A 63,979-nucleotide genomic window follows, 5' to 3' on the forward strand; every position below is an offset into this window, starting at 1 on the left:
CAATATCCTTGAGGTTCTTCTCGGAATATTTTTGAACTTTTTTTTTCAGAACACCTTGGAACTGAAATTCCCCTAAAGTTTCAAAAAAATTTCCTCTGTATTCTCCAGAAATTCTTCCCAAAATGCGCTTGAAGTTGTCCTCGGAATTCCCTTGAAATTTTTCTCAACATCCCTTTGGAATTTCATTCAAAATTTGATTCTCTCGGTATTCTTATCTTGGAACTATCTGCAGGATTCACTAGAAATTATTCGCAGATTTTTCATGGACTCTTCCCCAGAAATCTTTTCTTTTAGAACTGTCGTCAGAATTCAATACCCTTGAGGTTCTTCTCGGAAGTCAAGTTTAAGTTGTCTGTCCATTCACCAAAACGTTGTAGTTTTTTCTACCAGAAATGTTCAATAAAGCTTGCCCCTCCATTCACCAGAACTGTGCAATTTTTACATCAGGAATTTTTAATTAAGCTTGCCTTCCATGCAGCAGATTGTTGCAAATCTTACACCAGAAATTTTCAACACAAACTTGCCCCCATACAATTTTACACCAGAAAATTGCAATTGATCAGAACGATGCAAATTTTTCACCGTTAATGTTCAATAAAAATTGTTTCTCCAATCTTCTGATTGGTGCAGATTTCCTTATAGCTAGCTTCTTCTATCATTAGAATGTTGCAGGTTTTCCTAGTAAAGCTTGCCCCTATTTTCAGACTATTCGTCATAAATTGACAGTAAAACAGCTTCCCTCCAATCATCAGAATTGTGCTAATTTTACACCAGAAATTATTATTAAAGTTTGTTTCTCTGTTCAGCAGAAGGATTTTCCAAAAAGCTTGCCCATCCGTTCACTACAACGGTGCAGATTTTCTACCAGAAATTTTCAATATTGCTTAATTTTAAATAAAGCTTGTGCCATCATTTATCAGACCAGTGCAAGCTTCCACCAGAAATATTCCGTTCATTTCATTTATCAGAGCAATGCAAATTTTGCACCAAAAATTATCAATAAAGCATGCTCCTCCATTCACCAGAATGGTGCACCAAAAATTGTCAGTGAAGTTTTTTCCACCATGCACCTTTGTGGTGCAATTTTCAAGCTTTGTCTCTTCATGTACCAGAATGGTGCAAATTTTCCACCATAAAATTTCAATGAAGCTTGCATTCATCAGAACGATGCGAATTATGCACCAGAAAAATTAATAAACCTTGCTTCTACATTCACCACAGTGTTGCAAAATTTCCACCAGAAATTTTCAGTAAAATGTGCTCCTCCAACTTTTTAGCGTAATTCAATTTTAGAACCAGAGTTATTCATTTTGATTAGTCCCTCCATGCCCCACCTCGATTATATTTTTGCACCGGAAATATGCAATAAACAGCTTTTTCTTCGATTTACCACCACGAAGGTGAATTTTTTCAACCTTAAATTTACCCTCTTTTTTTAACCCTCTAAGAACCACCCTGAAAAAAATTACACAAAATTTTTTTTTATATGCACGACTGGGGTGCAATTTTTTGACCCAATTGAAGTTTGTCATTTCACGCACCTTTTGGTGCAATTTTCAGGCACCATCTCAAAGAAATTGACGCAATAAAAGGATTTCAGTGGCCTTATTTTATGAAATGAAGTTATTTTACCTCCAATCCAAGTAATCAAGAAATCAAGTTATTTTATATTATAATTTGTAAATGTGAAAATAAAAATCTTATTTATAAAAGGAGGGGCAATTGCCCCACCTTGCCCCACCCTGTCCACGCCAGTGTTGATCAACTCAGGTGTTTTATAAGAGCTCTCAATTGTTTGTTGGGTTATTACAGTAAAGAGTAGGAATAGAATTTATCTGCCTTTGTCCATATTCAGAACCATATGCCCCCAACGACCACACAAAATGCTCTCCAGAGTTGTAATCTTGTAACCAAACTTGGAAGCAGGGGTGCAAGTGATTTTGATCGATTCTCTTCATCAACTTTCTCTTTGAAAAAAAAAGAAATACTACAAATTTGGTACACCTACAAATCAAACACGGAAAGAGTTAAGATAATAGATGATCGATCAATTAAAAGAACTAAATTTTCTTCACATTTGTTCCGTGCCCTAGCGGTCCTACGTCAAGCTCCCGTTCGTGCCCCTAGGCACAGATCCTTCTACTTTTTTTTTAGGATCAAGTCAATCAGTGATTAAGTGAATAACAATTTTGTCAATATCGCGCGAAAGTCTGTCAATGACAATGACAAATCAGCACTGCACATAACACTACAAACGCAACGGCAGGAACGATTTGAACGAAATCCTGAAGGGAATGTTCCGGGAATAAAAATTTACTGCAGAATTCCTTGAATTCAACAACAATAACACGCCAAATGTTTTGGATGTTCATGTTGCTGGGCTACTCATAAAATCTCAGCACGCAAAAGACCGAATCAAGGCACAATAAAAGCATATCGTTGCCTGCAGGCGGGTATGCTTAAAAGGAGTACAGTATTTACTTTAACATGCCACGCGCACACAATTCCGGGACCGGAATTTTGCTTGCTTTTCGCTTATGCAAACACAAATAATGTCCACAAGTTGGTAGGAACCTCCTCCATCTTACACGCATCATCAAGCAAAGAATATTAGGTAGGTAGATGGAGCTGGGGAGCACAAAAAAAAACGCCCTGCGGTTGTGGGACATTCGGTGGCAGGCAGTCTGTGATTGACAACCGCCCGGCAACCGCTCGCGCCCCTTGGTATGTAAACCAGTTTGTGTCGGGATCGAAAATATTGAAATCGTACCCCTCCCGCCTTGCCGCTTGACGTCTGAGACATTGAATCAATCGAAATTGATTTCATTTCAATCGAATCTGCAACCATTTTCATTCTATCGTCTCTCTGCGGGTTGTCGGTTCGTTCCGAGGGTGAAAGTTGGTATTTGTTTTTTCTCCAAAATGGTTGCCCAGGCGGGATTAAAAGCTGGGATCCTGACTATAGATGACGGTGCTACCTATACTCTGCCCGATGATGGATAATGGAATTATGCTCGGTAACAATATGGCATCTGCTTTGGAGGGATTGTATTAAGCATATTTGTAACCCGCTCCAACGGTCTGCGGGTGCTTCGAATGCATGGCAGAAGAGTTGTTCCGAACTTGTTTAACGAACGAACACTTCCCGGAGCAATATTGACATTCCCCAAGCGAAACAAGCGGGGAATGGAATGGAATGGAATGGAATGTTTCCGTGATGATAAAGCACAATCATATCACAAAAGACCTCCACCCGGATGATGATGATGATGGTGATGATGGGTGGAAATAGGCTCCGAGCTTTTTCGTATACGTGAAAATTGAGAAAGGGGTGAAAAGCTAAGTTCTTCTTTCAAACTGCGATGGATGTTGAATAACAAAATCCAACCCATGTGGAGATATGGAAGGTTGGATGGCCGGACACTGGGTAGCTGTGGCCATTTGATAACCTTGCTTTCGGGATGTTGCTGAAAAGGCAGTGTTTGACTGATTGAGGAGCGGTGCTCCATCAAGGCACACCATTTAAATACTTGTTGCTGTTGTATCTGGTTGGTTGGTTGTTTGGATGATGTTTGAAGCTCGGAAAGGATCCCAAGCAATATTATTTTCATCATGTGGTTTAAGCAGAATTGGAAGGGTTTGTTTAACCCTTATGAGTGTGGGGATTTTTTTCCATTTTTTCTACACCATGCTTTTCAAATACCTGGGTACCACGTCGTACATATAACGGTTGAGGGAGTGGGAACTGTCCGACTGTTTACTTTACTAAAACAACTGTAAAGCGTCAGCAAAACTACACCACATTGAGGTCTTGGTTTTGGATCTTTTTCAACGACTGAAAAAAATCCACACTTGTTATCACTGATGATCAGTAGGCTATCCCATGTTTCGGCAATGTTCTGAAATTCATGCTCCTCATTTTTTCATGTATCAGATACCCGTTCATATCACCTTGTACCAGTTGACGATTATGAGGCATTATGAACTATTAAGATATGTCACTCATTAGACTTTAAGTGAAGACAACAAATCAAGAAGACTGGCAACTCTTTTATTTTCTCATACGAACGCTATGCGAAAGGTACAATCGCGTCATCTGCCGCTTAAAGGTAAATGCTTCGAACGAATGCTATTGTATCTGTCGCTTGGATTCTGGCAAAGTTGCCAGTCTTCTTGATATGATGTCTTCCCTTTTAGTAATGGTAAAATGTACGAATTCACTTTATTAGGTTTTACGTGATTGTAATTTTTCCTATTGTGCCCTCATGCAGGATGGGTACAACATTTTTAATAGCACCGTCATTTTCTTTGATTTATTTAAAAACAAATTGCATTACATTTGGCTGCAATTTAAAATCATACGTTTAAAAAAAGAGTCAAACAAAAATCGCTTAAAAACCGAATTGAGTGTAAATGATCGAATGTTTCTTGGCACCACGATTTTGATCACGTTAGCACCATAGCACAGTGGTTTAAAAGTGCAAATTCGTGAACTTAATTGTTTTCTGAGATGTACGTACGTTTTAGCATTAAGGTGTCTTCAGAAGATTTTCATAGTTCTGGATTCCGCACCTTTTGGAATGTTCACCTTAATTTTTCTTAAGGTGCAACTGCACTTCAAAAAACTAACTTTTTATATTAACAGATATCGAGATGATGTCTTGTACAAATTTGTAGGGCTTTCAATTTCAAGAAACTTTGCTGAAGACATCAAGTTGCCATGACTTCATTGTATGAAGATATAAGAGATTATTTGCCAGTTGCACCTTAAAATCAGTTGTTTGAGTTTTTCTGTCTTATTCACGTTGTATCTCTTTGGTGTATTCTGCAAAGTTTTAGATAATATTTAAACACACAACTTTTCTCAAGACACCAAAGTGCTATGATTTGATTGGCGAGAGATACAGTGATTTTTAAGCAAAAAATCACCCTTTTTCAAAAAGCTATAACTAAGCTGGCCGCAAATTGCCGCACTTGCAACAAGTTTCATTTGAAAGCTCAGAATTTGTACTTGAAATGTTGTGGAGATCATTAGTATCCGTTAGTATCCTGGAAACTGTGGTGGATTTTAGTAAACAAAGATTTAAGATTTTTGTATGGGGCTATTCAAGTAAAAACGATATTTTGCTATCTAACAATGGTCTCGATTTTTTTTTTGTTTAATTTCTAGTTTGTTTTTTATTATTCTAAAGCAACTTAAAAGTAAAATAACATGTAAGATTAATCAAAACATAACACCGAATTTAAAAGTGATGTTTTTAATACAAAAAGATTTTGACATCCTCTCTTACACAATGGACCCTTTGATATCGAGCTAGGGATATTCGACTGTAATTTGTTTTTAAGGAGGAAAAATGATCAAAGCAAACTATATATTTTATTTGAAAAAAAATATAGTTTGTCGGCTGCTGTCGTAAGACCTGTTACTGCATTTCAAGGACCAAGAGAAGATCAGAACATCGTTTTCAAGAAACATCCATCGAAAATGTCCAATTATTCATCAGGTATTGATTTTAATCTTCGTAAAATTTATTGAAAATTGTGAAACATTGAAGGAACATGCTAACTTTTTTGTTCAGTTAAAATTGATAAGCGTAAGTTGCTGCAACTCTGGAAGGAAACCCAAGGAAATGAAATTGAAACAGTTCAAAAAATGAGTCAAGAAGTGTATAAAGCGTACAACATTGACGAGTCCGATTTAAATAGAGATGATGTGGAGAAGGCTCTGTTACCGATTGGCAAATATTTTAAAAAGCTTTATCGCAAGTTCCACCGATCCGAGACAAAAATGATCAAATGCAATATCCGCTACTTCGAAAAACCCTTCAATCTTCCCACTCTCTTGCTCTCTGAACTTCCTTCAACAAGCCGAGGTAGAACAACGACACCTTTCCGAGATAGTTCTGATGCTGTAAAACGCCGAAAGACTGCGTATCTAAGACGGGGTCATTCCGTTAGCAACTTGACTTACGCTACTCAAATGAAGTTGCGTGAAGGTGGATCCGTAGATGCGGCAAAAGTAGTGAAGGAAGCAACAATGACAACCCCTACCCGAGCATCAAAGATACTTGTTTCGTGGAGAAATTCTCAGGAGAAGCAGCCCTTACAGTATTCTGACCTGGAAGCACTAGCAATGATCATAGATGCCAACTTGACCAAGTCACAATACCTCAAAATCCAAGGAGAAGCAAAACTGAGAAACGTGAATATTTACCCGTCGTACAACAAAATTCAATGCCAAGAAACAGTGCTATCCGGAAGATCAATTTATTATGGTTGATGAAAAAAATGCCGAAGTAAATCTTCAAAAGCTTTTGGACCATACCTCAAGTAGGATTGTTTTGGCAAACAAGGAGCATCTTGAAGATTTTTCAGATGACGAGCTCAAGCAGGTTGTACCTTTTTTATTTTCATTATAGAGACTTTGAACCAATAATTTATTTTCCTCAGGTTGTCCTTTTGGTAAAATGGGGATTCGATGGCAGCAGCGGACATGCGGAGTACAAACAAAAATTTGAGAATGACGACGGAGAATCTAGTGATTCAAATATGTTTATTACTTCCTTAGTTCCTATTAAGGCAGATGTAAACGGAAAAGTTTTGTTCCAAAATCCCCGACCATCATCAACCCGATTCTTTAGACCTGTGAGGATTCGGCTCGTGAGTGAAACTACGGAAGTATCAATCAACGAGAAGAAACATATAGAGAATCAGATTGACCAGCTTGTTCCAACAGTAATTACGGTAGAAGGCCGTACCATTATTGTGCGCTATGAGATGGTTTTGACAATGGTAGACGGAAAGGTCTGCAATGCTGTTACGGGCAACAAATCGTCACAAACTTGCTATATTTGTAATGCAACCCCGAAATTGATGAACAATCTTGATTCAGTAACTGAACGCGTGGAGAACAGCGATGCTTTCCAGTTTGGGCTTTCAACTTTGCATGCCTGGATCCGGTGAGATTTATTAAAATTAAGTGTTAAGTATTATGGTTTGATACAATATCAATATTTTATAGCTTTATGGAATACTTTCTTCACTTGTCTTACCGACTTGAAATTAAAAAATGGCAGGTAAGAGGACAGAATGTTCAAGCCATGAAGATAAGAAAGAATCAAATCCAAAAACGGTTCAAAGTGGAAACTGGCCTGATTGTTGACAAGCCTAAGCCTGGAGGATCTGGAACGTCCAACGACGGCAATACTGCCCGACGTTTCTTTTCCGATCCCAAGAAAACAGCTGCAATAACTGGACTGGATGTGACAGCACTGGAACGATGTGGTACCATATTACAGGTAATAAAATGGAATACTAGTTATTGCATTGAAACAGCAAAGTATCTAGTGGACCTATACCCCTGGTACTACATGCCAGCTTCAGTGCATAAAATCCTGATTCATGGTGCCCAGGTCATCAATCATTTCACGGTTCCTATCGGACAGCTTTCCGAAGAAGCACAGGAATCGAGGAATAAAGACCTCAAACGATACCGCCGAGACCACACTAGAAAATGTTCCAGAACGATCTTGAATCTTGATTTGATTCGCCGTTTGCTAGTGTCTTCAGATCCACTAATCTCAAACATGCGGAAAAGCCCCAAAAAGGAGACAAAAAATTTGTCTCAAGACGCAAAGTTCTTGTTGAGCTTAGATAATGGAGAAGAAATGGATTCGGAGGATGAACATGATGTTTCAGATGATTTTGAAGTTTAATTTGTTTATCAGAAATTTTTAATTGTTACTTTGGTTTTATGTTTGGATTAGTTTAACATGTTATTTTACTTTTAAGTTAGTTTAAAATAAGTAAAAACAAACTAGAAATTAAACAAAAAATCAAGACCATTGTTAGTTAGCAAAATATCGTTTTTACTTGAATAGCCCCATACAAAAATCTTAAATCTTTGTTTTCTAAAATCCACCACAGTTTCCAGGATACTAACGGATACTAATGATCTCCACAACATTTCAAGTACAAATTTTGAGCTTTCAAATGAAACTTGTTGCAAGTGCGGCAATTTGCGGTCAGCTTAGTTATAGCTTTTTGAAAAAGGGTGATTTTTTGCTTAAAAATCACTATATCTCTCGCCAATCAAATCATAGCACTTTGGTGTCTTGAGAAAAGTTGTGTGTTTAAATATTATCTAAAACTTTGCAGAATACACCAAAGAGATACAACGTGAATAAGACATAGAAAAACTCAAACAACTGATTTTAAGGTGCAACTGGCAAATAATCTCTTATATCTTCATACAATGAAGTCATGGCAACTTGATGTCTTCAGCAAAGTTTCTTGAAATTGAAAGCCCTACAAATGTGTACAAGACATCATCTCGATATCTGTTAATATAAAAAAGTTTGTTGTTTGAAGTGCAGTTGCACCTTATAAAAGTTAAGGTGAACATTCCAAAAGGTGCGGAATCCAGAACTATGAAAATTTTCTGAAGACACCTTAATGCTAAAACGTACGTACATCTCAGAAAACAATTAAGTTCACGAATTTGCACTTTTAAACCACTGTGCATAGAGGTAACTCTAAGACCAGAAGGTCCCGAAGAAACGAGCTCGACTTTTTGGCTCAGCTCTGGTACTATCTTCGGTCCCAAGCTAATCGATGCACCCCTCGAAACATAGGAAAATCCACGAGCCCCTCATTTTATCTGTCAAAAATTCATAGCGAATCAAAACAAACATTTGTAGTACTAGAATTTCGACTAGAATGGGGTACGTTAATCTATTTGCTTGGGACCAATAGGCTAGTTAAGAAGTGAGCCAATTTTTTTTTTTCCTTTGGTTTGTTTTTTTTTCGTCGATCTTGTTTTCCGTGCTGAGCACCAATGCTACCGACGTGCCAGGATCGATCCATCAGCTCATGAACCGGGGACCAACGGCTTTACTTCCCATCCGAAGGAAGGCGTGATCAGAGATGTTATGCCTCAGAACATCCCGGCGGCGCCGACTGGGATTGAACCCAGGCCTGCTGGGGTGAGAGGTTATCACGCTTACCACTACACCACCGGCGCCGCTCTGAAAGTCTCCTTAATAAAGATTTAAAAGAAAAATGTTAACCGACTTTTGAAAAAAAAACATGTTGATTATTTGAAATGCAATGTTAAACCTGGTTGAATATTTTCTCACTAACAATTGCTTCAAACATTTTAGGAATGCATGATATAATTGCAATACCTCTATCATTTTTAATATCTGACCATTTACTAGATTTAAATATTGGGCTTAATTTCTTTCAAACTAATGGAAAATCGCTTGAATTTAGTGACAAAATAAACAATGGTTTTACGAAAGTAGTTGCTAGTCTTTTTAAGTAATAATGGAGGTATTCCATCAGGATCCAGTCGTATGCTAGCATCAAGACCTTCGAACGCCTTCAAAAATTTTTGAACAGTTATATGTTCAACTGATACATTATTTTTGTATTCAGACAGGTAGGAAAACTAGTTTAAATTGAGAACATCATCGGATTTCTTATATACATTTAGGAAAAAGATTGCATTTTTTTTACAAATATCCCCACTATCAGCATTATCAAACTCTTCATGTTATATGACACATATGCAGAGGATGTAATAAATCCAACCTTACATTGGATGTGAGCCAAATTTGTTTTGCGTGTTGGATTCTCGATTCATTCTCGAAAAATCCAAAATCCAACCCCTGATTTCATGTTCGACGCATATAGAATTACATCACTGATCAACATTCAAATTCAAGGCCTCCAATTTTCATCCTCATCTACGCAACGCATGCAAAAAAAGGCTAAACAAATTATTGTAAACTTCAACCGCCCCGCCCGCCGACCGAATTGCCAAACAATCAATAATGAATTTAATAGCACATTGCTCCTCACCCCTCTCTATTCTTCTCAATTCACAACCGCAGCATTTCGATACACTACTGGCTGTGAACCGCAGCCAGATCCCCAATGCTTCTCACTTACCTGAGCACACTCTATTCGCGTGTATTGTACACTCTGCTGCAACACCGAACCGGGGTGGAGGGAAAACCGCACACCGAAGAAAATTAATCCAACTTTGACTCGTGAGTACTGCTGCTGCTGCTGCTGCTGTGCCACCCAGCGGCGGCCGTCGTAACACAATATCTTCGACTTCTTTTTTCCCTTATTTGCAATCGCCAAAGATCTCGATTTTCCACATGAATCCACACGCACACACACACCGGCACACAAACACACTGACAGCAGAAGATCGACGCAACTGCTGACTGCAGCAGACCAACACGTTTCCTTATTCTACTGCTGATGCTGGATGCTTCTCTGGTTTCGTCGCACTTACAAGGCGTCACACGTCACTCACTTTTGCACGTTTCTTCTCGCGAATCGTTTATTCGCTTTCTATTGCAATTGCTCCTTCTTCTGCTTCTTCTTTTTCCTCTTTTTCAACAACAACTTTTCGTGGAAATTTTCTTCTTTTTTGTTTGCTATTTGTTTTCCTCCCAACAACCTTGAGTGTGCTTTTTGCGTGTTTTGCTCGCTTTTTCGCCTACCGTCCACTATTCGTTCGTCAAGGCGACGGCGACGGCGTGGTTTCGTAACTATTCAGAGGCGCGCACCATGTGTTGAACCGCGCCGCGAGACTCGCGTGGAAACGAAGCAAAACAAAAACAAAAAAGTGGGTGCAGAGAACGATCGAGTGGCCGACTAGCTCCCCACTGCAGAAGATCACTAAAACATATGTTCACAAATGGTGGAATTCTTCACCCAAAACGACCGTATTTCTACGTACTTTCCATCCGATTCGAACTCATTTACATGGGTGCGATAAATGGATCAACGCGTTTTGACACTTTTGTTTTGAGATTCTTTCCGTCCAACTAGAGCACGAGTTTATCCTCTATTTTTAGGTATCCCCCATTAACGACGATAGAAAGTTGGACGTTTGATTAACTTCCGCCTTCCGTGGTTTCAATATTTCTGCAGTATACAGCTTATCCATTTAGCAAAACTGCTTTCTCTCACTTGGCATGACGAAAACCCGGTGGTACAATGCTCCAGGTGTCCCCTGCCATCATAACTGCACGGATGTTCTCGTGACTCTCACCGCTACTCACTAACTCTTATGCTCAGGCTTTTCTACGTTGACTGCTTCTCCGCAGCGGCGAAAATCCAACAACAAATTCTTCTTCTGTTTTCGCTTGTCTGTCTGTCCTCCGTCGCTCCACCGCACCGTGACACGACTCCCACGAACCCCGCTGACGCTGACTACACACTCCTAATGAATCTAACAGATCTTCAAACCGCCGCCACCGTGTGAATCGATATTCCACTCTATCTCTCCAGGCCAAATGACCGCACCAAGCAACTCTTATTCCAGACTTTCCTCGGGGTATCGCTATTTGCAGAAACTATTCAGACCGTCGCCGTTGGCATTTCAACCCGCGCGTACCCTCTTCCATTCATGGAAAGTATGACGACACACACCATCACCACCACCACGCGACCGGTTGCCCTCGTGAAACAACCGGGAACAACACACAAAACATATGACAACCGGATTGGTGCAACGACTCCACTCACTACTTCGCACTCTTACGGGTGGGTTCCTTCACAGAAATACGTAAAAAAAAAAATAACACACCACGACGCGACCGAAGAGCTTACAAGCCCACCACCTTTCTCCACCCGCTCAAAAACTTCAAAACCTCAGCTCAGAGAACTCTACGGGTGAGACCAAAAAATGAACCACCGCGCGCGAATATCGTACAAATCCCGGAGGGAGTAATAACTCTGTTCAAAGCCCGACCGAACGATGCCGCGTACTCCACAATACTAACGATACAGTTATTGGGGAGCTTTAATTCGAGCTCCAATCCCAACCGACCGACCGACGACAGCGAGCGACCAGAAACTTGATCTGCGACCCACCGTCGTCGTCGTCGTCGCCACCGCCGCGCTCCAGGCATTCAACGGACGACGGCCACAGTCAGTGAGTCAGTGGAGCACTCTCTCCCGCTCTTACTCGCTCGGATTTTCTCTTGCTTTCGGTTCTGGTGCTGTTGGAGCTTGGAGCTTGGTTGGGAGTTGCGAGAGGGAAATTTCCCACTCTGCACTCTCGCCGAGGTCGGTTTACGATGCACTCTACTTCTGTGCGGTGCAAGATGCACTCGTCCATAATGGGGCGCACTTCGCTTCTCTCTTGCCCTTCACTCTGTATACATCTTCTCATCGGCACACATCGGTCGATCGACGGGAAAATGTCTCGAGAAGAAAGTTCTCTAACCGAGAGATGTTCATTTTGTTTGTTACTCATGGGAAGTTATTGGATTTTTTTTTAACTTTATTTAAGAGGTTTTCAGGCAATAAACTAATCAAAATTAGTTTAAGCTTCTAAAGGCGCAACAGCTTCTGAATCAATTTTTCAACTCTTTATTTGTTCCAAATTCAAAATAAATTACATTTCATTTTAACCTAGGTGCTCCGGCTACTACAGTTACTGACCAGCCTTTAATTGTTATGGTATATATCTAAGTGTTTATAAATTGTTCCTTCTTTAGCAATTCAGTATTGATGTAGGACTACGTCTTTGATTTCTATATGGGGGTACACTTTGTGAAAACAGAAAATGGAACATGTAACAAATTAAGAAAGATTTTGAACGTTAATAACTCAGCTGCCCCTGGTCCAATTTCAATAATTTTATCACCAATCGATCAGAAATATGACTACGCATGGATAACAATGCTTTCGAATGTTGATTTTTAACAAGAAACTACCCAACAAACATTGAATGTTTAATAAGAGCTTATTCAGGCAAAAATAAGATTCTTCGGCTAAAAAATGGCTTACTCAGCTGTTGATCAACTCAAATTGTTTGTTGGGTATTGAAAACTGGTAAATGTCCAGCATTGTCCAAAAGCGTCGAATTAACTAACAAATCCACCAATTACCTACATGCATATGCTGCTTCCCCAGCACAGTCGTCAGAGAGTAGTAAGTAGACGAAACAAGCAGTGATGCCACATATACAGATTTATCTGTAATCATACAGATGTTTGTCAATATTTTGATACAGATATCTGTATATAAAGATTACAGATTTTTCAAAAATATACAGATTTTTCAGATTTTTCAAATAAGGGGAAAATATGTTATACTATTTTTTATATTTTTTTAATTCCGAATACTAATATTTTCTTACTATTGAACAGCTTGAATCAAATCTGAGCATCAAACCCAAATCGTCTTTTTCACTAAATAAATTATCATTGCTTTAGCTTCGAATGGACTTAGAATCTTTTGAATGGACTTCTGATGTTCAAATGCTCTTATTTCTCGTTGGACGAAATAGTAGTTTCCGTTTCTAGTTGTCGAAGAGTCAACTGGGTATTTTGATATTTGATTAACAAAATTTCAGAAATAAAGAATATTGCAAGAAGCAATCAAATCTGCACACTGTGCCGAAACACAGTATGACTCATTGTTCGGCACATTAAGGCACACTTTGACAAAGAAGACACGAACAATATAATATAAAACGGCACCACTGTTGAGAGTTGACATTTTGCCAATCGTTTCTAAGGTTTACTACTCGGGTCAATACTTTGTTTACTCACAAACGAAACTAGTGGGAGAATGTCATACATAAAACTGGTGATACAAGGATTCAATCAAGAAGTTGCAAACGACAAACGGATACCCACTGGTGTTGGGGATCATTCGAAAAAATCTGTAAGTATTGTCAGAATCGTGAATCTCTTCAAACCTAGCAAAACTAAGTCCGTCTCTTCCGAATCACAGCAAAAATCACAGCGGATCGTATTTTCATCTAGAACAGCTTCTATCGGGGCCTTCAGTCGAGTTCATCTATGTACACCATGGCCGGTCCAGAACGTATTGTCGATACTTCAGTCAAGACGGTGGAAACGGGTATCCTCTAGAGACGATACGTTTTCGATTGAGGATGAAATCATTGTGAAAAATGTCCGATGGTTGCCTTTGATGATAAATTCGAACGGCCACACCAGTAATTTTATCAATATCAAGCAAATGGATCCCAACTATACAACAGGGATGGCAGAACACCTACATTGGAGGCTTTATTCCCGAACACACTTCTTATTTTTGACAATAAAATTTGAAACTGTCGTGTGTATCCAATCTCGAAGCGTACAACGCAGGATCAGAGCAATATCTTCTGCGATAGTTGAGGTACATCAACAATTGTTTTATGCATAATGAACAATAAAGAAGAAAGCAAGCTTATCCTAGGGGCGGCCAGATTTGGCTCCCGGTCTTACCGAGTATCTTCAGGACGGAAATTTTCACATTTTTTCCTGCGTTTTCCTCGGATATTCTTGTCAGTCATTAGTCTTAATTAGTGTGGTCTTTGATAGGACAACCACAGGACTTTAAAGCGATATCCATAGAATATTGAAAGCTGTATCTGTAATGCTATAGGCTCTTGAATCACGAATCGCCCACGTTTGTCATCTGTGTGGAGCTGACTGGATTGTGCGGAATCTTCTCGAGTTCTATACAGATCTAAGGCGCCTGATAAAGTGCTTCCGCTGAAGTCTGTGGTGGCTGACAATCCTATTTTCAACGTATGACAGTTCTTCAGGGGAAGGCATCATAATCAGCGATACGATAGACTTTGGTCATATCTTTGAGGACACACACTTCTGAGTCGATCAGATGATTTAAAACTGGTTCGATGATGTTGCTCCAAGCGTGGGAATGAACTATGCTTGAACACCGTATTGGTTTGATGGTTTGCAGTTCCTCTTTCACCTCCCGACCCGCTAACGATCTAATGAGAATGGAGGTGAATGTCTAGCATGATCCATCAGAGAAATTGAGAATGTGAACAAAATTACAAAAGTCATAACTTTCAGGGTTGCCAAACACCTTGATAAGCATACTTTAATTGTACTTGATCGGTACGTTCGGCAGACCGCTTGGCACAGCTTTTGACACAACAAATAACTCGGCACGAATTAAGGTGTGCAGAGTTGAACACCCCTTGGAATATTGCATACAATTCGACTAAACTTTCAGTAAAAGTTTTGTGTTAAAACTGATTGAAAAATTACGGAGTTGAAAAAAAAACAAATGTCCAGATAAAGGTTTACGTAATTACAGACATACAAAAAAAAAATTCTAGAAATTGTGACAGTTACTTCATTAAGAAAATCTTCAGCCGGAAACAGATTCGCCTCTCACAACTGGAACTTAATGTTTTATATTTTCAATCTATAGAAAAGATACACATCACTTAACAAAATTTTTGTAGGATTTGGAGATTTTTCAAATAGACAAATTCCTTAGAAAGCAACCATTAGTAATTTTTCAAGATTATAAACATTGAACAAACCCAAGTAACCAAAAGTTCTGATAAAAGGCCATTTGTGGCTTAAGCAGCTTAGTTAGTGATGGTCTTTAGAATTCTAAGCAGCCTCATTTTTAAGTCGTTATAAGAACTTGAAAGTTCCGGTATCATAATTGAAGAGAATTCTAAGCAGCTTCTGGCGGAACTTGAACGGAACTTTTAGAAAATAAATTAAAAAGGGTTTTTGCCCTCTAAACCAATTCTATGTTTAGTTCGCACTTTTATGAAAGTTATTTCTAAAGGCAGGTTATTTATGTTTAATGATTTATCAGCATTAGTAGTTTTGGAGCTGTTTGAAGAATTAAACCCAGTCCTTCTGCGTGAGAGCCCCAGCATGAACCGCTGCGTCATCTGAAATATATTAAAGCGAGCTGTTGTCCCGCCTACTGTTGGAGTTTTCAGTGCCAGCTGACTGACTTGCATACGAAACACAATACCTTGATGAATTTGAAATTGGTATTTGCCCGCATGGTATTCCAACACATTTGTGGCGCAGTGGTTAGCGTTAGTAGATCGCATGCCGAATACACGGGTTCGAATCCAGGAAATTACTTTTTAATTTTTTTTTATGTTTTAACAGAATATATAAGAATTATGATTTATTCGGGCCACTGATCATTTAATATTTACGTACATTAAATTTTGTTACTAATAAAGACTTGTGCGGATTGTTTCATGTGGCTTGAAAGTTCTGTCGGAACTTTATTTGAACTTTATGGAACTTAAAAAGTTCTGTCGGAACTTTATTTGAACTTTATGGATCTTGAAGGTTCGGTCGGAACTTTATTTGAACTTTATGGAACTTGAAAGTTCTGTCGGAACTTTATTTGAACTTTATGGAACTTGAAAGTTCTGTCGGAACTTTATTTGAACTTTATGGAACTTCTGTCGGAACTTTATTTGAACTTTATGGAACTTGAAAGTTCTGTTGGAACTATATGTGAACTTTATGGAACTTGAAAGTTCGGTCGGAACTTTATTTGAACTTTATGGAACTGGAAGGTTTGGTTGGAACTTTATTTGAACTTTATGAAACTTGAAAGTTCTGTCGGAACTTTATTTGAACTTTATGGAACTTCTGTCGGAACTTTATTTGAACTTTATGGAACTTGAAAGTTCTGTTGGAACTATATGTGAACTTTATGGAACTTGAAAGTTCGGTCGGAACTTTATTTGAACTTTATGGAACTTGATGGTTCGGTTGGAACTTTATTTGAACTTTATGGAACTTGAAAGTTCTGTCGGAACTTTATTTGAACTTTATGGAACTTGAAGGTTCGGTCGGAACTTTATTTGAACTTTACGGAACTTGAAAGTGATTTTAATCGTTGAATGCGGAACTTTTGGTTACTTGGGAAGTCCTTCCAAAGACTATAATAAAGAAATTTTACAGATTTGTTAACATATTTTTGTCAGTCAGATACAGATTAAAAAGATTTTTTGCGATGAAAATACAGATTGAAAATCGAAAAAATGTGGCATCACTGGAAACAAGTCGAAGTGGCATTCGCCTCTAATCCTCGGGCGCGTGCGAATAGGGAGGATGGAATTGCGTAATATTTTGCACACTCATCGCCATATTCAGAACCAAACGCAAATTCTTCGAGATAACTACCATCCGTCGTCCGTCGTCTGGCTCGCCGTGTCGGTGTCTGACGTATCTCCGGTCTGATTGCTGGTGTGCTGAAGGTGTTCCTGAAAAATGAGATCCGTGATGCTTTCACCTACAATAAACACGCCAAGCATTAGCGGCCATGGATGTCATCTACGTTTTGAAGTGACAGAGACGCACTCTGTTTGGTTTCGGAGGTTAAATCATCACCAACTTAGGCAACAAAACGGCTCTTTTAAGGGCCACCAAGCTTATTACAGTAAAGAATAGGAATAGAATTCATCTGCCTGTTTGTCCATATTCAGAACCAACGACCACACAAAATGCTCATGTAATCAAACTGGAAGCAGGGGTACAAATTATTTTGATCGACCTTGATCAACTTTGAATCGCCACGGCCGGTATTTTCGATGGAAGAAGCAACAATCTAGCATCTAATTCGACGAAGACGGCAGGAAACATTTGTGAAGCCGAGTTATTACGAGTCGATGAAGAGAATCGATCAATGTAGATAGGACCTATTGAAAAGTGACGCGATATTTGTTTTCCGTACTGAGCTCCAATGCTACCGACGCCAGGGAGGCACTCCCACACCTGGACCCTACCAATCGACCCATCAACTCATGAACAGGGGACCAACGGCTTTACTTCCCAAAGGAAGGTGGGATCAGAGATGATATGCCTCAGAACATGCCGGTGCGACTGAGATTGAACCCAGGCCTGCTGGGATGAGAGGTAATTACGCTTACCACTTCACCAACGCCGCCGCTAATTTTCAAAGTGTTGCCATTGGCAAACCTACGCAAAATGAAAGGAACCAGTGTCGCTACTTGATAGCAAACTAGGAGGAGTCTTTGTAGCTTTTATACCACTTGGTTGCACATCATTCTGCTTTAACCTGAAAAGATGTAAAAGAGCGCTGCTGTATGGCATAAGCCCATCGCTCATCATTCTTTGCTCGACTGTCGAGCTGTTCAGTCCGTATTTTCGCTCGAGTTCTCGATTCAATTTTGTTTCGTTTTGTGCTGTCGCGTTGCGCCGTGGAAGTGTCGCCACCTTCTCGCGTTCTGGCAAGTTTAATTGAACTTGCAAACACGAAACAAATGGTGCGTAAACGTGCCAATGAGCCAGCAGTGGGCCCTTCAAAGAAGGTGCTAATCAAGCCCAGCGCGTCGCAGGATGACGCCGGAAAACGAGTACTGCAAGCCAACCAGTATGCAGTACTCCCGGAAGAAAATGGCGATGGTGACGCCGTTCCCATTGCAAGAAGAGAGCGGATTCCCCCGCTTTTCACGCCGGTGAAGGATGTTGCCAAGCTGCTGCCTCGCTTCAAGCTTTGCAGCATCGGTACCAAAATCATGTGCTCCAGCCTGGAGGAGTACAAACAAATAGGAAGTTTCCTGAAAAACAACAACGTGGACTTCTTCACGCATGATCTGCCATCGAGCAAGCCACTGGAGGTGGTTTTGCGTGGATTACAGTCGTTCGAGGCTGCTGCGGTGAAGTCCGAGCTGGAGCGGCTTGGGCTCCAACCTGAGGCCGTGTTCCAGATGAACCGGCGTCCCAACCAAAACATCAGCTTCCGTGATCAGTTGTTCCTGGTGCATTTCTCGAAGGGATCCACCAGTCTTGCGGCTCTGAGATCCAAAATCCGGGACCTGTTTCAGGTCATCATCAGTTGGGAGCATTACAAACCCCAACATCGTGATGTAACGCAGTGTATGAACTGCCTCTCATATGGCCATGGCACCAAAAACTGCCACATGAAGACAAACTGCGGCAAGTGTGCAGGAACTCACTCAACTGCGTCCTGTGAGCAAGTCGATGACATCGAGCCAACGTGTGTCAACTGCGGTGGAAACCACCAAGCCTCCAATCGCGGATGTCCCAAGCGAGTGGAGTTCAATAATATCCGTCGGAAGGCCACAATCAACAACCAGCTCGGTCGCCTTCGTAATCATCGTTCGCTTCCTGTACTAACGGAAGTCCAGTACCCAGCTCTCCAGCCCCGTCGACATGTTCCGAACCTAGCCCCGCTTCCGCTCAACAACCAACAAGCCAATCCCGCGAGTATCCAAATGGTTCCCAACAGTCGGACAGTTCAGCATCGTCTCGCTGTTGCTGCGGCCCAGCCAATTCCAGGTTCATCCACCGCCCCTTGTTTATCATACGCTGGTGCTGTCTCAGGTGAATCTGTCGACGATTATCCGTTCACCTCGGAGGAACTTGTGACGCTCGTGGCCGAGGTCATCATCATCATGCGTACCTGCAAGACTCGATCTGAACAGCTTCATGCTGCCTTGTCACTCGTCACCAAGTATGGACCGTGAAGCTATAAAAATTGCAAATTGGAACGCTTGCTCACTGACGAACAAGCATAGAGAGCTACTCGATTTCCTCAACGCCAAGGAGGTCGACATTGCTATCATCACCGAGACGCATCTGAACCCCGAACTGAACGTATTCCTACCCGACTTCCGGCTCGTCAGACTTGATCGCACCTGCTCTGGAGGTGGAGGAGTGGCCATCGCTGCAAGACGGAACATCAGTTGCCGGCTGCTACCAAACTTCCAGCTGAAAACAATTGAAGCCATCGGAGTGGAGGTGAGCACATCACTTGGCCCAATCACGATCATCGCGGCCTACTGCCCCAAGCAAACCAACATCAGGGAAGGGTCGTCAGTGGCCCTCCGCAAAGACATCATCAAACTCACCCGGAGGAGCGGGAACTTTATCATCGCTGGCGATCTGAACGCAAAACATCAAGCTTGGGGCAACGGTCGGAGCAATAGAAACGGCATCATCCTCAATGAAGACCTGCAAGAGGGCCACTATACCATCTTGGCCCCGGACTCTCCCACCCGGTTGAGTCGGTCTGGGGTCCATGCGACCATCGACATCTTCGTAAGCAACATGGGACACAACGTCTCGCAACCTGTGGCATTCCAGGAGCTGACCTCGGACCTCTACCCGTTGGTGGCCGAAGTTGGATCCTCGGTAAACCGATTCGAAGCTTCCCGGCGCAACTACCATCGAGTCAACTGGGCGCAATATCAACACTGCGTCGACACAACCATCGACTACGATGTCCAACCGGGGACGTCGGAAGATGTTGACCGGTGTCTACAAACCATCAAGGAGGCGATTTCCCGGGCCAGGGAACAACACGTGCCAGTATCCAGACAGGTGAGTAATACTCTGAACCTTGACAGCCCTACCAAAGATCTCATTAGACTCCGTAACACCATTCGTAGGCAGTACCAGCAACAATCAATACGAAACTAACGATTTTAAATTGGCTCACCACTTTAGTAGCCTATTGGTCCCAAGCAAACGATTAACGTACCCTATTCTAGTTGAAATTCTATTACTACACTATGTTTGTTTTGATTCGCTATGAAAGTTTGACAGATAACATCAGGGGTGTGTGGATTCATGCAGAACATGCAGGGGTGAGTGAAATAGCTTGGGACTGCTTGGGACCGTTGTTCTGGTACTGAGTGAGCCAAAAATAATAATGATTTTCTTCGGGACCCAGTGGTCTTAGAGTTACCTCTATGGTACCAGCGTACTGGCCTGCCTAACTTGAAGACCAATTGTAATCGATTAACAAAGATCATTCAGGCCAGGATGGTGGATCTCAGAAATAACGATTTTGCTAGTAAGATCCGCTCTCTCCCAGATTGTGCTAAGCCCTTCTGGAAACTTACAAAAATTCTTAAAAACAAGCATAGGCCCATTCCCCACTGACCCCACTGGATCGTCCCGGCGACCCAGTGGTTCATCTGAAAACTCCTGAAGAGAAGGCTGCTGCGATAGGTCAACACTTCGTCAGCTCCCATAATCTCGGACAAAACATCGTCAGCCCTCATGAATCTGAGGTTGCTGAAAATGCAACCAATCTTCTTCAGATTCCTAACATTTTTCCAGAGGAATCCGAGATTACGGCTGACGAACTGTTGGCCTATATCAAATCATCTAAAAACATGAAGGCCCCAGGTTTCGACAACATCCTGAATCTGGAACTCAAACACTTGAGTTCCAGATTCTACAACCATCTACAACCAACCACTGATTTTTAATCAGTGCCTCAGGCTTGGCTACTTCCCCTCGTGTTGGAAGTCAGCTAAAGTCATACCCATCCGGAAACCTGGGAAGGATCCGTCCTCTCCTTCAAGTTATCGACCAATCAGCCTTCTCTCAGGGTTATCAAAACTGTTCGAAAGAGCACTGTACTACTGGCTCCTAACATCTGCCGATGAAAACAACTTGTTACTCGAGGAACAGTTTGGTTTTCGGAAAGGTCGTTCGACCGTCCACCAGCTGACTCGAGTAACAAACATTCTCAGACGGAACAAGTATGTTTCGAAAACATCTGCCATGGCGTTGTTGGACGTTGAAAAAGCATTCGACAATGTCTGGCATGATGGCCTGGTGTTCAAATTGCAGCAGTACGGTCTTCCAATCTTCCTAGTGAAGATCATAAACAACTATCTATCAGACAGGACGTTCCGAGTCTCTCTGAATGGCATGTCATCGGATGCTTTCAACATCGGTGCCGGGGTTCCACAAAGAAGCATTCTTGGCCCCATCCTATTCAACCTGTTCACCTCCGATATGCTGGCTCTCCCTGATGGTGGATCGTTGTCTCTGTTCGCAGATGACACATCCATCGTCTACAAGGGTAGGGTCATCGGAGCTCTGACTGCCAAACTTCAGAGAGGCCTGGACGTTCTGTCTGAATATTTCAACAGCTGGAAGATCCGTATCAACGCGGCAAAGACCCAGGTCATTATCTTTCCACACTCTAAATCTCCTAGACTTGTTCCGTCTGAGAATAACAAGATCTGCCTGAACGGCACAGTGGTGGAATGGTCCAAAGAGGTCGTGTACCTCGGGCTAACACTAGACAGCAAGCTTCTTTTCAGGGAGCACGTTGACAAAATAAAAACCAAGTGCAACATCTTGATAAGATCGTTGTATCCACTTATCAACAGGAAGTCAACCCTGTCCCTGAAAAATAAGCTTGCTGTCTACAAACAAATCATCCTTCCTGTAATCGAGTACGGTATGCCAATCTGGGAGAGTTGCGCAAAATGCCATCACCTTAAACTCCAAAGGATCCAGAACAAGATCCTTAGGATGGTCCTAAACAGTCCCCCGCGGACTAGAAATTCTGAGATCCACTTCCTGGCTGGAATTCAAACATTAGAAGAACGGAGAGTATTCATCCTGGAAAGGTTCAGAGATCAAATCATCAGATCATACGTGATCTAGCACGTTAGGTTAAGTTATACTCGTAGTTAGGTAGGTTATCACTTTTTTCAATTCAAATTAAACACATCCCCAAAGGGATATTCTGTAAACTAGTTGAAAAACGCAAATATTAAATTAGAATATCAAATTAAACAAAGATGAAGAGCCAAGTAGGCTAATCAATTAAAATGATAAATCAATGTACTACCATAATCAACAGAAATAAACATAATTTTACTACTATGGCATAAGCTCATTTTGGCTTCGGACGGCGTGGTGAACAGCAATAGCAGCAACAGGAAGGTGTTGGCTAGTCCACTCATTCACACCTAACAAGCAACAATTGACTGGTCGTGGCAAAGGAGGAAAAGGTCTGGTAAAGGAGGCGCCAAGCGTCATCGCAAAGTTCTTCGAGATAACCGCCATCGGTCGTCTAGCTCGCCGTGGTGGTGTCAAACGTATCTCCGGTCTGATCTACGAGGTGTGCTGAAGGTGTTCCTGGAAAATGAGGTCCGTGATGCTGTCACCTACACTAAACACGCCAAGCGTAAGTGGCCATAGATGTCCTCTACAATAAAACGGCCCTTTTCAGGGCCATAAAGCTTACATCAGTAAAGAGTTGGAATAGAATTTATCTCTGCTTGTTTGTCCATATTCAGAACCACAAGCCCCCAACAACCACACTAAATGCTCTCCAGAGTTGTAATCTTGTAACCAAACTTGGAAGCAAAGGTGCAAGTGATTTTGATTGATTCTCTTAATCAACTTTCTCTTTGTAAAAGATTACTACAAATTTGGTACGCCTACAATTCAAAATCGAAACGAGTTGAGATAATATAAAATTGAATAGAATGGAATGAATGGAATAGAGAATAGAGTTTAAAATACGGTTCTCTGAAAAAATCGAGAATAACATTCTCCTAAATTTGTTCTACATAAGAAATAAATTATCGGGAAGGGGGGAGTAAAATGTCCATAGTGGGCAAAATGTGTCTCCCTTTTATCTCAGTTGCTAGTTGATATGATAGCTTGCTGCCTTACCACGCCTTACGTTGGACTTTTAACGTACTAGGGGAAACAGCCCTATTGTTGCGGTACGTTAGCAGCGTTAGAAGCCTATTGTGATGTATGGAGGTCTCCATACACAACAATAGGCTTCTGACGTACCGCAACGATAGGGCTGTTTCCCCTATGGAAGCAAAAAGCTGTTTAATGAAAGTCATTTGAAAACAATTTTGGCAGTAAACCACGCAAGCTATTACTTGAAACTAAAATCATCCAACTAAATTAGGCAACGAAATTGTTACGTGAACTGCGGTAACTGTCACTTTGTAAATAAACAGTTACATGCTTCGCTTCGCACAGGTTCATGTCCTGGCTACAAGCCGACTATATTTTGCGCATGTGTCATGTGTCACCAATGAGCTGGATTACCGAGGTGAAGCAATCACTCACACAACCACTGTACGATACACGCAAGTACACGCAAGTAGTGACGTCACTACTTGCGTTTACGTTGATTTTTTGGTTTACTAATACAACCCTATTTCACGATCTGCTTCACCTCTCTCTGTACCTCATTGATGTGTCACCTCGTATCTGCAGCCAATGAGCATACCTTGGAAAACTTTATACATTACCAACAACATAGTACAGTAAACATTTAAACTCGTTGTAGGTAAATAACATTTCAGGACGGGAACAGATGCAAAACATTCAACAATACAGTAGTTCGGAAAGTGATGGCGACGATGAAAATGATGACCCTCAGAGCGATTTCCACAGAAAACTACCTCCTTCCAGAGAAGTTTTACAACTTGCGAAAACCTCGAGCACGCCGGCTCCAGAAGACAACCCCTCGCACCATCAAGGCAGAGTTAGATCGTTCGCTCACGAACGAGGCATTTGGGCCAGTTATGTGTTTATAGATTGTAGGTGATATCATTAAAACCAGAGTAACTTTTATATTCACTCAGCTGTTTCTTTCAAGATAACGAAATTGATGCGTTTAATGATCTACAACAGCAAATAATCGACAAAGCTTCCGAAGACTTAAATCTGAATCTGAACCGGGTGGATAATCTTCATCTAAGCTTGACCAAAACATTTGTTTTGAGACATCACAATATAGCGGCATTCGTTGGAAACGTGCGTTCAGCGATCGGCGAATGCAAAAGGTATATTGAAGCTCAAAATACCTCGACCGATAATTTAACACTGAAAGATTTATTGCAGATTCCCGATAATTCTATCCGATCTAGCCATATACACCAACGAAGAGAATACAAGAACTTTTCTAGCCGTTAAGGTAGCCGATCACAGTTATGGGTCGCTCAGCTCATTGGTTGAAAAATTGGACAGTTGTATGAAGGAGTACAAACTGCCGGTGTTCTACGCGGATCCATCGTTTCACATCAGTATCCTTTGGTGCCTTGGAGATCAACGGACAATTTTGGAGGAAAAATGTTCATCGTTGCAGCAAATTTTTACTGCTATCTATGAAGAGGAGTGTTGTGATATGAACGTTAGCGTTAGGATGTTAAAGTTTAAATGTGGGAATAAATTCTACTCGTTTGATTTGTTGTAAGAAAAGCGTGTTGATGATGATGTGGGTGAATAATGTGTTTTTTTTTTCCTTCAATTTGAGACTACTACTAAAATTTAATTATTCTGAATTTGGATCATTCTGGAAAATAGTTGCCCCTATTCCCGGTTTAAAATGCATTGCATGTGTATACAATCTTATTGTTTTTTTTTTTTTATGATTTCCCCAAATTGATTGCTCTTATGCGACTCCACCGTGCCCAAGACAGGAGCAGGTAATTTCCCAGGGGGACGACACTTCAGGATTATCCCATTTTTACCCAAATTACTCCTAAAATTTTCAACGTGCACAAAATTTCAATCCATCCTATTTATCCTTTCTATTCCCAACTTATCCCTTCTGCATGCACACAAATCATCAAGCAAGCCGTGCAGTTTTCAGGTCGATCGCGAAGCACTGTCAGTTTTTTTAACGATCTCCATAATAAACAAGGTGTTAAAAAAAATTTATATGCGTTGAGTCGTTCAAGGTGGCGATTGTCCTGGTGAAGCTGATGGAAATGAATTAGGGAATGAATAGTACGAAGGTAACCACCACGTATATCTATGCTGAAGGCCAAGGATGAAGTGATCTCTCGATTGAATTCCCGGGGGAGCTTAAATTAAAATAGATGACGGACCACTCGTCTATAATTTGTCGCGGGGGCAAATTCATCAAGCGTCATAGAGGAGACAAAAAAAATGACAAATGAGAACATCTGAAATAAGAAACTTGTAAATCGTTAAACTGTTTATTTTTTAATCTGAATTTGAAAGAATTAATGAAACAAACTCTATTCAGTCCAATGGAAATGAAAAGAATCATAAAATTGAAACTGAACCCCAAATTTTCAAACGTTGAATGTGAAAATTCACAGATTTTGAGTGGTGCCAGTATTGCACGAATCCGACGATATATCTCGCTCTCTCATGTGTGGAGAGTCGATCGAATTTTATAGGGCAGGTGTGGGATGAGCAGTGAAGCGGAAAATAAGGAAAAAGCCGGGAATTTAAATGACAAATCGGAAAAAAATAACTTCATCTATTTTTCAAAAAAAATATATTTTGGGGCTTTGAAAAGTTTTAAGATTCTTGGACCAGACTAAACTTTTTTGGAATTTTGAGTAGATTTTAGAATGAATGTCAGAGATAACAAGTCATTTCAGATAATATTAAAGATAGTTTTAGAAAGCGCTCTAAGAGATTTTAGACTTCCACTCCAAGTCACTTTTGTGCGTTCAAATTCAGGGTAGAATTTTTAAGTTAATCTGTGGATAATTGCAAATCGGTTGTGAAGATCACAGTATCATGACCGGACCGAGGTTTCCAGCCTCGGTAACGGCTACATGAATCCGCGATGCTGCTATTTCTGTAACTGCTACCGCTTCTGCTGGCTTTCACAAATTTCGTTTGCGTGTTTAGAATTAAAGGTTTTTGCAGTTTCGTCGTGGAATCGATACATTCTATTAGTAGAGGGCTTTTGTAGTCCAGCTGTCACTATCCAAACATTATTTTTCACTGAGCATTGACTAAAATGGCTACTTCGATGTTTTTCTTTCGTACTGTTTCATTTCAGTTGCACGCATCCCCATGACAATTTAAAGCACCCTCGCATCCAATGCAATCCCATTAGGAATCCCATATTATTTTTTCTATCCTTACTCAATTTTCGTCAAGACGACAAACTGAAAAAACTCTCTTCAATTACATTTTATTTACAGGCAAACATGGTCAAATAGAATTCATCTGAATGAGTGTCGTTGCCCAAGACAGGAGCAGGTAATTTCCACTTTTTATCAAACAATTAAAAAAAAGAAACTTCACGGCTGTAAAAATCATAGCGTGGTGTTGACTCACTCTGCGCGAGAACGTTGGTTACTCAAAAGTGAGTAAAAGTACGCCTACTCACTTTTGATTTGTCATACTTCCCACTGAAATGAGCATGTTCGACTCAAGTTTGAGTTGTTGCGAGTTACCGTGTACGTGAAAAAAATAAAATTCAGTGTCAACATTTCAAAGGGACGTAATTGCATTTGTAAACAATAAGAGCATACTCATGAAGATTATTGACACCAGCAAGTAGAATAATGTTTCCTTTACCAGCTAGCATTGTTAATTTGAAGGGATGGGCTCTTATTTGCAAGAAATCGATAGCTCAAGCCATTGTTTACAAAAGCAATTACGCCCCTTTGAAATGTTGGCACTGAATTTCTTGCACATTATTTTAAAACTCCCGAAATTTGGGTTAGAATCAGCCCTGTGGCAGGCGCATAGGCAACATGTTATACCGTGTGTTATTTTACTGTTGTAGGATCCTGGAATATGATTCCACGAATGATGCAGATGTAGTTTTAAGATCTTTTTCGGATTTTGTTGAAAATTTTGTATATCAGAATAATAAAAACTCGTAAGCATATTCAAAATCATTGTATCATACCCGAGATAATAGCACAAACGAAGTGACAGACGGAGCGGCTCGAAAACTTTAGAGACGCACGTGTTATTGCAATTTTTCAGTGTACCACATGGCAACACCACTACTACTGGATTGTACCACATGGCAACACTACATGTACTAGAATGTTTTGGTTTTTTTTTTTATCCATTAATTTATTTGTAAGGCTCAAACGCGTTAGCTTTACGGAGCTGTTTCTTACAGTTTTTCATTAATTTGAAATAAAAGAGTTTATAAAATTAGTTCATTTTTTCCTAGAAGACGGTTGTTTGGTGTTAACTTTCTCTCGCGGCCGCAGTTTTCTTCTTTCTTCCGTTTTCTGTGTTTGATTAGCAGTTTTCAATTTCTTCGCGATCAAGAACAATGGATGGCTTTCGGTTTCGAGCTGACTTCCTCTTGCTGCTTCTTGTTCTTCTTCCATGTCCGGGGTCGTCTCATCGATTGCCATAACTTCTTCATCGAACACCTCAATAGCATCCCCTGAAGCATCACCGGCTAAAACACCCGCATATGATGTACAGGTATCCACGCTGCTAACACTTTGGGCTTCGTCCGGGTCACGTTTTTCCGTATCCGTCGTTTGTTGTTTTTCGAGCTTCCTGCGAGGTTTCCGCTTTGGGCAAGAATTCATCTGGTGCCCTTCAATCTTGCAAACAAAGCACACATTCTTGTTCCCGGGATAGAACACGTTTCCTTTACGGTTGAGGAAATGCAGTGATGTAGGAATTTCCTTCTTAACATCCATATATACACCGCGGATGCCAGTGTATATATCAAAACCTAACTCGAGAGGAAATTTCTCCCTAACCACACGTTTCACCTTGCCGTATTTCCCCAGCACCAATGCTAGGTTTTTGTCAGGCACTTCAGGAGGCAGATCGTACACTCTGACATACTGAATGTATTCATCCGCATTCAACATGTGTACCTCTACTGCCTTTCCATCGTCATAACGGAAAGTTAATTGTTCACTGTTATTCATCAATGTGTGACACATTGCCTCTTCGACCTTGAATTTAATAAACAAGGATTTCTCCTCTGCTACCCTGTATATAGCTTCCATCTGCATAGGATCCGCATCCAGAGTCTTCGCAAAATTAATAATTTCGCCCATCGACGGTTTTCTAGCTCCATCGCCAAAGCTAAATTTGACGGTGTTTTTAACTTCAACTCCATTCATTCTTGATTCTATCCACAGGATTCCACACACGGCTAGCTAACTGCGGATAAACAATGTGCGCAACACACAATAGCTTGGTCGAAAAACAGACTGCCGATAGCACTATCGACACCGAAAACAAATGCTGCTGTGTCCGTCCACAGCTGAAAGCGAACTGAGAATGTTTTGGTTCTATCTCTTTTACTCTACTCTAAACTGAAATGCATAAAAAAAATGACAAAATGATACACTCTTTGCACACTGTCAAAGATCATATTGCACACAAAATCAACTATATTCAAATCAATTTTTGTTTCACCCATCTGGTGGCTGATAGCACAAGCTTCTAAGAAAATTCTATTACAGCAAACCTCATTATTTTAATTGATTTCTTCGCCAGTTAGTCGTCTGTCACTTCGTTTGTGATAATAGCTCGTAGTTCAGTCCCGCAGCGGTGTTCAACAAAAATACCTTTCCGGAATGGGACTCAACATCAGCAGCATGAGCAGGAGCAGGTGGAGAAAGCTGAGGAAGAACGGGAGGCTGATGGTCTGATAACTAGGTGCGACCAGCCACTGATTATAGCTAGAATTTGAAAAAAAAAATAACAAATCATAAGTTTGACTCAGTTTGCTTGTAAGCCTACAAAAGTGAGGTTAGATTTTGCGATGGCCTGCAAGCGAGAGAGTTTTCATTTTGCTTTGTTTTGGGTTTCTAATCACCATTCTTATTAGTCGTTGTTCTAATTGAAGAAATTTTAATTCACTTATCACTAAATAATTTTAACATGTAAACAAACACTCAGCGTCAGCGTTGCTGCTCGTTACTTTCAAAGATAAAGCACATCAGTGACAACATTTTAAACCAAAATTAGGTAGAAATGCCGTAAATACTTGAAAACGCACTATACTCATAATCTTAAGTATCGTTATTTATCGTTCAATATTACCGATATTTTGAGTTTTACTACCAGCACCTAATTTTAGGTCAAATTAAAACCTTATTTTAGGTATTCTTATCTTAGCGTACTATGCAATACTATTTTTAAAGGAGTCAGTGTATAATATCGTTGAAAATTCAGTAGAAACGATAAAATAATCTCAATTTAACTTTGAAATTCATAGAAAAATATAGAAATAACCTCATAGGACGTTTTGACAAGTCGCGTTGTACATCGGTCATGTTACATTCGACGATTTTTCTCACTGACATAATCAATGAGTGTTACATTGGACGTTTTGATCTATACATGATACTAGATTCCCTCTCACAGATTTCATAGTAGAATACCTAACTTTAGATTGGCTCCGCCTTTAGAAAACGAGCACCAATCATGTTAGTCAGTCCGAATGACCGAAGTAACAATCATGTATCCATCATTTCAAACTGTACATTGGACAATTTTTGAGCTAAGATTTTCTTAAATAAATGAAAGTAAATTTGGATGGGTGTTTTTGTATCACATGCAATGATAGAAGAGCAATGGTTTGTATCGCTTAACTCTATTTGTTTACATTTGTTACATTGGTCGATTTGAAAAGCTACGCGAGAAGTTATTTAACAATTGCACGGCGAATGAGAACGACCCAAATTTGAGTTTAGTTCACTCATAATCGCCAAAAGTGAAGGAACTCAGCGATGAGTAAATTTGCCTCATGTTTTCCCAGGTTTTTCCAGGGAAAAATTTCCGAATTTGAGAAAAGTAAAGATTGGATTCACTCAGTCTATTGGTACTTCTCCGAGACTGAATAAAATTTTCGTCAATTTCCTCATTTTCCGGCAGATTTTTTAGATTTTCCACAGGAAACCATGAGACAAATTTTACTCATCGCTGAGACTCAGCGGCTGAGTTCCTGCACTTTTGGCGATTATGAGTGAACTAAACTCAAATTTGAGTCGTTCTCATTCGCCGTGAGAACGTAACGAACGTAAATGAAGCCGATCTACTTTGTTCATTTGTCAACTTGTCACTTCCAACATAGTTTACCCATTTTTGGGTAGGTTCAGTGTTGTCCGATCTGTGTGGATTCTACCAAAATTTGGGTAGTTTTGAAATAGCGTGTACACACGACAACCGCAATCGCTCAATCTGGCAACGCAGCGCCAACAGCAATGTGTGTGTGCCTGTGCTTACTTCCATCAAATCACCATCCCTCCCACACCCTCTAAACACCCGTTCAGCATAAAACTGCATAAATCCAATAAGAAAAATCAAAATAACAAAGGACGGAACAAGAAGAACTGTCAAAACTGCTGTCAGTCTCCGAAAAGTCCGCTTGTGGTGGGTGCAAAATTTTGCAATGTTTTTGCAGTTTGGTGCGAATTTCTCTTGAATTTGGTGAATTTTCGGTGTATTTGAAGAAATTTTCGCAGTGCAACGTAAATCCGAATCGGCGAACGAGAGAATCCCCGTGCCATGGTGGTGTGATTTTAGGAAGAACCCTAGCTAGCTGGAAAATCAACAAGCCGCTTTTTACTATCGCGGCGTCTCTTGAATGGCATAAACAAAAAAGCGCATCTTGAAGCAATGGATCAATATCCGTACAGCATTCCGCCCGGATATCCGTACGCGGGAAATGCCCCTGAAAAGAATGTTAACATATCGGACGGTACAACCGTTCCGGGTCAAAATCCGTACTACATGAATAGCGACACCGCCGAAACAGCATCTTTCGGTTTCGATGCTGCTGCCCATCCGCAACAACAACAACAACAACAAATCTTTCAACCAAATACAGTTCCGATTCCAGCGGGGCAGACTAATGGGCAAATGCCAGCAGAAACCCCCGTAGGTTTCAGTCCGTTCGATAATCAGGCGACATTCACTAGCCAGTTGCCACCAGCACCGGTTTTACCAATAGGAGCGACAATTTCTCCGCCCAGTGGAATGGAGGGAATGTACGATCAGCAAAGTTACGATCCGCCAGGGAAAGTCAGTCAATCCGGCATGGCGCCTCCATCGTTGGACTTGATACAAGAAGTTTCGACGGTCGCTCCTGTGGAACAATCTTTGGGAAATGCGGTCTCCAATGAATCATCAACGACTCCGGAAGTCATACAAGATAATGCTGGATCGATCCCGAATGTAGTTGAGGGTGAGTATGTCATACACTTTTATAGTACAAACTGATCACAAATTTGTCAAATTCTGTAGAGATTAACATTAGATTTCGTAACGCACGCAGGTTTAGGTACTTGCTCGGCATCGTTTACCATCGGGGAATGGAAAATATTCTTCATATACATGCATATATCTTATGCATTTTACAGGAATTCTCCGAAGAGCGCGGGTGGGTGGTGCCGTCCTCGAACCCCTGATATAGGGTGCTATAGCTTTCGACATAGGATTTTTGTAGGACTTTTTCCATATCTCCTATCGACATCTAATGCTGGTTTCTATATGACATTAAAGCTTCATACTAGATCCTATTATCCATGCCAGAGATGAAGCAACTTTCCTGGTTTACCTTTGTTACGCTACCGAATAACTAGGGATTGAAAATCGGTTTAAACGTTACTTTTCGTCTGCGACAAATGGCAACCCACACAAACCATTTCACCTGTGTAAAACATTGTAAAACAGTTTCTGTGCACTGGAACTGTCTTAAATAATTGCTATTACATTAGCAAAAATCACCATCTCACATCGACATGAATCCGATCAACGTTGTTCATTTGTCAACTTGTCACTCCTAACACAGTTTACCCATTTTTGGGTAGGTTCAGTTTTGACCGATCTGGGTGGATTCTACCCAAATTTGGGTAGTTTTGAAATAGCGTGTAGTCAGCACTCGTGTTTTTTTTTCAGTTACCGTGGGGAAGTGATTTGTTATTATTCCTCCCAGTACCTACGTTTCAAATTGGGTTCTTTAAGGGTATTGAGGTAAATGCATATTCGTAATCTGCATTAAAAATGGAACCCAAACCCAAAATTACATCAATTTTGGCACACTGGAACTATTTTAAATAAGTACGATTACATTTGCAAAAAGTAGAAGGGTCTGTGCCTAGGGGAACGAACGGAAGCTTGACGTAGGACCGCTAGTAATTGATCAATCTATTATCTCAACTCATTCCGTTTTTTAATTGTAGGCGTACCAAATTTGTAGTATTTTTTTTTCAAAGAGAAAGTTGTTTGAGAGAATCAATCAAAATCACTTGCACCCCTGCTTTCAAGTTTGGTTACAAGATTACAACTTTGGAGAGCATTTTGTGTTTGTTTTTTGGGGGCTTGTGGTCTGAATATGGACAAACAAGCACAGATAAATTCTATTCCAACTCTCTACTGATGTAAGCTTGATGGCCCTGAAAAGGGCCGTTTTATTTAAGAGGACATCCATGGCCACTTACGCTTGGCGTGTTTAGTTGATGATGGTCCCACCTCTTACCCCTACAAAGGTTTGAGCTGGACGATTTATCTTTAAGATAATTAATTATTAGTGTAGGTGACACAAGCACGGACCTCATTTTCCAGGAACACCTTCAGCACACCTCGTAGATCAGACCGGAGATACGTTTGACACCACCACGGCGAGCCAGACGACCGATGGCGGTTATTTCGAAGAACTTTGCGATGACGCTTGGCGCCTCCTTTACCAGATTTTTTCCTCCTTTGCCACGACCAGTGAATTGTTGCTTGTTGAGTGGACTAGCCACCACCACGCCGTCCGAAGCGAAAATGAGCTAATGCTTAGTTTAGTTTAGTTAGTTTAAATGATCTTTATTTTAGTTTAACTTGGACGATTACCATATAAATTTTTACTAAGTGATTTAATTGCTTTCTTCATCTTTAGGTATGGGCAAAATTCAAAATTTGTTTTACAGAATTAGTCCTAGACTTAGTACACGGTCGACCACCTTGGTGGGATTGGTTTGTTTTGTTTTTAGAATTTGAAGAGAAACTACTTAATACTACTATTTACAGCTTAAAACTAACCTACTCTACTATATACACTTAACCTACTATGTACAAATTGCTTATTAAAGCATGTTCAGAAAGATTGCATTTTTGAATAAATTTAGTTGTCATATCATCAATTTTGGAATCTACTTTGGGAATTTCTGCCTCTTGATGGAGGTCTGCTATTCTTGTGTCGAATGGACGATCTAGGATCATCCTCAACACTCTATTCTGTGCAACCTGGATTTTGTTCCTGTGGGTCTGAGCGCACGATTCCCACACCGGGGCGGCATAGAAGATCGCGGGGGCTATGATCTGTTTGTAAACAGCCAGTTTGTTTTGCCTTGAGAGGCGGGATCTGCGGCAAATGAGCGGATACAAACACCTAACCAAGGCGGAGCACTTAACTAGGGTTTTCTCTATGTGCGAGCGGAACAGGAGCTTCTCATCGAACAACATCCCGAGATAAGTAACATCAGTGGACCACTCGACCCTTGTACCATCCATTATTACGGTACAGGAGGGAGACGGTTTAAGTTTTAATGATTGTCTGTGAAGGAACATGATCGCTTGGGTTTTCGAGGCGTTGATTTTGATTTTCCACGTGGTGGCATAATCAGTAAAGGGGTCAAGGCATCGTTGGAGCTTGTTCGTAATTTCACGAGGCATCCTATCCTTGACGGCTATCGCGGTGTCATCTGCAAACAGAAAGAACACGCAACCGTCTCCTAGAGGAGGGATGTCCGACGTGTAGATGCTGTAAAGCAGTGGTCCCAGCAGACTCCCTTGCGGAACACCTGCTGGGATCGGAAATTGTCCCGAAAGGGAACTATTCAACGACACCCTGAACGACCTTTGCTGGAGATAGTTACGGGTGATTTTCACAAGGTATGGTGGAAAGTTGGAGTTACAAAGCTTGTATATAAGTCCGTCGTGCCAGACATTGTCAAACGCCTTTTCGACGTCTAACAAGGCCATGGCTGTGGACTTGGATACAGCTTTGTTACTCCGGATGTTATTCATCACCCGCACTAGCTGATGATTGGTGGAATGCCCCTTACGGAACCCGAACTGTTCCGGAAGAAGAATGTCATGTTCCTCCACAAACTTGTTTAGTCGGCTGAGGATCAATTTTTCGAACAGCTTGCTCAGCGCTGAGAGCAGGCTAATCGGTCTGTAGCTTGACGGTAGTGAAGGGTCTTTCCCAGGTTTGCGGATCGGGATGATTTTTGCCACCTTCCAGATGCTTGGAAAGTAGTGCAGCTCCAAGCATCTGTTGAGGATGGCAGCCAGCAGCGAGTGCACCCTCGGGCTGAGATTTTTCAACGCTAGGTTGAATATTCCGTCAAACCCGGGAGCCTTCATGTTCTTACTGTATTTCAGCGCTGAGCAAATTTGTTCCTCTGTAATCCGTTCTTCTGGAGGGACGGCACAAGGGGAGGCATCTAACGTAAGGACGCACTGCGCAACCTGGTTCTCGAGTGGACTTGGGATTTTAGAGCCAAGCAAATGCGACTGGGCAATGTGCTCCCCAATCGCATTGGCCTTCTCTTCGTTGGTGATAAGCCGTTCGTCATTGACTCTAAGTGGTGGAATGGGCTTGGGGTGAGACTTCAGCACCTTGGCAACCTTCCAGAATGGTCTGGAACGGTCGTCCAGGTTCTGAACGAGCCGCCCGAAACTCTCGTTCCGGATTGAGACCATTCTGGAAGCGATCTGCCGATTCAGATCGACCATTTCGTATTTACGCTGCAGATCCCCAGTCCGCTGAAACTGGCGTCTACGAACATTTCTGAGCCGAATCAAGAGTTTGGTGTGGGAATCAATTGCTTGAAACTTACCCCTCACAGGAACTCGTCGAACGCACTCTTCGTCAGCCACGGATATGGCTTGATGGAGACCCTCCAGGGCCCGGTCGATGTCATCCACTGTGTCGAGCGGTGGGTTGTCGTCGATGTGGCGGTCGACCACGCGTCGAAACTGGACCCAGTTGACTCGATGGTAGTCCTTCCGCTGGCACGGTGCAGGGGCCACGTTGTAGCCCAGCTCGGTCAGCACCGGTTGGTGGTCCGAACTCAGGTCGTTGACGGCAACCGGCTTGGCTAATCTGGTGTTTGCCAAGAACAGGTCCAGCGTCGATGGGTTGCCCGTCGGTGATGTGAAGGTTGGTAAGTCCGGAAACCAGACGGAATAGAGACCATGCTGGGAATGGTCGAATAGCAGGCGGCCGTTCTGGTTCTGCTGGTAGTTCCGCCAGGCCTCGTGCCGGGCGTTCAGGTCCCCTCCGATTACAAAGCGGGCATTGGTGTGGGTTATGATGGCAAGGTCGTTCTTGAACTGCTGTGCTGTACCATTGCTAACGGTACATTGCCGGGGGCAGTAGACAACGATGAACCGGACGTTTCCGGTCGATGTTTCCACCTCAACGCCGACGGCCTCGATGATGGAAGTGTGGTAGTGGGGTAGGGTGCAGTACTTGATGCCTTTCTTGATGATGACCGCGACACCGCCCCCCCTGGAGCTGGTGCGATCAAGCCGGACAATGCTGTGGTCGGGCAGCCAGAAGCTGTCACCGGTCTTGAGGTGGGTCTCGGTGAGAAGGCCCACGTCGATGTCGTGCTTGCGGAGGAAGTCTGCAAGCTCAATGTTTTCGCCCCTACGGAGCGAGCGTTCCAGTTGGCGATCTTTATGGGTTCACGGTCCATAATTAGCGACGAAGGAGATGATAGCTTGGAGCTGTTGTGTTCTTGTTGCGCAGGTGCGCTTGATGATGATGGCCTGGGCCAACAGTGTGACGATCTCATCCGTTGACAGCGGAGAATCGTCTGTAGCTTCACCGGTTGTACCGGCCAATCCCGGAGCAGGGGGATCCGTCGATGGCCCGGAGGCTTGACCGGGTACTGCAGCGGCAGCCAACTGTTGGTTGAGCGGGAGCGGCGGCAACACTGGAATTGGCCGTGATTGGACCGGTGATAACGGAGGAAAGTTCTGCGCGTTGTTTTCTGGAACCTTCTTGCGACCGGGCTGGCTGTTGGACGAGGCCTTCTTCCGGATCTCGGCGTATTCGGCCCGCTTCGGACAGGCCTTACTCGTGGCCTTGTGGGCGGCACCGCAGTTGGCGCATGTGGGAGTGGCTTCCTCGATGCTGTCGCAGTTGTCGATCTTGTGGTTTTTGCCGCATTTGATGCAGCGGCTGGCCATGCGGCAGTTCCTGGTGCCGTGCCCGAACAATAGGCAGTTCGAGCACTGAGTGACGCCACGGTGGGTTGGCTTATACCGCTCCCACTTCACTACGATGTGGAACAGTGTGCGTGTCGTATGGAGATCCTTCACGGTTGTGGAGTTCTTCTGCAGATGGACCAAGTAGAGCTGGTCACGATACTTGATGGCCTTGCTGCGGGTCATCTTGTGGATTTCGACCGGCTTGAGGCCGTTCGCCTTAATCTCGTCCATTAAGGTGGTGGTGTCCATGTCGTGGAGCCCGCGCAGCACCACTTTCAGCGGCTTGGTGGCCTCGATGTCGTGGGAGAAGTACTCCAGCTTCATACTGTCGGCCGGGACCATCAGTTTGTAGCCTTCCGTGCACCGTTGAATGGTGCAGCGAAGGCCCTGCTTAATGTAGAAATCCAGCTGCTCCCATAGCCCGGGAGGGAAGCCCTTCACATAGAAGGGTGGCAACTTAACTTTTTTCGGCACCGTCTCAGGGTCCGACTGCGGCTGCGCTCCGTTCTGCAGGGCGGAGAACGGATTGTTGCTCAGCAGCTTTTTTGCTGCTGATACGGTGGCGCTGCTGTCTTCAGGTCTGGGTCGTTTAGTTCCGGGAGGCCCCGGCTGCGGGTCCGCAACGCCTGTCGGGATGGGCAATGGGGTTTTCTTCTGCTTCTTCTGGGCTGGCTCGGTGGTCGCGCCGTCTCCTGGGAGAGTCTGTTTTCCCGGTAAACCGGCACTCGCGTTACCGCGCGATTTCTTACCCATGGCTGGGTCAGCGAGAGCGTCACTACACAACGCGGAGCTAATTCGACTTGCGAACGAACGAACGAAACTAGAGAGAATTCAAATCGACTGAACTGCTCAACAGTCTGGCAGCGAATGATGATGAGCTAATGCCATACAGCAGCGCTCTTTTATATCTTTTCAGGTTAAAGCAGAATGATGTGCAACCAAGTGGTATAAAAGCTACAAAGACTCCTCCCATTATGACTAGTTTGCTATCAAGTAGCGACACTGGCTCTTTTCCTTTTGCGTACACGGCGAATGAAAACGCCCCAAATTTGAGTTTAGTTCACTCATAATCGCCAAAAGTGCAGGAACTCAGCGATGAGTAAATTTGTCTAATGGTTTCCTGTGGAAAACCTAAAAAATCTGCCAGAAAATGAGGAAATTGACGAAAATTTGCTTCAGTCTCGGAGTAGTACCAATAGGCTGAGTGAATCCAATCTTTACTTTTCTCAAATTCGGGAATTTTTACCTGGAAAATCCTGGAAAAACCTGGGAGAACATGAGGCAAATTTACTAATCGCTGAGTTCCTGCACTTTATTTCTTATTTCTGAGATAACTAAACTCAAATTTGGGTCGATCTCATTCGCCGTGATATCACTCTAAAAGATATCGGCGCCGGTTGTTAGCGTAATTACCTCTCACTCCAGCAGGCCTGGGTCCAATCTCAGTCGGCGCCACCGGCATGTTCTAAAGTGGACCCTACACGATTGATGTTATTGACAATAATCATACTGTCAATACATTCTATATTGACAATATGTCTATATTCACATCATCAATATTATTGTCAATAATTCCCCTTCGCATCAATATATTGAACCGTGTGGGGTTCGCTTAAGGCATAACATCTCGGATCACGCCTTTATTCGGGAAGTAAAGTCGTTTGTCCCCGGTTGAGTTGATGGGACGATTGGTAGGGTCCAGGTGTGGGAGCTGCCTCCCTGGCATCGGTAGCATTGGAGCTCAGTACGGAAAACAAATCTCGCGTCACTTTTCAATAGGTCCTATCTACATTGATCGATTCTCTTCATCGACACTCTCTTTCGTAAATAACTCGGCTTCACAAATGTTTCCTGCCGTCTTCGTCGAATTAGATGCTAGATTGTTGCTTCTTCCATCGAAAATATCCGGCCGTGGCGATTCAAAGTTGATCAAGGTTGATCAAAATAATTTGTACCCCTGCTTCCAGTTTGATTACATGAGCATTTTGGGTGGTCGTTGGTTCTGAATATGGACAAACAGGCAGATGAATTCTATTCCTACTCCTTACTGTAATAAGCTTGGTGGCCCTGAAAAGAGCCGTTTTGTTGCCAAAGTTGGTGATGATTTAACCTTCGAAAACCAAACAGAGTGCGTGTCTGTCACTTTAACACGCAGATGACATCCATGGCTGCTTACGCTTGGCGTGTTTAGTGTAGGTGACATGCACACCTCGTAAATCAGACCCGAGATTCGTCAGACACCGCCACGGCGAGCCAGACGACCGATGGCGGTTATCTCGAAGAACTTTGCGTTTGGTTCTGAATATGGCGATGAGTGTGCAAAATATTACGCAATTCCATCCTCCCTATTCGCACGTGCCCGAGGATCGGAGGCGAATGCCACTTCGACTTGGTTTGTCTACTTACTACTCTCTGACGACTGTGCTGGGGAAGCAGCATATGCATGTAGGTAATTGGTGGATTTGTTAGTTAATTCGACGCTTTTGGGCAATGCTGAACATTTACCAGTTTTTCAATAGTTTCTTGTTGAAAATAAACATTCGGAAGCATTGTTAGCGACGCGTAGCCATATTTCTGATCGATTGGTGATAACATTATTGAAATTTGACCAGGAGCAGCTGAGTTATTAACGTTCAAAAGCTTTCTTAATTTGTTACATGTTCAATTTTCGGTTTTCACAAGGTGTACCCCCATATAGAAATCAAAGACGTAGTCCTACGTCAAAATCACCTAATTAGCGCCCCTCGGTGTCACTTTGTGTGGGAGCCGGCTGTCAGTTTGTCAGTTTAGTGTCAAACAGTGAAGTTATTTTCAAAGTGTTTTTATGTTACTTCATACGCGAAGTTAGCGATTTTCAGAGTTGGTTGGAAATGCTAACTGAAGCTTTAGTGTGATAATTTATTAGCTAGAGAATGAGTATGAAAATTGAATAGAAGTTGAAAATGAGCGAAGGGCCATTAATGCGACAGGTTTTAAAGATAGACGCACATTTTTGCCTAACCCGTACGATGTACGCGGAGACTTGAAGTATGTCTCCAAGTCTACAGGCAAAAATGTGCGTCCCTCTTTTGCTCATAAACTGACTGTGGCTGTGGAATAGTGTTGGAAGTTCGAACGCAAGTGGAGTGCCGTAACAGTACTTGAGGAAAAACTTCCTCCAAGTATGACAGCCAACCAGAGTGGACGAGGAAAGAGTCAGATAAGCCTGACTTCCTCCAACCCAGCTGAAGAATCAAAAAGGGTTTCTCTCATGCAATTTCCGAAGATAAACATTACCTCTCGGAGAACAAAAAACGTACACAGAATTCTTAGACCATCAATAAAACTATTTATTTAATAAGAATTCAGTACTGCATAAAGGTTACATTGATATGTTATGATTCCCCTACTAATTATCTGATAACAAGTTGATCTATCGATAACTAATAGACAGATTACGCTAGGCTCATTCAGCTTCGGAAACACTTAATATTTATTTATTTATTTATTTATTTATTTATTCGTCAATCAATCAAATCGTAGACTACATATTAACATTAGGACTTATGTTCTATGACTTCGCAGGGTTCTGAAATATATTTTTAATTCTGTTGAGGGCATATTTAGGTCAATCATTTCACAATGATGATTATAAACAGTCATCATCTGATTTACCGGTCCAAATTTAGCGTAATTGGTCCGATGGCGATCTACTGCGAACAACTGTCGACTGCGTAATTGTCGGGAAGGTGCATACAAATTTAACCTTGACAATATATCAGCTGAGTCAATGCGTTGCGAAATGATATTGTTTAATAAAGAAATCTTTGCGTAATCCTGCTTCATATGACGGGAGAGGAAAAGCCGTCCAACCTAACTTACGTAATGCATATAATAAAAATTGCTTTTGGATTGACTCTATTCGCTCTTCATGCTTTTTAATATAGGGTGACCAAACAACGCTACAATATTCTAAAATTGACCTCACATAAGCAACGTAAAGTGATTTAATTGTATGAGGATCTTTAAAGTGGAAACCGAAACGTTTTATAAAATTAAGCATATTGCCTGCTCTATGTATTATTGTGTTATAATGGTCCACAAATGTCAATTTAGAATCTAGAATAACACCTAAATCTCTTACATTTTCACATTTTTGAACATTTTCATTACCTAATGTAATACAAAGATTTTTTTTTTTTTAGTTTTCTACTGTACGTTATAAGATTACATTTTTTGATATTTAGTTGCAATAAACTTTTACTACACCATCTGTAAAAAACATGTAGGGGAAATGACGGCTTCGGCATGACAGACTATTTTCGGCAACCCAAATTGAAACACTATTTTCACTGGATTTTCTAACGAAAACACTTCGCTGAATGCATGCAAACGATTCTTTATGCTTTCAGCTTCAATTTGACTATATTTTTGCCACTGAGAAAAAGCAATCTAGCAAGGTTTTCTTGAAATGCAACACACGCACTACAAATTGTAGCTGATTTCGAGTTGCCGATAAAAGAACAGCAGATTTACATGCAGTTCAAATGGAACGGTTGCCGAAGAAAAACTGGTTGCCGACAATACTCGCTCTCACTAGAGAAGATTGGAGCTTTGTAAAAGCGTTTCAAAACAGTTTTTGACAATTCTTTCGACTGAAATTGTTAGAGCAGCTGGCAGCAAAAGATTGTAAACAAACCAATACTGCATATGTGTGCGTTCCATAGAGAAAAAGGCTATAGAAAGAAGGTCGCTGCTTAGGTTGCCGAGAATACGTAAATTCCCCTATTTCATTCTGAAACACATTCATATCGTTATCGCTTCCTGTTTCTAAAAATAGCTTCATGTCATCAGCGTATTTAAGCACCCTGATATTTTTTAAAATAAGAGAGACGTCATTAATGTGCCCTGGGGAACCCCTGACGTGACATGAATTGGCTTAGATGTTTTCTCATTGAATCTTACAATTTGCTGGCGATCAACTAAATACGATTTAATCCAGGTGATGAGCTCCATCCCATTTTTTCAAATTTAAAAATCAGCATTGGGATATCAATTCTGTCAAACGCTTTGCTGAAGTCTGTATATAGAGCTTCTACTTGATTACCTCTGTAAAATGTTTTTATTTATAATTGATTCGAAGAGTTTTGGAATGCCCGAAATGATAGCAATCCCACGATAATTTCGAATATCGGATTTTTTACCTGATTTATATATGGGTATTAAGTAAGACATGAACCGTATTGGGTCATGCAAGCTGTAGTTCGCAGCACGAGGTCCAAGATGCAGGAAACTCCTCGACCGAAGAACTCGTTCGGGTGCGTGGATTTCGAATTCAGCCAAGATTCCTGGAGAGTCGATATCACCAATAAGTACTTTCGCTGTGAACACGGCCTGACTAATCGTCCGCCTATGTTCTAGTGTTTCAAGACTCAGGAGTTGACAACGCCGTACGAAGGGTTCACAGGGTCATTGCAAGGAAGGTGACGAAAGGCATACCGAACAAATTTCCTTTGAACAGATTCAATCCTCGCTATCCAAACTGTTCGATACGGGCACCATACTACCGAGCTGAATTCCAAGATCGATCGCACTAGAGAGCAGTATAGAGCTTTTAGACAGGCAGGATCGCGAAACTCGTCAGCGATCTTGAAAATGAACCCGAGTTGCCTGTTAGCTTTCTCAACGATGCCCGAGTAATGAAGCTTGAATGTTAAGGCGCACTCCAGCGTGATTCCTAGGTCACGAACATTGTCCACACGTTGCAGAAGTTGGTGATTTATCGTATAGTTGAATGCCACTGGTTTCAGCTTGCGATGAAATGAGATAATATTACATTTTTGTACATTCAACGTGAGATAGTTTCTTGAGCACCACGCTTCGAAAGTATCGATTAGGTGCTGAAGCCGCACCGCATCCGCGTAGAAGCAACCAGTTGGGAGGATCAGTCCGGCCTCATTCGCAAAAATCGAGAATAGCAATGGTCCCAAGTTGCTACCTTGCTACCTTGGACTGTTTGTAAAATAGTCCGATTGCTCTGATCCGATTCTAACACAAAGTTCCTGATTGGTCAGATAGGACTTGAACCAACGAGTTAAACCCGAGGATACACCGAGTTTTTCAAGTTTAGCTAGCAGTATGGACTGGTCAACCCGGTCGAATGCAGCCTTAAGATCTGTATATACAACGTCCACCTGCGCTCCAGCTTCCATACTCCGAAGACATAAAGAAATGAACGATGTGATCCCTCGGTAATTCTCTACGTTTCTCTTGTCTCCTTTCTTGTAGATCGGGAACATGAATGACGATTTCCAACGCGTAGGAAACTCCCCCTGCTGTAATGAAATATTGAACAGCTTCGAAAGCGGTGTTGTAAGCTCTGAACAGCATCGCTTCAGGATGCTTGAGGGGATCCCGTCAGGGCCAGCAGCATTAGAAAAGTTCAGCTTCTTGATGGCGGATTCGACGAGGTCTACTGTAACCGAGGTAATCGAAAAATTGAAAGCAGCACTGGGAGTGTCCCTCACCGCTTCAGCAACTTGGGACAACGAAGCCGTAGTGTCATTGAAAATGCTTTTGAAATGTTCTGCCAGAAGATTACATTTCTCAAGGGAATTGATGGCGATTCTATAACCCAGGTGAATTTCGACTGGTAGCCCATCCTCGTTTCGTTTGGTATTCACGAATGACCAGAACTGCTTTGTATTAAGCCGTAAATTAGCCTACACACGCCTTGTGTAGCTCTTGTAAAGAATGCGGTTATATGTGCGATATTCGTTGCTCGCTGTTGAAAATAATCGTTTGGGTTACGAGTACGACAGTATTTACAGAGGGCCTTCGATCTCAGACGCTTCAAATTCCGTAGTCGAGCATTGGACCATGCGGGTTTGGGAGAGGGTCTCCTCAATGGGACAGAATCAGTTATTGCCCGGCCAACGACCTCAGCGAAGTAGTTGACGGCTTCATCAATAGATGAACACGTGTCAAGGAACTGGGCAAGCGAGTGACTCAGCGCGTCGAAATCTGCTCTACGAAAGTCGAGCTCATGTACATCAACAGGGGGGTTATCGTAGCGAACAGGAACAGATAGGTTGATGGAAACTTCCAACGCAGGATGATTGGTGTCGATGCCAATCAAAGGCTCTGGGGCTTCTAGGATAGAACATTCCAGTCCTGCAGATTCGTTCGCCAGAACGAGATTAAGCAGCCGAGAGTTGCTATTCAGTATCGAGTTGATTTGCGTTAAGCCATGCAGGTTGAAACCATCAAGAAGAGCACAGCAGGATGCGGGCATGTTCGAGCGAAGAACATCAATGCTAGGAAGATCGTTTGCAGGAACGTTCCATGAGAGCCCAGACTGATTGTAGTCACCAAATACCAGAGCTAGGTCGCTTTGTTCTAGTCGAGAGAACACGGTACCAATCGAACTGATGTGGTTCGCAATGCTGCTCGAATTAGGTTTCCGGTCTGGAGGTAGATACATAGCGCCAATACTTATTGATCTACGAGGCGTCGTTATTTTGACCCACAGCTGCTCTAGAGTAGCGCAAACTGGAGCAGGATCGGTGCAGGAGCTTAGGCGTTTGGATACCGCAATCAAGACGCCTCCCCCACGTGATTTGGTACTATTCTGGTGGTTGCGGTCGTTTCGAAATACCGTGAATAGACTGCCAAATAATTTAGATGAATTAATGCGGTCATCGAGCCAGGTTTCCGTAAGAACTATGACATTGTTCGCAGGCCACGAACGTTCTGGTAATACATCAACAGGCGATCGAACGAAGTCGGTTGGAGGTCTGCAGAATGATCGATCAGCCGAAACGAGCATGGAAGCGTTAAATCCAAGGTGCGGGCATTTAGCCTAGAAGAGGAGGTTGAATAAGCCAACTTTGCAAAAATACAGCTAATATGTGTTTATTTATTCCCTGAGAGTTTCAACAATATCCGACTTAAAATTAATTATTGGTGATCATTTTTGACTGTTGCCGTCGAGTACAGTCTTTATATTGTTGTCCCTCAGAATTTTAAGGGATATTTCAGGAGAATTCCCAGGCATTTCTAGGTAAGATTCCAGGACAATTTTGAGATGAAAGCCATGTCAACTCTAAAGTTGACATCACACTGTTTGACAAAACGTCAAATATTTGGCAAATATTGACAAATATATTGGTCCAAGGTGTAATGGTCAAATATATTTGACCAAATATTGCAATGGCAAATATTTGGTTTGTATTTAGTCATTCCTCTTATTTGGTAGGCGACACCGGTGGTGTAGTGGTAAGCGTGATTACCTCTCACCCCAACAGGCCTGGGTTCAATCCCAGTTGGCGCCGCCGGGATTTTCTAAGGCATAACATCTCTGATCACGGGAAGTAAAGCCGTTGGTCCCCGGTTCATCAGTTGATGGGTCGATAGGTAGGGTCCAGGTGTGGGAGCTGCCTCCTTGGCGTCGGTAGCATTGGTGCTCAGCACGGAAAACAAATCAAGGAAAAAAACTTATTTGGAAATTTGTCAAATAGTTAGATGGCCTATTTTATTTTTGCCAAACATGTTTGCTGAAAACAACCAAGTAGTTAATTTGATACTCTTGAAATTCTTGAGTAGCAAACAACATCAAGTAATCGTCGCTTGCTGTGATCATATTTGGCCACTGGAATAGACGATTTATGTGATGGGACACGTCAATTCAAATGCATCTTTGATTGAAAAGCGTACGATGTCTTTCGCAGATCCTTTGGACTACATATGGACTATTTTTACTCTCTGACAAGTTCCTTCAGAACCGATTCTGGATCAAGTCGAATAGAGGAAACAAATTATGCGATGCGGCATATTATTTCACACGAATTCAATTTGATAAATCAAACTGTATCATTCAAATTCCCTCTCGGATGCCCAACCGGTTCCCGTGAAATCCGTTTCGGAACAATAAACTGAAGTAGAGGATTTATTTGATGCAAATAAAACGACCACAGAGGAGTTCATAGGACTTCTCGGATAGTTGCTTTGACTTTACTGGGATATCCGTTGGGCTTTTCAAGGGAGTCCATAGGACCTGAAGCTTCCCATGTTTATTGAACGATGATTAAAAAAATTCGTCGCTTGACGTTTTGATGCATTAATTGAACCAGTGGCATTAGCTCAAAAATCACGACTGGCGCCACTGCAGTTTCTGAGATTTCACGAACACTAGTTGTTGGGGGATAAACATTTCGCTCGACAGCTACTTGATTTCAACCAAAGCTTTCTGTAACTGAATTTTTATATTAACGAAATGTTCACCAATTTGAATTTCACAGCTGATACTAAACACTTGTTTACCACCAATCAAGCATCAACCAATCAACAATCATGCAAAAAAAACGCACGTGCGATGATCGATGACGTCTTTTTCTGCTGAAGAGCTGTTGGCACAACCCGAGCCAGGTTACAAAAAACAAACGTTCACACTGACGTTTGACAGTCTACAAGCAGACCCAATCTTGATACCCAATCCAGGTATCGTAGACAATTTTCAAAACTTTCTGGCATCCCTGCTTGAAGCACTTCTTCTATAGAGTTCTCCAGATGTACAAAAATGTGCGTGAGACCGCGCGCTACCTTTAAAGTAGTTGTGATATTGCGATACCTTTTTGGTTCTTCTTCTTTTTCATTTTTATACATGTTGGATTTTAGTGTGAGATTGCGCTTGGAGATCTCTATGCCAACGCCAACCCATGCATGTATTTGTATATTTTGTTGCAAGCACAACGATATTCTATGCCCTGGGAAGTCGAAAAATGTCCAACCCGAAAGATTTCTTTATCCGGATCGGGAATCGAACCCGCCGCCTACAGTTTGGCAAAACCGTGCATTTACTAACTATCTGAGGCTCCAATAAATACATTCCATGTTCCATTTCTTGTCCATTGCATGACACTAAAATCATAGAGGTCAAGGTCCCGAAAAAACGAGCTCAACTTTTTGGCTCAGCTCTGGTACTATCTTCGGTCCCAAGCTAATCGATTCACCCCTCGAAACATAGGATAATCCACTAACCCCTCATTTTATCTGTCAAACTTTCATAGCGAATCAAAACAAACATAGTGTAGTACTGGAATTTATACTAGAATGGGGCACGTTAATCGATTTGCTTGGGACCAATAGGCTAGTCAAGTAGTGTGCCAATTTAAAATCGTTAGTTTCGTATTGATTGTTGCTAAAATTCTTTACCGTTAAATCAGTTCTCTGTCTTTCTCTGTTGCTTTCTATAACAATTTGTAAATTTCGTAGACAGTAGGTGATTAGCCTAAGGTCGTGGTGGAGTGCAGTATCCTATAAAATAATATGATGTGAGATCAGACAAATCAGGAGTATTATACGGTTGTTACAGAACATATATTTAAAGTTGTCCAAAAGTAGACTAAGGAAGCCAGTTGAAGTTGGCATTCATATTAATAATAAACTTAATTACAGAAACCAGCACAGTGTCAACTCAATCCGTTGAAACGCCGACTTCGGAGGCACCAGTATCGATCAATCCTAGCGATAGCCAGGAAATTGCAGAAAGTAACCAAGTTGATCCAGCTACTGAGAACCTTTCCAATGCTTCTGAAGAACCTTCAGCAGCGGCAACAGCCAATGCTGACACAAGCGAATCACCACCCACTGAAGATAACCTTCCTTTAGCCAGCGATGAATCAACCGTTGTTCCAGAACAACCAGAAGATGCATCCCACGATGCGTACCTTCCCGCAAAGTCCCGCAGCCCAACCCCTTTATGCAAATTTCGTGAATCAACGCAGAACATTTGCTCTACATCCACCAAAAAGAAGCGACGGCGGATAGTAACGTTGAACGATGACGACGACAGCGACGATGAAGACGTTAGCAATCGTTTGGAGTTGTTGCGTTCGCCAGAACCGCCCGCGGAAGGAAACGATGCAGATGGTACAAGTTCGGGGGCAGTTCCCGAGCTATCGACTACCGGAGACAAACGGAACAACGGTGATGGCACTGAAAGAGAAGATGACGATAGACCGGATTCAGCTGCGTCTGGGGCTGCGTCCATTTTCCAGAACGTGGTCATGATTCCGGCTGGAGATTCCGATCACCATAAGAGAAAGAAGATTCGAGTGTTGGACAGTGACGACGATGAGGACGAGCAACGGGTCGTGGACACTGTGGATGATATCGGATTGACCGGGGAAGGAGCAGACGAGCTGAATCCAGGAGGACTGCTGGTGGACGAGAATGCTGAAGATGCAGACTTCGGAACGGTCGATGGTATTGAACTGGAGAATGTAGAGCAGATCGTTGCAATGGATGCACCGATTATCGATCCCAGTGAAATGACAAATGAGGACGATGAGGATGGTGGGTCGGACAAAGGGGAGAAGGAGAAGGAAGCAAGTGATCGGGAACAGGATGGTAGTGGGGCTGAAGAGGAGCAAGAAGAGGATGAACTGGGAGAAGAGGAAGAAGTTGTTGAGGAAGGAGTGGAAATGATAACAGCGGAAGATGATGAAGGAGAAGCTATTGGTATAGCGACGGATGATGAGCAAGTTCTAGGGGATGATGAACAGCAGGAGGCAGATTCTGGAGGGGAACAAGAAGATGATAATCGAGGGAGTGATGAGGAAGAACAGCAGGCTTCAGATGAAGAACGATCGGAAGAAAGTGAGAACGAACAGCAAGATGAAAGTGAGTCTGAGAAGGAAGATGACAGACAAGAAGAGGAAGAAACTCAGAATGACCAAAGCGATACGCGATCAACATCTTCTCCTGTAGAGCAGGAAAAAGATAGAAGAGAGTCCACTTCGAAGCGGCGTAAGAAGAGTGAAAACGACAAAAATTCTGACAGTGAAGATGATGTGGTATGCCAGAACGATCTGGAACTGAATACGATTTCATTGCTGACGGACGAGGAAGATGACAATCCAACTCCGTTGCCGCCGCCGAAGAAGGAGCTACCCGTGGTAAGGATAGTCAACATCAAGAAGGAAGTGCTGGACGATCGCACAGTCAAAAGGGAATCCAACGCACGGATGGATGCAGCCACGTCCTACCAGCAGCAGCACTATCTGAAAAAGCAACATCAACTGGCACAAAAGAAGCGGGAAAAAGAAAAGAAGAGGAAGGAACGCACCTTTGATAATAACGAGTAAGTTGATTTGTGGTGAAATCTGTTTGAACTTTTTCTAACCCAAATTTGTTTTATAGTCCTTTCGGTGCGTGGAGCAGTTCGTCCAGCGAAGACGAGTTCATTCCGAACGACATCTACTTCGGCACTCCGGATCGGGTATTCACCGCAAGCACAAAAACACGCTGCCAGCGGCAGAAGATGATCAACGATCGATACACGAAGCACGGCAAGTCGGGAAGACCCAACAAACGGAAGTACGGAGACGACTCGGATGTCGAGGAACGGCGAAAGCGAAAGCAGAAACTCGATGAGATATCCCGTCTCAATCTGCCCACCTATCAGCAGCAACAGTTGCAGAATTTAGTCAAGAAGAAAAAGAAGAGAAAGAACGACCGATTCTACGACAAATCGCAGGACATTCCCAATGATATCTACTTTGGAAATGTCAACGGTATGCTTATGATGGGTTTTAGGCTTTGAATGGACGGCTAAGTAAATTTCTATTACAGTTCCACTTCACATTCTGTACGGCTTTGGTGACAGTTCTTCTGATGACGAGAAACGGGACAGACGTGGAGGAAATATCTGGAAATCACCACCGCCCACCAGTAGCAGGAGCGGAAAATACCACTCGAACAGCAAGAGCTTCAAAAGCTCGTCATCTTCCAGTCACAGGTATTAATTGTGCTGCATGAATTTAAGCATTTTTTTTTCCCATTTAAATGTTACAACCATTTCTCTCAGCAGGTCGTCCGTCAGTCCCAGTAGTGACCGTTCGGTGCAAGCCATGAAGGAATACCTGAAGATTGCTGGCTTCAAGAGCGTCAAATTCCACAAACTATGGGAAGGATGCAAGTCCAATCAGGAACGAGCGAATGCCATTCTTCGGTTAATGCAGGAAAAGGGTCTGGAAGGGGAACCGACCATTGCCAAGTGTCGTGAACTGCGCAAGCAGTTGCAAATGGAACGCGAGGCCCAAGTGCTGGACACAAGCTTGATTATCGACTCTGGTGAAGGTACAATCACAAATATGCTCATAGATATTAATATTTTTTAATTGCATTTCCTATTCTAATCGTAGGTCGAATCACACGACGAAGTGCAAGGAATCCGCAAAATCATCAATTGTCACCTGGAGATCCAAATGCACCATCCACATCGGGCCTATCGCAACCTCCGACTGTTACACCGGAAAGTCTGGAAACCTTAAATCGAATCCGGAATGTAATCGATCCCGATTCCGACGGAGAGGAGTAATCCCTTTTTGTACAGATAGATGATCCCGTCGAAGGTGGCCATATACACTATCTTGTTATTCATATTTAGACAGTACAGTACCGTTTCAATTATAGCGATTGAAAGCCCACACTATTTCAATTTTATTTCAGAACCTTTATTGTCTACAATCACAGCTTATATTTTCCGTTTTCTCAAAGAAAACGCAATTATAAAAAAAAAATCATTTGTCTAAATAAATTGTGGATCTACATCATACAGCAAATCATAATGGAAAGCTTCCCTTATGATAAACAGAAAATGTCATGCAAGTATAAAACACGATAGTCCTTAGAATATGTTAAGTATATAAAATAGCTTCTTATTATAAAGCGGAAAATGTGAATGCTTAGATTGCATCGTGAAATCAAAAGTCACTCTCATTAGAATAGAAGAAAAAATAACGCAAATCAGAGAATAACAAATTTAAACAAAATAACTGTACATTAGTTTGAGGGTTCGACCGACTGTGAAATCTTCAATAAAGTTTGGCTTTTTAAGATACCTGTAGTCTTTTTTTTTGCCATCTTCTTAAAAGAAGTGCCCTATACAGTGTTGCGAAAATCTCAAAAACTCAAACCGTTCACCGATGAGATTAAGGAATGCCTTTTTTGCGTTGGGTGCGTGAAAATGTATGAAAATCTCATGTGTGAGTTTTGTTTACAGATTCACACGAGATGTTATCCTCGCAGGGTTTCAGGAAGGCTCATTGAATCAAATTTGAGAATTATTTTCCGAGCATTGCTTTGGGGGCTGTTCATAAACCACGTAAAACCTACATTAAGCTGGCTCACAAAAATAAAAGTTCTAATTTTCCACGGTCAACCTCTAGATTTGTGCCTTTAAGTGAGAAAACCATTCTCTGGAAGTTTTGGCTCATTTGATTGTAGGATGGCCGCACAACCGTTCGAGAAAGGAAGCAGTCATTTCCGGACGAGTCCGGCAGATGAGCTGTTCATCTTTAGCCAAAAAATTTCATCGCATCACGCCACTGCAACATCAAGGTCATCGAGTTCACCAACCGGCGAGCCAGCCGGTGCTTTGTTGTAAACACTCGAGGGCAACAATAGAACGATCATCACCATCATCCTCACTTCAGTAGATCATCGTCATCAGCCACACTCCGTGCGCTTGTGTGGAGAGTTAAGCGCCCATTACACATGTCAATATATTGACAAATATCGTATTGTCAATTTTCCTTACAATATTATCAATATATAAATATTGAAAACGTTAATGACAATACGCTAAAGCGTTCGTTACACAGGTCAATATATTGACAATAAATTGACATTCTGACAATATTATTGAAAAGGTAATATTGATGACGATGGATTGATAACGAGTATTGTTGAAAACTGAGTTTCATTTCACTTTGTCAATATTTTTCCCCTACCCAAGAAGGAGGGAGAACGTACGTCATTTAGACCGACTGACTCACAAAGCACATTCACGCATGCCGTGTTGCCATTTTGTTTAAATCTTCGTGTGTGATATAAAATTGGTTTCAACCTAAATTAAAAAGTATCCTTTTACAGTCGCCAATCACTACCCAGGCTTCATCTATATGGATGTTCATTTGCTACAAAATCTCAAGCATAATCATGTATTTTTTTTTACTTTAAAATAAAATAAATACTTTCTGCGTTTCACATGCCTACACGTAACGCAAATTAATTAATTTAAACATGTTTTTCCTTTATGAATGTTTAACAAAACATCAGCATAATATTTGGGAAACTGCATACCAGAACGTGGGTTTTCCAACACGAGTGGTAATTCCGCCCACTCGACAATCGATTGGATTCAATTCCATTAATTTGTAAAAACACATGTGTCTACATGTGTTATCATATTGTCCTGTGTATTTTCTGTGTTCTGTCAAAAAGTTATAACATTTGATATTGGCTAGCCGCCATCACCAATATCAATTTGGTATTTGAATGCAAGTTCGCGGAATTTTAGCTCAAGTGGAATAACCCACGTTCACGGTATATCCTATATTAATTAATAAACTATATGCGTGCCCATTAATACAGTTTTTATAGCATATTACCTTACCTACATTAACTTTCTTACTCGTCTTTTGGTTATAGTTGACTTTTGAGTATTAATAATCAACAATATAAATTTGCTAAAAATTATAAGACGTTTTCATCATGGTAAAACTAGTGTATAATTATGATAAAACTAAGCATTATATGTATGGTTAACATTCGGTAAACATTATTGTTCTGAAGAAAAAGGTGAGTTAAGTAATATCAAAACTAAAATTGGATGGTAAAATGTATCACCTTGTTCTTTTGTCATTCTGTAAACAACATTCAGAATGGATCTAGAATAGGTTATTATTTAATACTACTTATTATAAAAATCCTAAAAATAATTTAAAATGTACAAGCATAAGTAAAGGTTGGGTGACAATTGGTTTTCTATGGTACACACTAAACCAGGCCTTCGCTGTTCGGTAATTTTTGAACTTCGTAATTTTTGTAGTTTATCAGTAAAAAATTTAACAATTTTGAAATTTATTACGAAATTATACGGGCCTAGTTAAAACCATTCAATGATAATGTGTCGATTTTATTGGTTTCTTACGAGTAAGGGGCTGTTCATAAACTACGTAGACATTAGGGGGGGGGGGGGGTGTTGGAAATCATCCACGGCCCATACAATTTTTTTAATAGACAATTGTCTACACAGGAGGAAGGGGGAGTCAAGAATCCCAAAAAAACTGTCTACGTAGTTAATGAACGGCTCTCCTCTTACGTACAAAACAGGAATCATCGATGCAGTTTGCGGAGGGTCATCGTCCATCTGAATTAATTATATTAAGATTTATTTTAATTTTTGTTTAGATTTTCAATTTGTTTACCTGTATCCACTCTATGATGCCCGATAGCGGGTTATTCTTCATGTTATTCTTACTTGTAGTATCTTGCTTTCGCTTTGATCCTCTTGACGGATTTTTCGACCGATTATCGACAACGCTCGAACGAAATCTGTAAATAAATTGATTGTTTCAAGCTATTGAATATTTTCTAACGTTGTTAATTAATTTCCGAGATAATTTCTTACCATTTTGTATTTCTTTGAACTGATCCGAATGGTGCTCCAAAACTGCGAGTTCGATTGGTTCCCAATATTCACAGAAAGATGTTGATTCAGGTTTGATTTTGGCGTAATCCAGGCTTATCTGTAAGATGAAATGGTTAAAGTTTTACATCACTGTTGTAATTGTGATTGCCTATTGACTGGTGCTTATTATAATATATTATTAATATTATTATTAAGATGCCTTAAAGATTTAAGATGAAAGAAAAAAGGGACCAATCATCGTTGATCGGTTCTCTTCATCGATTTCTCTTTTGCGAGTAACGTGACTGCAAATTTGGATGAACATTTCAATAGGTCCTATCTGCATTGATAACAACAGCAAACAGATTTCGTGCTAAATTTGCCGCATATTTTGATAAAGGAGGCTCTTATCTAGTGTCCAACACATAAATCACAATAGGGAATGTTTTTGCAGCTTTTTTCTTTTCTTTGTTTTGGTGATTTTTAACAGATTGGCTAGTTCATCACCTTTGTTTTTACAGCTGGAACGATGAAGAAAATCGATCAACTCAGATAGGACCTTACGAAATGTACATCTATAAATGCATTTTTTGTGTTGTTGCTCCGAGAAAGTCGATTTAGATAATCGATCAACAAAGATAGGGCCTTTTTAAATGTTACGAAGCATTTCTAGATAAACATTTCAAAAAGTCCTATCTACGTTGATCGGTTCTCTTCATCGACTTTCTCTTTTGATAACAACGGCTTTTCAGACGAATTTATTGCTATTTTTGCCACATAGTTTGATTTAGGAGATTCTTATCTAGCGTCCAAAACATCAATCGGAACAGCGAATGTTTTTGCAGCTGATTTATTAACGAAAGAGAAAAGTCAATGCAGAGAATCGATCAATGCAGATAAGACCTTCTGAAATGTTCATCTAGATTAGGCAGCATCTCAAGAAGCAAGCGATGCAGTAAGCAACGTAACTCTGCGAAAACGGTATGAGAAGGAAACGTCAACAGAAACAGAACATAAACAAATTTCTTTTCTTCAAATACCTAACGAATAGCACGAATCAAGTTGTTTTCAACAGAGTGCGTTTTTTGTGTCGTCGGTTCAGCGGTTTTACTCGAAAACCCCGTTAAATCCGACAAGTTTCCGTCGAATTTGGTTCAAAAGCGTAGATAAATACCCAGCTCGAAAATCTTCGATTCTGTTATACCTTTTTGGCCCGTCTAACCTAAATTCGTCGGTGAAAAGAGTCAGACATCTTGTTTTCGGTTTGGTCGTTAAATTCGCGCGCGGTGGGTGTTTTTCTCTGTCTCTGACTGCCCCCATTTACTCCTTCGAGAAATTACAAACCTGTGGTAAATCGGTAGTGCACCAAAACCGCGTTGGAAGCCCTCGGTAGAGCCGGATAGTGTAAACGGGTCCATCAAAAGTGATTCCCAAACATGGATCCGAAAACAAGAATTCAGCGAATAGTTGAAAGCAGGAAACAATACCAAGGTAGGATAACCAGAGGAAGGAAGGAACTACTTCGAGAGGAATCATGCATCAACGAAAACACGAATGTGGAACCAGAGAATACACCAGACCAATGCCCAGAAACCAGTACCCCACTCAGTGAAAAAGCTACAGTATTCCTCGAATTACGGAACATTCGTGAGGCAAACCCGAGCCACCCGATTCAGGTCGGCAAAATCCTCAAAGATCATGGTTTCAAATTATTCAGCGAAGTAATAAAGGTGGGGAAGTTTCGGTTCAAAATCACGGTCGACTCAGCAGAAGCCAAAATCAAACTAGGGCTGTTAAATCTGGCAAACCAAAATATCAGGCAATACGATCCGAAGATAAGGAGAAAAACCATATGCTTCATCAGAGGTGTACCAAGAGAGTTCGAAGAACAGGACATATTGGACAACATCGAAACGGAGCACGAGATACTGAAGATCGAGAGAATCCGAAGGAAAACCGGAGAAGGAGAACTAACTAACACCAACAACATCAAGATGAGTGTGAAGGGACAAAACATGCCACAGAGAGTGAGTATCTTCGGATGCTATTTCTCAGTCGAACTTTACGTTTTCCCGATCCGACAATGCAGGAACTGCTGGAAGTACGGGCACGGAGCGAATTTCTGCACTGGTAGGGCTCGGTGCAACACCTGCGGCAAAAATCACGAAGGGAGCTGTTCATCTCACCCCAAATGTCTAAATTGCAAACAAGGACACGGAGCGGACGACGGATCATGCCCGGAGAGAAAAAGAAGACAAGCCATCCTAACTGACATGAAGAAGCAAGGATCATCATACGCTCAAGCAGAGCAGCACTATCCGAAGCTCTCGAACAGGTTCAATGGTCTAGAGGAAGAGGAATTTCCAGAGCTGGCAGGAACATGCAACCAACAGGGAGGAAAGGCAGGAGGATCGGGAGTACGAAGCCCAAGAAGAAGAAGAACGAGGAGTAGGGAATCATTAACATCAACATTGAATCAAGAAAGGAGAGATTCAAATCCCTTGGGAAATTGCTGGAGAACTTACAACAAGGAGGAATGCAGAAGATGCGTAGAAAACACACTACGAACGACCGACATCGAACGCCTCATCTCTAAACTTCGGCAGGTGCTACTACTCGAAATAAGGACGAAAAGATGGCTGGGATCGCTCAAAAATCTGCAAATGAAGATCTTCATCCGCTCACAAGAGGCCCAGTCGGAAATCGAAAGAGACCAACTGCTAGTCGAAATTGGGCTGGACATTCAGAAGATAATCGAAGAAAATGACCAAGGATGTGTACACGAAATCAGAACCGCCGAAAACAATCACAGTGGAGTGTAAAACCCTCAGAATCCTGCAACACAACATCCAAAGCATTAGACCCATGGAAACAAGAGCCGAACTCGCCCACTTTCTGGACGAAAACAACATCGATGTTTGTTTGTTGCAGGAAATATGGTTGAAGGAAGGGGAGTACTTCAGATTAAGGGGATTCTGCATGGAATCAGCTAGAAGGCCAAGGGGATACGGAGGAGTAGGGATCCTACTCCACTCCAGCTATGGATACCAGGTCCTAAATCTAGGTAGTTTCTTGCCGATAGAAGTAGCACAGACAAACAGACATAACACATTGAATATTTCTCACTGTAAAACATCGTCGCTAAAACATTACCGCCATCTGTTGAATACACTGTGGTGGGTAGTACGCTGAACAGATGGCGGTAGTGTGTAAACGTCAAACGCATAGGAATTGACTATGCGCGCCACAGGTGGCGGTACTACCAACTACGATACTTTTAAATTGACCGTTAAATGCTTGTTCGATGAACAACTTTCGAGTGTTATGTCTGTTTGTCTGTGGAAGTAGTAGCAGTAAAGATCGTGCAAGGATTCCACCCTATCACACTAATTTCGGTATACGTACCCCCGGATCACTCGCTTATCGGAGAGATCTTGCCAAAAATAAGGAGTCTATTTGAAGCACTTGCAGACATCGAAGGAGAAGTCTTGGTTGGAGGAGACTGGAACGGGCATCACCCCTCATGGGACTTGGAAGCAGATGCATGCAGGAAAGGAAGCCTGATAAACACGCTGATTGAAAACTCCCCGTTTGTTCTGCTAAATGACGGATCGACAACTTGCCTAACCACCACCGCAAGACGTAGCTCCACCGTAGATTTGACACTAGCAACTCCGGGAACAGCTGGCAAGTCAACGTGGAAGACAACAGAACACGAGTTCGGAAGCAATCACCTAAGCATCACAGTCGAAATCGGAAGCACAATTCCAATAGCGCAAGGGAAAAGGAAGTGCATCAACAAGGAAAAAGCCATCAAATTAATAAATGAAATCCGGCCGCAGTACATCTACGATCCCAATGAGATGCAAGAAATCTTCGACGAATGCTTGGAAAAAGCCAGTTTTACAGTCAAAAACAAGAAAGCAAACTATCTAAAAAGATGGTGGACTTCTGAAATCAACGAGGCTTACATCCTCAAACGAGAAAAACTCAGAAATTATAATCGGCAGAAAACGGAAACTAACCTAATAAAGCTTCAAAAGGCAAGAGCAATACTCAAAAGACTTATTAGAAAAGCCAAAAGGAAGTACAGCCAGGAATTAGCAGAAATGGTGGATGAGGCGACACCAAGTCGTCAAATGTGGAACATCATCAAAGGAATTGACAACGCGTTAACAAAGTCGACGACCAGTAACCCTCAAATGAACACGGAAGAAGGCATGAAATTCATGGAGCACTACTTTGAAGGCAAGCTAAAGGAGGTCTATATGCCAAAGGCCACCTCGAAACAGGAGCTATTAGGATACGAATCAGCTTTAAAGCACGAGGAGTTCATGGTAACCTTAAGGAAAAAGAAGGAATACTCGGCGCCAGGAATAGACGGCGTATCATATGGTATCCTGAAGAAACTGAAACCGGAAATCCTAGAGAAGATCAGCGAGATGCTAAACCAGGTATTTGTCACGGAAATCATTCCGGAGAAGTGGAAAACAACGGTGGTAAAACCAATACCAAAACCAAATCGGAACCCAACTTCCCCGGATTCGAAACGTCCCATAGCATTAATGAATGTCTGTCTGAAACTCATAAATGCAGCAATAAAAGACAGGTTGAATCAGGTAGCGGACCTAGAGGGACTTTTGCCGGAACTGTCATTTGGATTCAGGAAGAATAGCTCGGCAATATCTTGTGTAAACTTCCTAGTCAACACAGTAAAAGAAGCGCAGATGGAAGGAAAACAGGCAGTGGGCATCTTCTTGGACCTATCACAGGCATTCGACTCCGTGGACACAACGCTACTCCTAAAAGGACTAGCATCTCTAAACATACCTGCCAAAATTATTTCCTGGATCCACACCTACACAACCCAAAGAACGATGGTATTAAAAACATCTGAAGGAGAAGTCATAGCTGATGTCACCGAAGGCCTACCCCAAGGATGTCCTCTATCTCCGACGCTCTTCAACCTCTACACCACTACGCTGCACGACATCAAGGAAGACGGAGTGGTGCTTGTCCAATTCGCAGATGATTTCACGATAGTAGTCATCGGGAAAGATGTGGAGGAAATCACAGTCAAGGCAAACAGCTTCCTACCTAAACTGGAAAAAGCACTTGAAGAGCTCAACCTAAAACTCAACCCAACGAAAACTGCAGCGGTACTCTTCTCCAGGAAAAACTCGGAACAACTCAGGATAAAGATAGGAAACCACAAGATTCAAATCACCAACACCCACAAATATTTAGGATACACCTTGGATCGAACCCTCACACACCGGAAACACATAGAAGCGGTAAGGGAAGCAGGAGCTAAGAAGCTGAACATAATCAAGATGCTAGGGAAACGTTCTAGTAATGCAAACCCTCAGACGCTGATAAAAGTAGGAAATGCCCTGATACGAAGCAGATATGAATACGGAGCCCAAATCTACGGAGAAGCTGCACAGTCCAACATGAAAAAAATCCAAACCCTCCAAAATGCGTTCATCAGAAATTCCATGCGGTACCTCAAATCGACCCCAATCCATGTGATGTTGGGGGAATCCGGGCAAATGCCAGTGCAAGCACGGACGGAACTTTTGGCATTAAAGGACATCATCAAAAGTAAATATCACTCAAATCAGTTGGCAAGGTTCATCCACAAAGCAGCCAACAACGAAGATCCCCCAACTGGCACTTATAATATACCTTACAAAGATAGCATCCAAACACAACGATATTGTGGCCCAGGTACACCCAAAGGACAGCTCGATAGTCTCTCTGAGGCGCAAAAGACTGGTCGACGCAAGCCCGGACCTAAAAGTATACCCAAAACTAGACACCAACCAACCATCCAAACAAAACTGCAACCCAGCAGTCTGGAAGCAAACGTTTTTGAATGTGAAGAACCAATCATACAGAAACTATCATCATTTGTATACGGACGCTTCGAAGTCACAATACGGAACAGGAACGGCAATCTACAACGACTCAACACAAGAAGTACGGAAGGACAAGATCAACGACAATTACTCAATAACAAACGCAGAGCTATTAGCTATACGCAAGGCTACAGATTGGATAGTGGACCAAAACCTCAACAAAGCGGTCATATTCACGGACTCTAGTTCAGCATGCCAAACACTGTTGAACGATCGGAAGATCACCAGCAACATCATATCATGGCAAATCGTCAAAAAAATCAAAGAGAATCCGAAGAACAAAATAGTTATTCAGTGGATACCCAGCCACATGGGAATAGATGGCAACGAAAGGGCTGACCACGAAGCCCAGTCAGTCACAAAAGGAAAAATATCAGACAACATCAATCTGGTCATGGCAGATGCACTGCTGCTAGCCGAAAAGGAAATATGGGATCAATGGAAAACAGAATACAAACAAACATCAGCAGAAAAAGGTAAATGGCATTTCAACTGGATGAAAGAGCCAGGCAGAAAAATCTGGTGCAAAGGGCTCACATTGAACAAACAGGAAATAACCACATTAAATCGCCTTAGATCGGGCCACACCCTAACAAAGGAAAGAAGATTCAACTGGGGTTGGGAAACAGACGATCTATGTGAAATCTGTGAAGTAAAAGAAGATATTCAGCATCTACTGTATGACTGTGTGAAATTAAACAACGAAAGATCTGAATTTTCAATACTAGAATACTATAAACCACTACAGAAGATACTCGGTGAAAATTTGGAAATCGAACTAAAACAACTAGTTCAATTTATTAAGATGTGCAAAATCCAGCTCTAAAAGGCAACATAACATAAACCAAACACTAACAACAAGATGCACGACCACAGAGGCGAGATGGACCGAACCCGGTCTTAGCCAAGTCTTTGACACAAGCAAAGGAAAAAAAAAAAAAGAATAGCACGAATAGTGATCACGAAAAAAAGTTGGGATGTAGTCACTGTAATTTGTAATTTGTATATTTATTCGTGACGTGACCTATCACTTAACACACTTATCTTAAGGTAAAGTTTGTCAACTGATATAAATTCAAATTACTGTAACGACATCCAAACTAACTGTGCCTTTAAAAGATGACTATATTCTTACCAGTTTTCCATTGTAAGCAGGAAAGTCTTTCAAATAGTTGCTGAATGTGTTTTCGCCGTCTTCAGAACGAGAAGCTTCACGATCGTTGAATGTCGCTTTCCATAACTCCACCACACGGAACTTGTTTGCTCGATTTGGGACAATAAATTTCAACTCCTGAATCTGATGAAAAAAAAAAACGTAAAAATAAATTTCCAACTAACCCGAAATAAACAGATTTTCAGGTCTACCAGCAATTTGATATCTTGAAGGCAAGGCTCTTCGACTGCAGAAGCATTCTCTTCCTGATGATTAACCTTTGGTTGCTCAATCCGACGCCGTTTGATAACTCGTTCGTCTGATTTCCTCGCCAAATATTCCATGCGATAGTGAATTCGACCAGCATGTCGATTTATTCTGCGAGCATGTGCATGGAACCAAAGTGCCTAAAATAAATGTATGCATGAAAATGTTGATATGCAGCCAAAACCAGTGCAGTGTTCACCTGCGGAACGTCACAATTAGAGGCCGCCAGGATAGGATAGGTTTTGACGAGTGAGGCAGCGATTTGATTTTTATGGAAGTTTGTCGGTCGGCTATAAAAAAATAAAATAAAGTGAATTCATCTTTGTTGGATAAAAAGTACAGAGAACAATGCAAACTCACCATCCGTATAGTGATTTTAAACATTCGCAGAGTATATTCGATATGAGCTTGTAAACCTTTTCGTTGATGCATGTCTCTTCTCGCAATAGTTCTTGAATAGCAGCTCCATTTGGAGTTCTTTCAAAAATCCGGTCGATGTTTATGATCTGTTCAAAGATTACGTTTGTATCATCATCATTCCAAGGTCAAATAAGAGCTTACCTGTTCGAGGTTAATGCCGTGATAAGGATCGTTTGGATCAATAATCGCTTCAACTTGATAAACTTCCTCGGTGGAAACCGTGGAAACATCTTCAATAATATCGTGAGTAATGTTAGTCTCATTACACTTGTGCTGCGTTTGAATTTTTTCAATTATTTTGATCATTTTCGTTGTCATGCTCATTCTGGCAGAATCGCGCTCGTTCAATGCCAGAAATATCTCCAAATCGTCGATTTCTTCTTTTTCTAATTAATTAGACGATTAGACCTACAATATTGTTGCCGTAATAAGGAATGAAAAGGCTCAACAATCTACCTAGTAATCTTGGTTATAAAACCGTCTCGAAATGTATTTCTTGGAGTCTTGTGTTGTTGACCAAAATGAGTACGTCGTGTGTATGAAGTAGTTTTCTATACATACAAGTTCATCATTACTTGTGACATCGACTTCATAAGCTTGAAAGAACTCGTTGTACCATGTTGTAGAGCAGTGTCGTAATAGAACATAAACTTGTTTCTCAACAACCACAAGTTCACGAATTATGGCATAAGAAGGAAATAATGGGTTTGAATGTTTTTTTAACCCAACAATTAGGTTCGCTCGAAGCTGGATGCCATTAATGATCACTGCTTTCGGTAGTAAAACTATTTCAATAGCTTCTTCCAGATAAAGGTAACTGAGACATTCTTCACGTTTTACAAGTTTTGCCGAAATATAGTTCAACTTGTCACAAAAAGGATTATCTAAAATGTTAATTATCATTCGGAAACATTGCCTTTTCCCAAGACTTGAACAAATATTTCTAAAATTTTTGCAAGTAGCTGCTTGAGTTTTTCCGATTTTATTGGTCTGTTCGAATTATACTGCTTCATCGATCCGCTCTTTCGTATACATGTAGTATAATGTCGCAAATGGTGTAGCTTATTAATACGTTTGTCAAATTTTGAATAAAATATTTGTTCGAAAAATTTGACATGTTCTTCGAGCTGACATAATAAATTATCTGATACAACGGGGGACATTATTATTCTCACAATATTGATCAAATGGCCTATTAGCTGCATGTATTAACATTCCTCTGGGACTTCCTGGCAAATCAGAAAGGGTAGTGCACGAAGAAGCAGAAGTGTCTGCGCTGAGGTTTGCCTTAACTTGTGCTTCGTAGGGTGCGAGATCATTTCAATAAACGTATTGATCCGATTGTTGATGAATTTTGCAGTAATGTTTGAATTTTTCTCTTTGTGATAATGATATAAAACCAGTTGGATCGTCAGAGGAATTACTCCTTCCGCTAAATCATGCATTCCATCCAGAGCAAAGTTATCAGTAATATGGAAATATTGTAAATCGTTAAAAACAGATCCTGAACATTTTAACCCACATTCTTTAGGAGTTATTGATCCATTCTGCACCAAAGAAAGATGTTGGTCATACCAGTCTTTATCTTTGAGGGCATGCTCTGAAAATGGATCTTCATGAAACTTTTTTCTGGTTATTTGGCATATTCTGCAAAATAAATTAGCACTTGGGCTAAGTAAGCCGAAGACGTCGTGAACTGCCAACGTATCACCGCAAAATATGGTCATAACTGCTCTCAGCATAAATTTTTCGGTTCCATAATAAACTTCGATTCCTTCTTCTAGTGCCTTTAAATCGGAAATCAATGGTTCGAGGATTCTGGCATATCCGTTTTTCTTCACATCGATGCTCGTGCAATGCACTAGTGGGAATACCGTCCTTGTGGAGCTATTCCACTTTTCTGGAAAATTCTGGATTTTGAAGCTAAAGTTCGAAACTTTATTAATCCCCGCTCTTGAGCTCAAAGCGTTGCCAAGTTCAACGTCATCTTGATAGATACTTAAACGAACGCAATTAGGGAATTTTTGAAAATATTCGTTGGTTTTGAACGTTTCGCCGGAGCGGAAAGAGCTGTATTCGGTTACACATGGAATGCTCTCGGACGACAAAAAAGCCTCTTCCAGATGCTTCCGATTCTCCGGATTCCGAAAAATCAGCTTTAAAGTATCTATCAGGCTGATATATGATGCAGTTTCGTTTACCAGGACTTTTTTAGGCACAGAATTGATGTGGCAAACATCTTCTCGACGGTTCAACAAAATATCCCTTGAAACCGGAGCTGATACTGATAATTCATCCAGAAACTTTTTCTGTTTTTGAAAAGTGTTAACCTGATCAAACAGTTGATTTAGTTGAAACAAGTTACGCAAGGAAACAGTTTGTTCTGAATTGAGAAACAAATTTTGGGAGTTCAAAAACTTCAGAGTAGTTGCCTCTAAGTACTCCGTTACATTCTTTACAACTGCTTCACACGTTTTTGTAAATTCTGATATTTGAGACTGTGGGAGTCCAACATCGTACGTTATTTTGCAAATGCTGATGTTAATTATCCTTTTAATTTCATTGAGCGAGATGTTTCGATCCAAATCTTCATTGTTTGCATCTGTGGCAAGATTGAATGATTCATATTGTTTTGAATTTGAGGTTCTTGGCTCTGAGACTTTTGGCGAGTGCAAGCTGGATGTTTTTCTAAAATATGCCGTTTAAGCGCATACAAGCTTCCGTAACGGGAGCCGCAATGATTAAAAGTGCAATCAAAATACACCTGAGAAGGATTGAGTTCATTTTTCCGGATATGTTCAGTGATGTGACGCTGCAAACCGGAAACGTAATTTGGAACTTCAGCCTCGCACAGAAAACATTTAATTGCAATCTTAAAGGAAGAACTTTTAGACAAATGCAAGTGTATTACTTACGGAAAATGTGTACCAGACGTTCATCCAGCTGATGCAGATCATTAAATACCGCTTCCATGGTTTTTTCACTGTTTTTTTTCCCTTTTATTTAAAAAAGAACTTCTCGAAGCAGCAGTTGACGTGAAATATGAGAATAAAAATGGCTGACAAGGTAAAGCTGAGTTACGGATAGTTCGGTAAAACGTTGTCCTAATTTACAATATTTCGGTTAAAAAATTACAGTGTACGGCAATTGAAAAATTTTACAATATTTTCGGTGAATTTTAGACGAATTTCGGTAAAGCAAAAGATTACCACAA

The 63,979-nt window shown here is 41.6% G+C and overlaps 3 protein-coding genes across 4 annotated transcripts in view; 2 read left to right on the top strand and 1 right to left on the bottom strand.

The window, feature by feature from the left end:
* The window catches only part of LOC135717574 (uncharacterized), a 1,030,279-nt gene extending 1,018,498 nt beyond the window's left edge, over window positions 1-11,781 (bottom strand). The window contains exon 1 of the mRNA XM_065239713.1: window positions 9,955-11,781. The gene's annotated coding sequence lies outside the window, so the exon portion shown is untranslated. The remainder of the gene's footprint in view (window positions 1-9,954) is intronic.
* Window positions 11,782-23,913: 12,132 nt separating this feature from the next.
* Window positions 23,914-24,824, top strand: LOC135717244 (U6 snRNA phosphodiesterase 1). Its single transcript, XM_065239238.1, has 3 exons — window positions 23,914-24,160; window positions 24,220-24,406; window positions 24,465-24,824. The coding sequence occupies exons 1-3, from the start codon at window positions 23,935-23,937 to the stop codon at window positions 24,814-24,816; spliced, it is 765 nt and encodes a 254-aa protein (XP_065095310.1). The 5' UTR covers window positions 23,914-23,934; the 3' UTR covers window positions 24,817-24,824.
* Window positions 24,825-30,684: 5,860 nt separating this feature from the next.
* LOC135717410 (uncharacterized) lies at window positions 30,685-50,430 on the top strand. Of its 2 annotated transcripts, none has more exons than XM_065239492.1 (6): window positions 30,685-31,521; window positions 46,983-48,669; window positions 48,729-49,102; window positions 49,161-49,326; window positions 49,396-49,667; window positions 49,733-50,430. In XM_065239492.1, the coding sequence occupies exons 1-6, from the start codon at window positions 30,954-30,956 to the stop codon at window positions 49,906-49,908; spliced, it is 3,243 nt and encodes a 1,080-aa protein (XP_065095564.1). In that variant the 5' UTR covers window positions 30,685-30,953; the 3' UTR covers window positions 49,909-50,430. The 2 variants fall into 2 exon arrangements, with proteins under 2 accessions (XP_065095564.1, XP_065095572.1); XM_065239500.1 differs by having other exon boundaries at window positions 49,399-49,667.
* The last annotated feature ends 13,549 nt before the right edge of the window (window positions 50,431-63,979 follow it).

The sequence above is a fragment of the Ochlerotatus camptorhynchus genome, unplaced genomic scaffold, assembly GCF_037179485.1.
Source record: "Ochlerotatus camptorhynchus isolate MF236.1 unplaced genomic scaffold, CSIRO-AGI_Acam_v1.1 ptg000006l, whole genome shotgun sequence".
Taxonomy (NCBI): domain Eukaryota; kingdom Metazoa; phylum Arthropoda; class Insecta; order Diptera; family Culicidae; genus Ochlerotatus; species Ochlerotatus camptorhynchus.

What these genes read in the sequence shown, in the direction of transcription:
- LOC135717410 (XM_065239492.1), top strand. Translation starts at nt 30,954, where the DNA reads ATGGATCAATATCCGTACAGCATTCCGCCCGGATATCCGTACGCGGGA. An exon ending in CGCACCTTTGATAATAACGA is followed by an intron (nt 48,670 to 48,728) that starts GTAAGTTGATTT and finishes TTTGTTTTATAG; the next exon opens with TCCTTTCGGTGCGTGGAGCA. An exon ending in TCGTCATCTTCCAGTCACAG is followed by an intron (nt 49,327 to 49,395) that starts GTATTAATTGTG and finishes CATTTCTCTCAG; the next exon opens with CAGGTCGTCCGTCAGTCCCA.
- LOC135717244 (XM_065239238.1), top strand. Translation starts at nt 23,935, where the DNA reads ATGCAAAACATTCAACAATACAGTAGTTCGGAAAGTGATGGCGACGAT. An exon ending in CAGTTATGTGTTTATAGATT is followed by an intron (nt 24,161 to 24,219) that starts GTAGGTGATATC and finishes GTTTCTTTCAAG; the next exon opens with ATAACGAAATTGATGCGTTT. An exon ending in GCGATCGGCGAATGCAAAAG is followed by an intron (nt 24,407 to 24,464) that starts GTATATTGAAGC and finishes GATTTATTGCAG; the next exon opens with ATTCCCGATAATTCTATCCG.